The sequence below is a fragment of the Thamnophis elegans genome, chromosome 14 (genome assembly GCF_009769535.1).
Source record: "Thamnophis elegans isolate rThaEle1 chromosome 14, rThaEle1.pri, whole genome shotgun sequence".
NCBI lineage: Eukaryota > Metazoa > Chordata > Lepidosauria > Squamata > Colubridae > Thamnophis > Thamnophis elegans.
Genome location: NC_045554.1, coordinates 21,314,858 through 21,374,916, shown reverse-complemented (window position 1 = coordinate 21,374,916; position 60,059 = coordinate 21,314,858). Strand labels below are relative to the sequence as shown.

The 60,059-nt window shown below is 46.1% G+C and overlaps 1 protein-coding gene across 1 annotated transcript; it reads right to left on the bottom strand.

Annotated features, from left to right (window-relative positions):
* Positions 1-643: 643 nt before the first annotated feature.
* Positions 644-53,278, bottom strand: KCTD5 (potassium channel tetramerization domain containing 5). The gene is made up of 6 exons (XM_032230571.1): positions 52,918-53,278; positions 46,459-46,567; positions 45,787-45,878; positions 45,433-45,528; positions 5,348-5,473; positions 644-3,024 (listed from the first exon to the last, which is right to left on the bottom strand). The coding sequence occupies exons 1-6, from the start codon at positions 53,185-53,187 to the stop codon at positions 2,995-2,997; spliced, it is 723 nt and encodes a 240-aa protein (XP_032086462.1). The 5' UTR covers positions 53,188-53,278; the 3' UTR covers positions 644-2,994.
* Positions 53,279-60,059: the final 6,781 nt, after the last annotated feature.

Genomic DNA, 60,059 nt, shown 5'->3' with positions numbered 1-60,059 from the left:
TTAAAAAGAAAAGAAATTAGACAGCTAGAACTTTTTCAGCAAGCTTGCAGCAAATTCCCTCCCAGTGGTTCATTAGTGTGAGCCATGGCAGCTGGAATTTAGAAGATCTGGGCCCTGAAGCAGTCCATGATATTTGGAATGAGAGGGTTTCTTGGGGAAAAGAACCAGCCAAGATTCTGCTTGAGAACCCCTGGGAAAGTGTCAATAGAACTGATCCCAAAGGCTTGATCTCTATAGGGTTCCACTTGTTAAGGAACTATGGCCTCCTGGTAAGCAGAGAACTTGTAGCTGAGAATTTTCTACCAATTCCACAGTAGACGCAAAGAATGTTTTTTGCAACATTCAAGTCTCAAAATGCAGGGCTCTGTAGGCTAAAATCCAGTCAAAATAGGGAGGTCCCATTTCCGGAGTAAATTACTAAAACTGAAAAGAACTTGCACTTCCCTGTTAGGGAAAAGAAGCCTATGACCTTCAGACAACTCCCTCTTCTGCGGTTTTTGTTCTTTTATTGAGCATCATCATTGTCTTATGTGTTATATCAGTTTTATGGGGTCACACTACACAATATTAAAGCATATAAAAAAGGATTTAACCTTCACTGTAAAAAATAAATAAAATGAATGCAAAAGTTAGACAAAACAAGTGAAAAGAAGAACAGGTTTGCTAACACCCATGTTTATCATTCAAAATACAGAATAGGTGCAGAAACCTTCAAAGACAAGTGTCAATTTAAGTTATTAAAATTACCCAATTCCCTTGGTAAGACCCATCAACTTTCTATAACAGTGTTTGTTGAAATGAGGAAGACAACATGTGGAAAGAGACTACCATAAAAGAGTGATAATCAACAGTTAATGGATTATTTTAAACTTTTTTTTCCAGGAAGCTAAGTGTCATGCCCTATAACATTACATATTCTTGAAAAATACAAAGAAAAATTCCATGCTTTTTAGGTTAATTTGATGATATAATTTCCAAGATATAAACTTTAAAATCTGATGTTATATTGTTCACATACTACTCCCACCCCCTCCCCAACTCAGCAAGAAATAACACCAAAATGAGCACAAAGGAAGTATTGCCTGGATTTAAAATCCTCCATAAGAATAGCCCTAATGTTGTACGTTTCTGAACTACCACTCTTCAAAAGTGAGTCAATGTCAGTCAATATTCCCTTCCCCTCCCTGCTCTTGCAAGGCAATCTTCAGAAATGGCAAGGACGGGGTGGGGGGTAGGAACCTCACTCATTCCAAAGCCAACCCTTGAGCTCGTGCTGAAGGGGATACAACAGAGGGGGGAGGAGGGGCTCCACTGCTCCATCCTGAGCTTGGCTCCTGTCCCCTTTCAGGCTGGCATGGAATGATAATGAGCTGGCTAATTACTAATAACTTTAAGGGGTTTAAAAAGAGGCTGGGCAAGTAGGATTCTAAGCACCATCTTTTAGAGAAGGTATGCCACTAGTCTTTCAAGCCATTCTACTTCTCTTCTAGAATGTTCCACAAAGCCAAGGTCAGTTCAGTGGCAACTTTTCCAAGAGGCATGGCCCTATACACAAACCTGTTTCTCAGTTCCTCTCAAAGCAATACCTCTTTCAGGGGGAAAATTGGCGATAGGTATAAAAAGATGTAAAAAGGGCCCGGGTGTATGTACAGTTGTCCTATGTAATTCCACTTTAATCAATTCAGCATCTTTCAAAAGTACTGAGAAGGCCTTGCAATCTTCCGTGCTGTTTAATGTCATCTCCAAACAGGAGGCTAGAAGATGTAGCCAACTTGCCCATTCTTTTGGGCCCAAAGATTTTACCAAAAGCAGGCAGACAAGGTATATTTGAGACAGCGCGTGTGAATTATAAAACAAGTATTACATAAGTTGTTTAATAGAAGTTTAAATTATGGGTTGGATACTTTAAAGTCTCAAACAAGCAGGGAGTCTTCTCTAAAGAAGAAAGAGAAGTCTGAAGTAGATTCCTCTTCAAGCTATTCTGAAAGGCTTGTCAAAGGTTCCATTTCAACACAGTGCTCTAAAAAGATCCAGTTGTGTTTTTTCACATTTACTAGAAGCTTCTCTTAATGAAACTATGGTTCATTTTGGCAGTATTTGCCAAAACATTAGAAAGAACTGCATAGATAAGAATATAGAAATAACTGTAAACATCTGTTTAAGAATCAGAAGAGTTCTTACTTTCTGCTGCATAAATTCTATGCTTTCAGGCACCCAGACCTTCCTTCCCGACCCTCTGGACTGAGCAGCCATTAAGGCTAAAATATGAGGCCTAACTTCAGCTTTGCCACTATCAATATTTGCAGAAATTTTCAAAAAACATGGTGGGCAGCAGCCATGCATTTGAAAGGCAAGATGTCGTATCATTTGTAAACAAAACTGGTCTTCTTAATCCTTAAGTGTAGTCAAACTGACATTGGTAAGATCAAGCAATCTGAAGGCCAACTCTAGAAATGCAGGCAAAAAGAGATTTCTCCCCTTTGGATAATAAAGGAAGCAAGGGGAAGAGGGGAGAGGAATCAGGGAGGAGAGAAACGCATATTTTGTGTATCCTGACAGAGGAATACTTATTCCCTAAAACATTCTGACATGAGAACTGCAAAGGAATGTGTAGGAGAAGTCCACAGAGGCTGCTAGTAACAGAGGCCTGTATACGGACTGGAGTAGCACCAATAAGTTGTCCTTGGACCACCTGTAGGAACTAAGCCCCCCCCCCCCATAGTTCCCCACAAACCAGCACAACTTCCTCTGGCCGGCACTGGAGAAAGTGCTGCAGCTCTACAAGGCGGAAGTGAAGAGCTGAGTCCTTCCGTGGAATCGCCATCCGCACAACCAGAGGTCAGAATGATGCAGGCAAGCAGGCCTGCTCCGGCCACAACATTTTCAAAGGTTACAAATCCATCTTGTCTGCACAAGAGACTCCCACTTGGCACCAAGCCTCTTCGTGTGGTGATGCAAATAAAAGAACCTTCTGCATTCAATACTGTGATTCAATTACATTCTCGAACCTCGTTCCTGCAAAATCTGGGGTGGGATTACAGTGAGAAATTAGATTTGACAAAATCTTCCAAGTGGATTTGTATACTAAATATTGTTTACTTTATTCTTCTTTATTCTTTATTCTATATTAGAAAAAGAAAACCCATGCCTCCGACCAACACAAAGTCAGCAAACTTTAGTCACCAAGCATAAATATCTCGGCCATGAAGAGTTTGTGCAGTTCCTGCCACCAAGACCCAGGAACCCCACCACCTTCTGCCAGGAAAGATGTCGCTTACAAGATGACTGGAGGCGCTTTGTGACACAAAGCTTGTTTTAATCATCTTTATCCCAAAGTAGTCTGACCATCAGCCCTACTGGAGGGAAAGTGTCTGAGAAACCCTGCACTAAAATGTTTTGTCCCTGTCCATCTGGAAGCTGAGTCCCTGGCCCTGGCACTATTCCACAATGGGAAGAATGATACGTCAATCCGCTTTTACCCAGTATTGGGAGTTAAGGGATGTAGAAATACAAAAACAAGAGGCAACACTGTGAGAGGGGGGTGGGAAGCAGCAAGTGGCACTTTGACCTCTGCCTTCACACTTAATCTAGCATTATAGGAGGAAAGTCCAAAATAGGAGGAGCCTGGGAGCATCTTTGTATGCTAACAAATTTTATTAAAAGGCAAAAGAAAAGCAGGTGCAGTGAAGTTGCTTCTTACAGCTCCTCAAAGATGGCAGAACATGGACAATAATGGCAAATAATGCAACATGTCCTTGAATGACCTCAACGGAATATGGAGACACCTTGCTGGATTTTGGCTTGGCGAGTATCACAATCTGAGAAATCAAATAGCCAAACTAGTTCTTTTCGCAATACTTCTGTCACATTCTTAGAAAAACCAGCAGTCAAGGTTACTGGTTTGCAAGGTTAGGACTGACAGAACTCTAAGGTACTGCAAAGCCCCAGATTTTCCAATCACATTTTTTAAGGACTAGGACTGTGCGATCTCCTGTTTCAATCAGATCGCTTTTGATTTTCCCCTGGAGTTTCTAGTTCTATAGTTTCTGTCTAAAAGGCTCATATAAACTCATTTTTCTCCTTCTCCAGCTCTCACCATCAGTCTCTTTTTATTAAAGTTTATTCCAGAAGAATTAGAAGATGGCTTAGTCATTTCATGTTGATGCACAAAGTAAAACTATGGCAGCCATGGTAATAAAAAGCAAGTAAAATACCCTTAAAATCTAGTCTGCAATCTTAAAACAGCTGAATCCTTAGCCCCCGTGATCTGCCCAGTTCTGCCTCCCCTGAGGATGGAGAGCCACCTGCACCCTCTGGTCCTCTTAACTAGAGTGGCTGTTATTCCTGATGGCAGCACTCCCGTGGCCTTTGGCAGAGGAGGAGGCCAGATCTATGTGCCACAAGCAGATGCCCATTCATCTTCTAAAGATTCTTCCATTCTCCTTCAGGCCAGTTTGGCCTTAAATGCCAAGGGCATTGTCTAGACATTGAAACTTCGCTAATTAAACCAACATTTACTCCCCCCGTTCAGCCCAGCAATCAACTACCCCGCCCCCAAGGAATTAGCCATGGGATGCAAACAGAATTCTTCTGTAGTGGGATGGGGGCGGGGGGGGGGGGGTTAGAACTCAGGCCAGAATCTGAAACCTCAATGGGGACAAGGGCTCCAGCCGTGGGCAGAAGCAAGGCTGCTTTCTTACAAGGAATCCCATTCACATTGAAGGGTAGTAATACAGTGGGATACCATTGTATTTTGAGTTGACTGGCACATTTTGATTTCTCCTTCATATTAAGAAAAACTTTAAGGCTCATTCTGAGCTAACCTGATTGTTTTTCATTGTTGCCTGCTGAAAATAGTTTAGGGGGGAACTGTCATATTGCTGCAATTTTTTTCATCTGTGAAAGGCTCAGATTTTCGGCTCCATCCCAGTCAGGTGCCTTCTGGTCAAGGTCACATCCTGCTGCCTCAGGACTGCAGAGGCAGCGCCCGGCTTTCATAGAAACCTCTGCCTGTCCTTTGAACTGGGAGCTTCCACCCAGAATCCTACACAGAGGGCGGTGCAAGTTGGGTAGCCTTGGGGGGGGGGGGGGGAAATCTCTGCGGTTGTTGTTAAGGAGCTCCTTATCAGAGATCTGGGTGTCATCTTGTTTAGCATGTATGCTTTATATGTTGGGCTTTTAAATCTGTTTGCTCGGGTTAATAATAAAACTGAACAATTCTTATTCACTGGTGTGTTTGTTGTCCGAAAAGACCAGCTGCCTGGGCACCTGACCCCTGCCCTGACCCCTGCCAAGCACAAAGCCATGTGCCGAGCTTTTAGGCGCTCCTCTTCTCAAGACAACTCACCTTTGCTTTCTCACTGGGCTCGCTGGCTGTGCCATAGGGCGTGTTGTGCAGCTCCTTGGAGACAACGCAGAGGAATTCTGCCTGGTCCTCGTTCCCATAATTGTAGGATGATCCGATGCTCACTAGCTGGAACAGGAAAGAGAAGCTTAGAGTTGCTGCTCTTGCTTGCCAAGGGCCCTGAGGCCTCCCACCACACAGCAACAGCATCCAAAGGCTCCACTAGGCAGGGGGGAGTTCTCTCTTTATTCCCACTGAAGATATCTAACTAGCAGAGAGGAAGAGTGGGGCCATCATTTGGGGCCTTGTTTTATTCAAGCTTAGGTCAAGAGCAATTTAGTTTCTCCTTGGATCCTCTTTATCAATCTGACCTTTTCAGGCAGCAATGAAATCTCTAGAAACTCTGCAAGAGCCACAACGTAAGGAGGCGACCAAGTCCAGGGCAAGAGGACTTAGGCAGGCTAGAGATGGAAGCACCGGTCGCAAGACAGAAGTAAACAGCATTCCTTTATTTAACAAATCAAGCTAAATCTCAAGAAGATAATTTCTTAGAATTCTTTCATTTTGGAGTTTAGTCTTCTGGGAAGGAATTCTGCGGAAGCTGACTGCTAGCTTGCTCCAGCTGGAGCAGAAGCCATAAAACAGAATTCACTTCAACTCGAGAGAGTAGAGAAAAAAGAGACATTTTCAGTGAAAGATGCAGAACTGACTTCACCAGTGATTAAACTTGTTTACAAAACAAACTTTACAGGGTTTGACTTTCAGACTCATTTAATGTACAAAGTACAGCCTCCAGTTATTCTCCCAACTAATTCTAAAAATCCGTCTTCTCTTTAGGCTTGCAGTTAATATAAAACGTTAATTTTGTTATATTAAACATGATCACAGTCCAGAAGTAAAGAACAAACCTTCATTTGGCTACAATTAACACAGCTCCATTGATCAAATTTATACAACCTCCCATTTCACAGATGTGACTCTGGGCATCATACAGTAAAAACAGAAATTAATTAACAATAAAACAAAACATTCTTCAAGCCATTGGAACAACCTGGGAATCTCTAGATTTATTATTTTTCTTAAGCCCCCAGGGCCTGGATTCTGCAGTGTAGCATTTCAGGTCAGAGGTCAGGAACCTCCTCTCCCACTTTGGCCAGAGCTCCACTGGGTCGACCAGACTAGAAAATCAACTCCACAGGTTAAAGCTCCTTTGACCAAGGTTGGCTCTATGACCAGAGCCTTCCAAGTCTGATGGTGGCTTAGCTCCCGCTTCTCCTCCTTACCCCTTCAGTGAATTAGGGAGGGACGGTGGCCACTGCACAGGTATACCATTTGTCTGTTTTTGGGCAGGTTTGTGAGACAGTCCAGGTAGTTATTGCTCACCCTCTAAAAGCTGGCGCAATCAGTGTCAGGCCTGCATTTATATTCCTTTTAGAATTTTGGCCTGCCACACTTTCTCTTATTTCATTATGCTGGTTCTTTAAGTATAGTCAATGGGAGGGGGAATAGAAGGAGTAGGATTTTGGAATGTATTGTTTTTCATTCTTTACTAGAAGCAAGGTCATCCTTTGTCTCCACACTAGTACACCTGACTGGAAGAAGCTGAGCATGGACGCCAGCGTGGAAGAAGGAGATTGGACCATGTGATGGACTGTGGGTGTGGGGACAAGATCATGAACTTTTAACTGGGTGGGATTCTGATGTAACTTCCAGAGTTGGGATCCCACAGCACGATGCCAACATGCCTGTTTTATTAAATTGGAACTTTAATCATAGTTTTGCCTTCGACTCTGATTTAATTCTACATGGTATTTGGAACGCTGACATCATTCCAACTCTCTCTTCAAAATAAATCACCAGCACCCCTCCCTCGGGGGGGGGGGGGGCTGGTGAGGTTTGCTGTTTCTCCAACGCTGAACCACACTGGTCAGCGTAAAATATCAGCGAACAATTAGGAGAAAGCCTTTTGAGATAAGAAGCTAAGATGAGATGTCTCTCTACAAATCTTCAAAGGTGAAGCAATTTCGCTTTTAAAATTTATTGCGCTGGCAAGAAGCCCAGCCTGTGGGGGATGCAAAGAAGTAGAATGGAGGAGCTTATTCTCAACACGGACAAAGAATGGCATGAAGATCTGATGAATGGAGATTCCAGCCACCCTCATGCAGTCAGCTCTGATGGAGATTAGAGATCCCGGACCATTCCGGACAACTAAATGTGAATGCATACTCCCCCTCCTTCCCCCCAGCCAAGTTTTGGGAAAACCCCTGGAGTGGAGATTTTGACTCCAACCAAACGGGGATATTTGAAAGGAGCCAATGTCCTGCAACTGAGTTGAAGACAGAATCCCTAGCAAGATGGGATTTTCAACACAGCCATCAAGAAGGGTTTTGGCAAACATCCTCCACTTACCAGCCACCACTAAATTGGGCTTTCTTCCCAGAATATGGATGGTTAAGATTCTAGTGGGTAACTCTTGGACCATCAACATGGGAAAGTCCCCCAAGCCAGCAGAGAGGCCCTTGGGTCAGAAATCCTCCAAGCCAGCAGAGGGCCCCTTGGCACATAAACCCCCCTAACCAGCCATCATTGGGTGAACTGCAACCTGTGAATCAGGCACCCTCGGGATGGGTCTTAATCCCACGTCATAGATGGAAGGGTTTCCAATTGGTACCTGCCCTTCCTCAGCAGATGGCACCATGGCAGAAAACTGGGCAGTGGCCAACTGAGGAATTGACCTCCCCACCGGTCCCAGTCTCCCCTGCAATGCCCCAAAAGGTTCTTGCCCAACCTTCCTACAGAGAAAGGTTCTCAACAATGGAAGAAGGGATTACCAAAGGGCAAGCTAAAGAATGGATGGTGGAAAAATGTGATGAGGCGGTTCCTAAGTTTAGAGATGTAACTAGGTCCCTTTCCTCGTGGGGGCAATTAAAATGTCACCTTTGCTGTCAACTTGGCCACAAAGCATCAGAGTGCTTGGCTCCAGCCCCATTGCCACGAACGTGCGCACCAACCGCCACAGCGGAAAACAGAAGGCCCCAGATGCCACCACAAAAGAGTCATCTGGCCCAATAACCTCTAGAAGAGGATTCCCAACTTAAGGTGACGAAGAGTCCTACCAAGGGGGAGGCCTCGGAGGAGGAAAAGGGCAACCAACCTCTAGAAGAGGATCCCCAACTTAAGGTGATGAAGAGTCCTACCAAGGGGGAGGCCTCGGAGGAGGGAAAAAGCAAACACGCTCTGGAAGAGGATCCCCAACTTAAGATGACAAAGAGCCCTACCAAGGGGGAGGCCTCGGAGGAGGAAAATGCTGAAGATGACCCAATTGTGACTTGGAAGGCGAAAGGGTGGATGGGTGCCTTCCAAGTCAACCTCCAAGTGCCTAAGACGGGGTTGGAGGGGGAAGTTCAAGCAGTTGTGAGTACCAGTTGTGCTCGATGCTTAATCAGCACGTCGATTGTCATGCAACTAGGCATAAGCACAAGACCTCTAGCCTGTCCCATTCGGGTTGAGCAGGTAGATGGAACGCAAATTGGAGGGGCTCAACCCACGCTAGTAACTGAACTGGTGAAGTTACAAGTGGGCTGCCACTGTGAGCTTCTCAGATTCATTGTTGCTCCAGAGATGCCGGAGAAAATAATCTTGGCGCTTGCATGGCTTGACAAGTGGAAACCTACGATAAAGTGGGAAGACGGTAGTAGGAAATTGATGATTGTGGATAAGCCAATACCACTGATGGAGAAAAAGGGCCAGCCAGGGATGATTGAATCCAAGAGCCCAGAACCTGCAGCAGAGACAAAAAACCCAGCTGTCCAACAAGAACCCAAAAACTTGTTGGGGGATGTTTTGTTGAAAAAACCGCAGCATGATAGTAATGGAAGCCAGGATATGCTGATGACAGCTATGAAATTGGCGCTCCCAACAGACCAGTCTGGACTGCTACAACGAGTGGCCAGCCCTAACAGACCATGGGAAGAGGTCGCAATGGACTTCATCGTGCAACTGCCAGACAACAGTGGAAACAGAGTAATCTGGACAGTTATGGACTTGGTTTCTAAGCAGGCTCACTTCATCGCTTGCTCAGAGTTGCCGTCCAGAAAGAAATTAGTGAAAATGTTTGTGAGGCACATTTATCGCCTGCATGGATTGCCCAAGAAGATCATTTCAGACCGTGGAGTCCAGTTCACAGTCAGGTTCTGGAGCCAGGTCCTGAAATCCATCAGGTCCACACAAGAACTGAGCTCAGAGGTTCATCCCAGCATGAACTGCTCAGCAGAGAGAGCCAATGCGGTAGTGGAACAATATATCTGGTGTTTTGTGGACTATCAGCAAGGCAACTGGTCAGACTTGCTACCCTTTGCCGAAGTGGCGTACAACAATGCGGTTCACAGCAGCACTGGATTTACTCCTTTCCAGATTACCAGTGGCATGGAATTTGTTCCCATGCCTGAGCTGCCTAAAGAACCTCCCTCCTCCATGTCTTTGAATGAATGGATGGACATGCTAAAGAAAGGATGGGAGAATACGAAGAAGGCTATAGCAGTTGCAGCAGAAGCCTACCAGAAGCAAGCTGATAAACACTGCTCGCTCCAGAACCCCTTCCTTGTGGGGGACAAAGTTTTTGTGTCTATCAAATACTTAAGATTAGGAATGCCTAGCAAGGAATTTGGTCCAAAATTTCTAGGCTCATTCTCAATAGGGAAGATAGTTAACCCATTTACAGTTCAGCTCAGTCTACCCAGAAGTCTAGGGAAATTTGACCCACAATTTCATTGTAGCTTGTTGAAACCAGTAAATGGGTCTAGCATAAGAGCATCCACCCAAGCTTTCTCTCCTCCTTTACGGGTAGAAGGGGAAACACCATCTATAGTGATAGGAGGGGAACCACAATCTGAGGTGGAAAAGATTGTAGACTCTAGGTTGGATAGGGGTCGCTTGCAGTATTTAATGCAATGGAAGGGTTACTCTTTGTCTGAAGCCACTTGGGTGAAAAGCTGGAACTTAAAAGTGGAAAAGTTATTAGAACAATTCCACAAGAAGTTTCCTGATAAGCCAAAGGATCCCCTAGGGGTGGAAGTAGGTGGTTAATAATTTTATATGTTAACTTTTATGTTGTTCTCTTTTCAGGAAATGTTTTTCTTCTGAGGACAGGCTGCCTGTCAGGCCTGCATTTATATTCCTTTTAGAATTTTGGCCTGCCACACTTTCTCTAATTTTATTATGCTGTTTCTATAAGTATAGTCAATGGGAGGGGGAAATAGAAGTAGTAGGATTTTGGAATATATTGTTTTTCATTCTTTACTAGAAGCAAGGTCATCCTTTGTCTCCACACCATTACACCTGACTGGAAGAAGCTGAGCATGGACACCAGCGTGGAAGAAGGAGATTGGACCATGTGATGGACTGTGGGTGTGGGGACAAGATCATGAACTTTTAACTGGGTGGGATTCTGATGTAACTTCCAGAGTTGGGATCCCACAGCACGATGCCAACATGCCTGTTTTATTAAATTGGAACTTTAATCATAGTTTTGCCTTCGACTCTGATTTAATTCTACATGGTATTTGGAACGCTGACAATCAGTCTCTTTGGTGCTTTCAAAATAAATGATCCCAATTTAAAAGCAATAGCAATTGTTTTGAATTTTGATCCCTAAATTTAACATCCACGTTTCAAAACCCAACAGTATTACTTGCTGGTGCTTCTAACGCTAGAATAACAAGTTTCTTTTTCAGTCTTATAATATTTACTCACTAATCTGTTTGTCTTCATGAAAATCTATAGATGCTGAATTTAAAATTGGGGGTTATGGGTGGGGGATATGGCAATTTGGCATTGAAAGATTAAAATTTGCCCTGAAGATCCTTAAAGGATCCATGTCCAGTGACCCAGAGGGTGAACTAGTCTCGAGGCCATAAGCTTTACATCCTATATTAATACACAATTATTTTATTCTTCATTTCTTTCATTCTCATTCGTGAGGGACTATTTACTCCTGGCAAGATCCGCCAGTATAATATTGGTACTACAGACCCAAGCTTAACATCCCCATGACTCTCTTCTTATTGGCAATTATTGGCGACTAATCTAGTCTAGTAAGATGTAAAAGATTGATCACTTGAAAGTCTTAAGTGTGGCTACTAAGACTTGTGTCCTATTATGCCTGATTTTTATAGATGCTAACCAACCACAGGTTAGCTCAGTTCTCCAATCTCAGTTAATTCTCCTCCGGTTTGCGCTGCTATCTAACATGACCAGTTTGACTCTAAAGGCTTCCCTCTTCTAAGCAGCCAGAGCAAACAGTCAATGCTAAGGCTCTCCTGTAATCTCTTCCTCTGCAATGACTGAAATATAAGCTTTAATTTCCCCATCCCCAAAACAGGGGAAGATCCCTGAGGCCGAAGCAGCAGGCAAAACAAGGTTATAACATTTACCCCTTTTCCCCACTTCCTCATGAGCTGTTCCAGAACATGAACTTTGCCCATGATTAGGGCTCACCCAGCTCTTTGGGGTCATATCCTCCTGACACTGTAAGTATTTAGAGGCACTTTCTTAATAAACCTTTTTAAAGATTTATTACAATTTCCCCATCTCTGTTGGTGTACTTTTTTGAGCATCCGTCCTGTAAATTCTAAATTTAATACCAACATGCAAATTAATGGCAACAGTTGGTAAAATAATTGCCATGTTCCATCAAATTATCACTTCTGCTCAGAAACATTGAAAACCTGAGCAAACCCATTTTCCTCATCTTTCAAACCAAAGTGAAGAGCATCCGGCGACTTCAGCTAGTCCAAAATGCAGCCGCGCAAGTGATTGTGGGCGCACCACGGTTCGCCCACATAACACCGATCCTCCGTGAGCTGCGTTGGCTACCTGTTGGTCTCCGGGTGCACTTCAAGGTCCTACTTACCATTCATAAAGCGCTCCATGGTAGTGGATCTGGCTATTTGAGAGACCGCCTTCTGCCGATTACCTCCCTCCGTCCCATCAGATCGCATAGAGTAGGCCTCCTCCGAATTCCATCCGCCAGTCAGTGCCGACTGGCGACTACGCGGAGGAGAGCCTTCTCAGTTGCAGCTCCGACGCTATGGAACAATCTCCCCGTGGAGATCCGCACCCTCACCACCGTCCAGGCCTTCCGCACAGCCCTCAAGATCTGGCTATCCCGTCAGGCCTGGGGATAAGACTTTACTCTCGCCCCTCCCGAATGTTGAATGAATGTTGGGTTTTTACTGCTAATTATTTTTATTCACATTTTCTTTTTGTGTTTTGTCCTGCACTCCCCCCCCCCCCCCCTATTATTGTAAGCCGCCCTGAGTCCCCTCAGGGAAAAGGGCGGCCTATAAATGCTTAATAAAATTAAAAAAAAAAAAATGAAGTGAGGCCCAGGAGCAACAGGCAGCTTGGCAAGCAGCCTCATGCAGCCAGTAATGCTTCTGGAAAAGTAATAATCCCCAGAAGCAGTTGGCACTAAATGCGGCCACACATGCAATCTTGGGCACCCAAAGAGCAAAGTATGTAACAACGTCACTGCACTGGCTCCACTGGGCGCCATTTTATTCTGGATCCAATGCCAGGTGTTGGCTATGACTTTAAAGGCCCAGATGGCAGAGGCCAGGCTACTGTATCTCTGGAACCACCTTCAGCCCAATTCCCTGGCCCATCCCACCCAGGGCGGGAGGATATGGTGTGGATGGTCAGTTGAAGAATTCTGACTGGTGGGGTCCAGAAAGAGAGCCTCCTCTGCCGTTGCCCCACCCTGTGGAACACTCTCTCCCCAGAGACGAGGTGGGACCCCTTTTGGAAAGGTTTGAAAACATGCCTCTCCTCTCTTGCTTGGGGAGCACAGAGGAGCAGACAGAGGTGGAGCTGATTAGCACCCTGAAAGCCTCCCTCCATCCCACCCACCCCAGCCTCCAATTAACTGAATTATAATCAACCTTGCCTCTTTTTAAATTTTGCATACTGGCTTTTAATGTCTTAATATTTTATTTGCACACTATCCAGAGTCCCTCTGTGAGAGAGATCAGCTGTTTCAAAATTTGATAACTAAGTAAAATAAATGTAAGAAAATAAATTCACCCCAACTGCCGTTGTAATTCTGAAAGTAGGCTGCCAAGTGTCTCCAATCCTCCCTCCCTCCCCCCCCTCTCACACACACACCAGCTCCAGCTGCTCTACTAACCACCAAACAGCTGATCCACGCAGCAGGGCTTCCTCTGGGACCGCATGCTTTTCAATGTGGCCTTTCTCCTCTACAGGTTGTATCAATCTGACCAAAACCCTGGTTTACCAGGGAAGACCCTGTGAATTATCGTGGATAGAAATGCTCAAATATATCACAACCCTGAAAAATCTATATTAAAAAAAAGAGCTCCAGGAGGTTTATGCAGAAGAAAAAAATTATGCAATAAAGACTAAACAAAGAAAACAAAAGCTAAACAAAAAAAAATACTGCCTATTCTGGCACCTCAATTTCTGATCTTCAGCTAGCTATAACTCACCTGACAACAATAATTTAATCTCTGCTGATTCTTGGGATGGACATTTCAGCCATTTATTCAAGACATCTCTGGGTGGGGATCATTCAGTTTTGCTACCCTTCCTCAATGGACCCATCTCATGTATAAAACATCCAAAATAAATTTTTCAATTGGAAAAAGGGCAAGTCTCTCAGCAAAAACAATTATACTAGAATTTCCAAAATCCAACCCCACCTCTGCTAGCTCCTCTCTTCATCTCCAGAAATAACTCTTTCCAGATCCCAAAATTCGGCTTAATTCCATCTTTCTTCCCATGGACAAAACAGGAGATCAGTCTTATCCTATAAACTATCATCCTACCAGCCTCTCATCTGCAATCAGTAGCTTAAAGATCAGTTTTCATATTATAAACTTTCTGATTCTAAGCTTTCCAAAAACATCCTGGCCTCAAAGCAGGCAAGGTTCAGACCAGGTCATTCGACAATTAACAACAACAACAACAACAACAACAACAACAACAACAACTGGTGGGAACATAAGCTTGACTGGTGGGAACATAAGCCTGAAAAAGTCACCGAAAATCAGATGGTCAAGATCTAATGGGATTTTCGTATACAAACGGACAAAATACTGGAGCATAATACACCAGACATCACACTGGTTGAGAAAAATAAGGTTACAATCATAGACATCGCAATACCAGGTGACAGCAGGGTCGACGAGAAGGAATATGAAAAAATCGCGAAATACTAGGACTTAAAAATCGAAATTCAACGATTATTCCAGAGGTGATCGGCACACTGGGTGCTATTCCAAAAGCACTGGAATTACATTTAAAACAGTTAAAAATGGACAAAATCACCATCAGTCAAATGCAAAAAGCCGCACTGCTTGGATCTGCACACATATTACGAAAATACGTTACGACGTCCTAGGCCCCTGGGCCCGACTAGTAACCAATGCCAAATCCGGCGAAACAACTGGCCGCTGTGATACAATTGTATAATAATAATAATATAATCCCCTCCAAGGAGCTTTACCTTGTGGATGGGCTTGCACGCTCTAATCATCCTAAGGGCAAAGGAAAAAGGCAGAGGTAGTTGCTGCCAGAGTCACAGTGGATGACTCTGGTTAGTGCTTAACTGCAGGGGGAGGCGAGAGAACAACGGGCCTCCTTTACTCTAGCTTTATGATTACTTGAGCAGAGCTAAGCAAGGGTTAAAAGGCAAAAAATTCCTTATGCAAAGGAGGCACGTGGTTCTCTCGCCTCCTCCTGCAGAGGGCACTTTGTTTAGAGGCTTTTTTTTAAGCAGAGTCATCCACATGGTGACTCTAGCAGCAACTATCCTAGCCTGGCTAGAGCAGCTCTTGCCTTTTTCTTTTTACATTTTCATCGTGGCAGACAAGAGGAGAGTTGAAATTCCTTGACACAGCTGGAAAAGGTATGTGGGTCGGAGGGAGGGGGGAGGAATTCAAAGTTATTTGTAAGTAATTGTAATTTGTTTTATTATAAGTAATTTGTGTGTGTGTGTGTGTGTGTGTTTTACCCGCCTCTGCTGGCATGCGGGCTGGCACTTTATTTTTTATTTTTTAAAGCCATGCCGCCGCGCCATAGAGCGGGACACGCTGATTTCCGGCCATACAGCGGATCCCGTTGTATGGCCGGGGCGGCAGCATGCACTTTAAAGTTTCTGTTTATTTATTTGTATGCCGCCCTTTTCCCTGGGGGGACTCAGGGCGGCTCACAATCAAAAGGAAGGGGAGACAGACTTTTACAGATAAGACAATACATGATTAAAACGCAACATTCATACCATTCGGGCGGGTTACAATCTTTAGCCCCAGGCCTGACGGGATAGCCAGGTTCTAAGGGCTGTGCGGAAGGTCTGGAGGGTGGTGAGGGTACGAAGCTCCACGGGGAGATCGTTCCATTGGGTCGGGGCTACCACCGAGAAGGCTCGCCTCCACGTGGTGGCCAGTCGGCATTGGCCAGCAGATGGAACTCGGAGGAGGCCTAAACGGTGAGATCTGTTAATCAAAGATTCTTTTATTACATTTTCATTTTCCTTTATACAATCACTTAAATACTGTGCAGTTAAAAAAAAAAGAAGCAGTAAACAACTCATAACACTTCTATCCTACATACACCCTTCCTTCTACCCCTCCAACTTTCATTTCTCCTTTCCAACAATCCCCTCTTCTACTTCCCCTCCCCCTCAGCCATTCCTTTCTCCCCTTCCCACCATCTCACCCTCCTTACATTCCCTTCTCACTCCCTCTTAATTCCCCCCTCTTCTTTCCCTCTACACCTCGCTTCGGTGTATTTCTAGTATTCATTGGTCTATTTGTTTTGTACTAAAACAAAAGAAAAATAAAAGGAAAAGAAAGAAGAAAAGAAAAAAAGAAAAAAAAAGCAACAGTATCCAAGTGCATTCATTGTTCTGAAAATTGAGTCTATACTTCCACCCTCCCCCCCACCCACCCCCTGAACCCCCCTCCCTGACCCCCTTCCGACTTCCCAGGTCCCATTCCCGGCATCGTTCTTTATCAAGCAAAGTCTGGAGTATATTGAAACCAAATAGATTAGAAGTTACAAAATAATAAAAAATAATAAAAAATAAAGAACAAAAAAGAAAAGAATAATAAAAAGAAAAAAAGGGGGGGAACCCCCCCAAGAAAGAGAAGTCAATATACTCTCTAACATTAAACTCAGCTTCTCATTATTTTTAAAATCTTAAACAATGTCTTTACCTGCTTCCGCATATAAATTCTATACCTCCCATCCTGCCTTTACCCGTGTCCGCATATATATTTTATCCTCATCCATTGCTCCTCTCATATTTACTCCACCCTCGTGTAGACTCTCCAGATAATCTTTCTTAACCTTGTATTCAAATAACAATATATACAAAAATCAGCTTACATTCTGGATCAAGATAATCTAATTGAACTTTCACTACCCTTCCATCTACCCCACGCACCCGACTCCATTCATCCCAAACCACAATCCAAGAAAACTATGATCTCCGCTCTCCTCGCCCCAAAGAATAGATCATGCACAGTTTAAATTAAGATTCAAACAAGTCTTATATAAGTCCCATACAATATATGTCCAAATTCAGCACCGCTTCTTTCAGTCTCAATATCTCTTCATCGGTATACAGCTTTGTCATTTTATACCAGACAGGAGTCCTGAAATTTTATTCAAATTAAAAATTTAAGAAGTATTTTAAAGGCATAGCTGGATCTTTATTCTTTACTCTTCTGCCCTTCCGGAAAGGGAAAGCAACACCCTCCGCCTTGTAGCCACGTGTCCCGCTGCTTATCTTCTCCTTCTCCTTGTTTTTCTCCAAGTCCGGGTGAGTCAGGAAGTCCTGCCTTCAGAGTTTTGTAGTAAAAATCTCGGGCTTCGCAAACAGAATTGAGACGATATTTTTGGTTCTCAAATGTGACTGTGATACCAGATGGCACTTCCCATTTATATTGTATCTGAGAATCTCTGAGTTTTTCAGTTAAGAAAGTGTAGTCTCTCCTTGCTCTTAATATTTGAGATGGTATTTCTTTAAAAACAATCAAGTCCTGTCCATCGATTCGCAGCCTGTTATTGTAGAACTTCTGTATTATCGCATTTCTGGATTCTCTTGTGGTGAAATATATAATTATGTCCCTCGGAAGCTGTTGTTGTTTTGCTACACACGAGTTCTGGCGATAAATTTTTTGAATCTGCCAATCAAAGTTAAATCCCGGACTTCCCACCGAACGTCTGAAAGCTTCAAAAAAAGTCTGTTTCAAATTCTCCTGTTCCTTTTCACGCAATCCTCTGACTCTTATTGCAAACGCAGTGAGATCTAATGGGTCGTGTGGAGGTGATCGGCAGTAGGCGGTCTCTCAAGTACCAAGATCCACTACCATGAAGGGCTTTATAGGTGGCAAGTAGCACTTTGAAGCGTATCCGGAGATCGACAGGTAGCCAGCGCAGCTCGCAGAGGATAGGTGTTACGTGGGTGAAGCGAGGTGCACCCACAATCGCTCGCGCGGCTGCATTCTGGACTAGCTGAAGTCGCCGAATACTCCTCAAAGGCAGCCCCATGTAGAGCACATTGCAGTACTCCAGCCTAGAGGTCACAAGGGCCCGAGTGACTGTTGTGAGAGCCTCCCGGTTCAGGTAGGGGCGCAACTGGTGCACCAGGCGAACCTGGGCAAATGCCCCCCTGGTCACAGCTGACAAATGGTGTTTGAAGGTCAGCTGTGGGTCCAGGAGGACTCCCAAGTTGCGGACCCTGTCTGAGGGGTATAATGTTTGACCCCCCAGCCTGAGAGATGGAATATTTGCCAAATTGGCGGGAGGGAAACACAACAGCCACTCGGTCTTATCCGGGTTGAGCACAGGTTTGTTAGCCCTCATCCAGTCCCTAACAGCTTCAAGTCCCTGGTTCATCATGTCCACCGCTTCATTGAGTTGGCACGGGGCGGACAGATACAGCTGGGTATCGTCCGCATACTGGTGGTATTTTATCCCGTGCCGCCGAATGACCTCGCCCAGCGGTTTCATGTAGATGTTGAAAAGTAGGGGAGACAGGACCGAACCCTGCGGCACCCCATATGTTAGGGGCCTAGGGTTCGATCTCTGCCCCCCGACTAATACCGACTGCGACCTGTCCGAGAGGTAAGAGGAGAACCACTGCAAAACAGTGCCTCCCACCCCCACCTCTCACAGTCGTCACAGAAGGATACCATGGTCGATGGTATCGAAAGCCGCTGAGAGGTCAAGGAGAACCAGGATGGAGGCGTGGCCTCGATCCCTGGCTCTCCAGAGATCATCGGTCAATCTGACCAAAAAGTGCCAGCACACCTCCCGGCCATAAAACAGGATGTGTTTCGTTCTATGGCGGGGCGCGGCGGCATGCACTTTAAAGTACCGGCGTGCCTTCCGGTCATTCAGTAGGTCCTACTAAATGGCCGGAAGGCATGCTGGCACTTTAAAGTGCATGCCGCCGCGCCCCACCATAGAGTGAAACACGTCCTGCTTTATGGCTGGGAGGCACGCTGGCACTTTAAAGTGCATGTCGCCGCCCCGGGCCCGGCCATACTCATGAGCGTGGCTCCGAATGGCAAGCTCTCCGGTGGTGGTGGTGCCGGCGGCGGCAGCAGCAACAGCAGCAATGGCAAGAGCCCCGCCACCCAGCTGAATTCGCCAAAAGTAGCACCAGCAGCAACGGGACATGCTCGGGAAAGGGAGAGCCAGAGCCGGCTGCCCGGATTTGCGCTCCAGCCGCCGTCGCCGCTTCTGCTGCTGCTGCAGCCACCAGAGACTCCTTCCCCTCCGCCGCCCGCATGGGATGGGGAATGAGCACGCAAAAGGAGGAAAAGGAAAGGGTGACGGCTCCAGGATCCAGCAACCCGTGGGAGCGCCGGAGGAACCGGCCAGAGTTTGGTGTGGAAAGGATTTCTTCGCCACCATCCCACCCTCCGGCGGCTTAAAGGAGCAGGACCCGGTTACCAGGCAGCCGGCACTGCAGTGGCAACCACGTTACCACAGGCTTTGTTACATACGCACCTGGGCTCTGCCCAAGAAGCGATGCCTCCAAAGGGTTGTCACCTGAGGCTGCCTTGCCTTGTTTCCTCTGCCCCGCCAAGTTGCAGAAAAATGAGCAGCTCAATTCTCCGCTCTCATTTTCCTCAGTCTCCACGCTATTGGGGTTTGTGTGTGTGGGGGGGGGAGGGTTAAACCACCGCCTTGTGCCAGAATTGATAGGAAATAAAAGACTGAATTGTTTTTAGCCTACTTACCTCCCCAATATGCAAAAGATCACTTGGAGTTAAGACAGACCTTTAAATGATATTGCTTCAAAACTCTTAAGAAACTTGGTTTCCCTACCTTTCAAGGAAGGCTTGGCGTTTAACTAGTTCTAATCCATCTCAGTAACAGATGATATTTCTTCAGGCAACCGGCAAACTATGATTTAGGTTTAAGGATTGGATTATGAAACGTTTTGCTGAAATGGCATATCTGCCAAATCAAGGAACAAAATCATGCCCCCTCCCCCAAGCAATTTTGTCCTGTTTTGTTTTGTTCTCTTCTTGCTTATTTTCTGTGAGTTTGTATTTTATCCCTTGAATAAAAAAAATGGAAAAAAATATGTGAAGTTACTTAGCCTAATACACTAATGTGTTGTGACTCAGCAGATGTCTGCTCTGAGTCTTTTCGGGATACAAGATTCATTATGCAGCTGGGGCTGGTTAGAGGCAAGTTTGGAGATAAAAGGATGGATGCTGCCACGCCCCAGTCGCTGGAGTCAACGTTCCTTTGTGTGTTCCTTGTTTGGTACAACATTGCTTGATTATTAATCATGATTTATGGAAGATACACTTGGATAAGTGCTTGGGTGTTTCATGTAATCCTGATTCGTGGAGACTTTGGAAGAAGTGCATTGCTTGTAAGAGTTTTGTTTTGCATTCTTGTCGGAGACTTGTATTTATGTTATTTTTGGGCTCGAAGCCAGTTTGAACTGAGAACTGATAAAGAAAGTTTCTTTTAAGATTGTCTGCCGTTTGTTAAGAGCCGTGAAGGGGGGGACAGAACACTAATGTAACACATCTTGTTCACACATCATGATCAGTTCTAAACTATGGATTTATAGATCACAATTGCTGTGTTCATACAATAGGTTAAGCCAAAAACCAATCATAGATTAGATGATTGAGCCAAACCAGTATGTCCCTTGATTTATACTTTATAACAAAATGAAGCCACTTTGCCTTAGTACATGTTCATACATCTTATTCATCCCTAGGCAAATGAAAGATTATTTCACTACTTGATATATGGAAAAGAGGAAGTCGCCATGAAGTTTTAAGACACATTAACTTGCTGTCAGGAATCTTTCCAATATCCCACAAAGAAGACATGATTTTTTGTTAATTTGTTTAAGCAAACAGTTGAAGTTCCTTCAAGTGTTTTGGAATAGATTCTTCTACATATAGCTCACATTTCTTATTTAGCTGATGATACTTCTGTTAACATTAACCCATTGTAAAAATAACAGCAATTGAATGTTTTACCACAATCAACACATTACATGACTGGAGTAAAGTTAGCAGCAGGGCGGCTTTTGCCTCTTGAAAGCAGGCAAAAGCCGCCCCGCGTCCTGCCTCTATATCGGACATGGCGTCCCACCTCTATGTAGCACATAGCGCTGGGGCGGCAGGGCGGCTTTTACCCGCTTGCCTCACCAGCCATAAACCGCAACGCACGTCACTGCCTAAGGGATATGCTGAACAGGTACAACCATATCAGACAGGTCTCAGGTGAAGGGCCAGACAAAATTTGCTCCACAACCCATTCAAATATGGTGAATACAAAAAAATGAAATTTATGCCGGCTGAACCGTTGGCTGGATTAACAAGGGTTCCATTGGATGCTATGGCTCCTGGGCATTCTGCGCAAATTGAGCTACAGGGCTCAGCTCCCTCTGCTAGGCAACCAGGGCATGGAGCTGACAAACTACTGGAAAAAAAGCAAAAAAGTGAAAAATCTGGACTAGGGAAGAAAACATCTCTATTATGAAAGCTTATTATCAGTCTGAGCCAACAAAACGTGGATTACAAAAACAAATGTATCAGATTTGGAAGGTGAACCACACGGACTGTGATATCAGTGAAGAAAGGCTAATGGACCAACAACGTGTAATTCTAAGCCACAATTTTTTTACTACAGCAGAATTAATAGGAATCAAAGAGAAAGCAACTAATGGTCTGAGTATACCAACAAAGAAGAATAACATCCAGAATGATCTGCAGACTCAAAAGCAAACTGAGGAAGAAAGGGAGGAAGAGGATGCTGAAATGGATGAAGATAAAGAACAAGGAAACACTAAAGAACAAACACCAACAGATAGTGCTCAATTAGCTGAGAAAATAAAGCATCAAATGGAAGATGCTGAAAGACTGTTGGCTTACATGAACGGTGGTTCTCTGGGTGCTGCAGGAGAGTCCAAGCATGGGTTAACACAGTCTATCTGCCCTAAGACTGTGAGTTTTTCTTGACTATGCCTCCCTTTGCCTCATTGAAATCAGTTTAAAAACGAAGCAGTAACCGTACAGGATCACCATTCTACAGTCACTTATAGGCAATAGTCTTGAACACTTCAGAAGACCCCGGGCGGGTTTTGGACTCTCCCACAGAGCCCAGAGAATGACCGTTCAGGTAAGCCAACAGTCATTCTCCTGTGCGCTGCTTGGAGAGTCCAAGCATGGGACATACCCAAGCTATTGTGTCCCAGGGTGAGAAGAGTCCAGTGTGTCCAGAACCTCTGCAACCTTTTGTAAAATTCTTCTTCTGAAAGAGGCTTCGCTGAGGCAAAGGTGTCAATTTTGTAGTTTTGGATAAACGCTGTGGGGGAGGCCCACGTAACCGCTCTGCAAATGTCGATAATGGACACTTGGGTCACCCATGCCGTTGAGGTGGCGTTGCTCCTTGTTGAGTGTGCAGTCACACGGCTTGGCATGGCCCTGCCCTGATGTTCGTAGGCCAACTTAATGCAGACTCGCAACCAACAGCCGATGGTATGAGATGATGCTTTGCGATCCAGCGACCCAGGATGAAACGATACAAAAAATGATTCAGAACGTCGGAATTCCTTGATCCTCTTTATATAAATGCGAACAGCACGTCTCACGTCCAACTTATGCCAGTTACGTTCCTTCGGATGTGTAGGCTTGGGACAAAAGTTGGGAAGGATTACTTCCTGAGATCTATGAAAATGAGTGTTGACCTTGGGAATGAACGTAGGGTCAAGTCTCAAGATGACCCTGTCAGGATTATAATGCATAGGTCTTCCCTGACGGAAAGAGCCGCCAGCTCAGCTACCCATTGAGCGAATGTAATGGCCACTAGAAAGGCAGTTTTAATGGTCAGATGATGGAGGCTCACCTTTCGAATTGGCTTGAAGGGTGCTCCTGTTAAGGCTCATAGAACAAACTGCAAGTTCCAGGATGGGTAGCGGTGAACCATCTGGGGACTGATATTCACCGTGCCCTTCAGGAAGCTCTTGACCTGTGGGTGTTGACTCAAGGGGCAAGAGGAACCCCTAGTGAGAATGGTGGACAAGGCCGCTACTTGACGACGGAGAGTGTTTGGAGCTAGGCCTTTGTCCAGTCCCTCCTGTAGAAAGTCCAGTAATTGCGGGACTGAAGCAGAGGTGTCTCTTATACCATTTTTCTGGCACCAGGTCGAAAAGGCGACGCATGTCACCTCGTATATCCTAGTGGTGGAAGGCCTTCTGGACGCTTGGATAGTTTGGATGACCTTGTCAGAAAGGTTCTGTTTCCTCAGGAGATCCCCTTCAAGTGCCAGATGGCTAATTGTAGCCACTGGAGGTCCGGATGGCAGACGGCCCCTTGGCTGAGTGAGATATGCTCCTGAGGAATTTTCCATGGTTTCTGAATGGAGAGACTGACAAGGTCTGCATACCAGGCGTGACCCGACAAAAGCGCAAACGTCATAAGCGTGCCGACAACACCGCGGCGCTAAAACCGCGATGTCAAAAGCGCGCCGACAACAGCGCACCGACAACAGTGCGCCGACAGAAGCGCGATTTAATTTAAGGTAAGGTTTAGGCTAGGTTTAGGGTTAGGTTTAGGGTTAGGTTTAGGGTTACGTTACAGCGCGCTTCTGTTGGCGCGCTTCTGTCGGCGCGCTTTAGGGCTAATTCGTCGCTCATTTGTCGCACGGTTTTGTCACCGCGCTTTAGTCACCGCGGTTTAGTCAGGCGCGCTTTTGTTGTGCGCGCATTTGTGGTGGAACCCATACCAGGACCTCCTGGGCCAGTGAGCCCCTACCAGGATGACCTCCGCTAGCAGCATGGACACTACTTGTGGAATGAGTGGGAGAGGGGGAAATGCATATAGCAGTTCTGGGGGCCACTTGCACCTCAGCACATTCGTTCCCTCCACCCAGGGCGGTAGCAGGAAAAGAATCATGGCAGTTGTGTGTTGGTGTGGGTGGCAAATAGGTCTACTTGCAGTTTGCCGAATCTCCTCACAATCTGGTTGAACAGGTCCGGGTGCAGGTGCCACTCGGAATGGTCGATCGTCTGTCTTCTGGTTGCTGGTCCCGGATATGTGATCTGCTCTGATGGAAGCTAGGTGATGTTCTGCCCACCTGCCCAGGGACTCCGCCTCTGCCATGAGCCTCCTGGAGTGGGTGCCGCCTTGCCTGTTTATGTGGGCCTTTGTTGCTACATTGTCTGTTAGTAACAGTACATGTTGGCCCACAATCAGCGTTGAAAACCGCCGTAAGGCGAGACAGGCCGCTCTCAGCTCCAGCCAGTTTATGCTATGGGAAGCTTCTATCTGGGTCCACAGGCCTGGGCGAGCTGGCCCAGACAGTGTGCCCCCCATTTGTGAAGACTGGCATCGGAAGTCACTACAATTCTTTTGGGTTCCTTGAACAGGCACCCCTTCTCGACTGCCGCTGTTCTCCACCAAGATAGGGATCAAATCACTTTCCGTGGTGGCCGCACACGTCTTGGTGAGTTGCTGGCCTTTGCCCTTTGCATTGGCAGGAGGAACTACTGTAGTTCCCTGGCATGGAGCCGTGCCCAGAGAACCACCTTCAGACATGAGATCATGATGCCGAGAAGTTGTGACAGTTTGATGATCGGCACTGACCTGGGCTGCTGGCATTGACGCACTCTGCTCTGGAGATTTTTCAGCCAGTCCGGTGACAGAAATACCTGGCAAGAGATCGAGTCTATGATGGCGCCAAGGTGTTGGATCCGTGTGGTCGGATCGAGATGGCTCTTCTCTAGGTTCACTGAGAAGCCGTGTTGTTGTAGAGTCCATATGGTCACCTGGACGTCTCGTCGAGCCTGGTCTCAGTTTGAGGAGTGAATGATGATGTCGTCTAGATAGCATTCTAAACGAATCGGGTGGTTCCGGAGGTGGGCCACCACCCTGCAAAGAGCTTCGTGAAGTTCCTGGGCGCAGACGAGAGGCCAAAGGGGAGAGTCCTGTACTGGTAGTGCCTCCCGTCGTAATGGAACCTCAGGAACCTCCTGTGAGCTGCATGGTGGGGATGTGCAGGTAGGCCTCCTTTAAATCTATTGATGTGAGCAGGTCTCCCTGTCTTATGCAATCCAGGATGGAGTGGAGGGATTGCATATTGAATCTTTTGTAGGCCAGATGCTGATTTAGACGTTTCAGATCCAAGATGGCCCTCCACCCCCCTGAGCTCTTCGGGACCAGGAAAAGGATGGAATAGAATCCCTGTCTTTCCTGCTCCCTCGGCACGGGTTCTATGGCCCTTATCTGGAGAAGGTAGAGAATCTCTGCCTGCATGAGGTCTCTTTTCAGGGGATTCTTTGGAGTCGGACAACGGATGAATGTCCTTTGGGGAAAGGATAGAAATTCTAACACTAGGCCCTTCCTGATTGTGTTGAGGACCCATGAATCTGTGGTGATTTCCTCCCACCTGTTGGTGTATAGTTGAAGCCGACCCCCTATGGGAGGAACCCGGTGATGGTCACTTGCCATGACGGAATTGGCGGGAGTTGTTGCCGCCACGAAATGGCTTCCATAAGGAATGCTGTTGTTGCCTACCCCGTGACCCGAAGGAGTTCCTATTTTGACTCCTATCGCTTCCCTGGGGGTAGGATCTATGGTAGGGAGAAGAGGTGGATGCCTGGGCGAGTTCTTGGGCTCGAAAGGACTGCTTCCGAAAGGAACCGGAGCTCTTACGCTGGTTCTTCTTTAGGGTGGCCAGAAGGATCTTTCGTTTGTCTTTCGTTTCAATGACAAACTTGTCCAGGTCATCCCCAAAGAGTTGTCCCCCTTTGAAGGGAGCGGAAACTAGCTTCCACTTTGCCCTTCATGTCTGTCTGCCAGTGGCGGAGAGGTTATATTGGATGCCAACGCCCTAGACACAAACTTAGCCGCATTCAGCGAGGCGTCAGCTGAGTACTCTATAGCGGTAATGATTTTACTGAGATCGTGCCACCACCAGGATCGTGCCACCACCAGGATCCCCCAGAGGGAGATCTCAGTTGTCTCAGCCAGAGAAGAGAAGCTCTTGTGAAAAAGGAGGCTGAGGTGGATGCCCTGATGGCCCAGGCAGCCGCCTGATGTGTCTTATGGCATGTTTTCTCAGATCTTTTATCTTCTGCTTTGAGACCCTCCAGGAGGTCTGCTGGCAGGTTCGAATTTGAGGTCAATGAGACCATTGGAGCATCCACCTCGGGCAACTTCAACACTTCTTCCATCCTATTTTCTACGGAATAAAGGGATTTATTCCCTCCGCTAGGATTGGTTTGGACTACGTCCATGAATAAAACTGGAACTGGAATTAACTCCTGAGTAGGAGCCGTCTCCTTGAACAGACCCTCTTTGGGGTCCTTGGAGGAGAAGGGTGTTACAGTCGCACTCTTAGGAGTGGACCCTAGTTCAGTGGCTGCTTTGGCCTCGTGAAGTATAGACTTAAACAAGGACGGCTTGAATAAACTGGTAAAGACCGGCTTATCAGGAGGAAGATCCTCGTCCTCCGATAATTCTAATTCTTCAGCCTCCTCCCCTTCCCAGATCAAATCCTCTGTGGTCAACGAGGTGCCAGGAGAGGGTGGGGCCTGGGCACTAGTTTGTGTTGAGGCCTGCCTTGATTTAGAGGGTCCGGACCTATGGGCCTCCTTCTGTCTGATGCCCTTGGCTATGCCCTGGGAGATGGCTATTGTGATTACTTCCCTCATCTCCGCAGACAGAGCAGGTCCCTTGTCCTCCCTGGGCCGAGATCTAGTTGGAGCGAGCCTGTTCCTGCCCCCACCCGAACTGGTTCCCTTCTCCGCCGGAAGAATGCCCTAGAATGGTTCAAGTTCCTCCCTGAGGGATGAGCTGGGTGATTTGGGGTAACCCCAGGAGGCATCAGGAGAAGATTCCCTTGATTCCTCTTCCATATTGAGGGAGACCTATTCCCCCAAGGGGAACTAGGTTTCCTTTCCTCCATCGAGGACGAGCCTGGCGGTGGTGTCGCATGGTCAGGGGATTTATTTTGTCTTTGGGTTTGGGGGGCTTTGGCCTCCGCAGGCCTGTGCCTTCAGGAGCCCTCCCTGGGCTTTTCAATGCTCCCTGAGGGTCCCGGGGAGGCCTTCTTGGTGGTGCCTTTCCCTCCCTTTCCCCGCTTTGGGTGGAGGGTCTAGCCTACTGAGTTTGGAGAAGAGCCCTGCCTGCGCCGCCTGCACCTCCGAACCTCCGTCAGCCATGCTGTCCCGTAGGCCTGGTGTAACAACTGTTGGAGCAGAGGGATGGATCCTTCAGTAGGCAAGCACCGGGCGCAAGCCAGCCGGCTACAGCGTGCCCGCAGATCAGAGCTGGAGGAGATGGTCTCCCGCAGGACAGATCCCTTCCTTCGGCTGCCCTCGGGGTCTCCGAGTGGTGGGGAATGGAAGGCAGGCCTAGCCAGCACCCCGGACAAGGCCCAACGCTTCCTGGTGGCGATCTGCGGCTGAGGGGCTAAAGCGCTGCTTGTGATTCCTCTTGGCTCCAAACGGCGCTCACTTTGGCTTTTCTGCTGTGAGGTGTTATAAAATGGTGGCCGTTGTGCTGTAGCCGCCGAGGCGACAGTTAGTTAAGAAGGCAGAAAGCGTGTGAAAATCCAAAATGGCCGCCGCTGTTGCAGGGCAAAAAGGAGCACCGCTGAAGTCGCCGGAGCTCTCGGGTGCACCGTGCGACCTTCGTAACACAGTGGTTGGGGAAGATTTTCGGTCAGGAAGCCTCCCGCCGCCGCCCCCTTGCTCGCCAGCAAGCGCCGGACAAGTAACTCACGCATTCAACCTCCGCTTGCGACCGGCGGGTGACAGCGGCCCGGCAGCCCTCTCAGCAATCGATTTTTTAGTTACGTCGGAAATCTACTTCTTCTCAGAGGTAGGTAATTTAGGGAATTTCACCTAAACTAAAGTAGGGAGCCCAATCTATCTGTTCTAGGATTGAGGAGCTCCCCAGAAACAGTCCTAATGGGTGGACTGAGTTTTTAAACTGATTTCAATGAGGCAAAGGGAGGCGTGGTCAAGAAAAACTCACTCAGTCCTAGGGCAGATAGACTGTGTTAACCCATGCTTGGACTCTCCAAGCAGCACACAGGAGAAAGAACATGTTTGCCAAAGCTGAACCAAGTGAACAGGAAAGAATTGAGAAAGGTACTAAAAAAGGTCAACGAGGCTGTGCGAACCCTTCAAACCACTACATTAGCTGAAATAAACCAGCTGATGTATGCAGCAGCCTTCATAACCACCAAAGAATTGGGTTTGAAAATACAAAAGAACCAAAGAGGCAAGAAGAGGAAGCCTAAATGGAAAATTCGGTTGGAATTGAAGATCAAAACAGAAAGGATGCTGCAAAAATTCAAGAGGAACAAAGGACCAGTTGCTGATTGACAAGCTAATCCTAAAGAATTCAAAGAAAAGAGGAACCAACCTGTTCATGGCTTGGATAGACTATAAGAAAGCGTTTGATTCAGTTCCCCATAGCTGGGTCAAGAAATGCCTGAAAATCTTTGGCATCAGCAGCAACATACAAAAATTCATGGAAACTTCAATGAACCTCTGGAAAACGAAGCTTATAGCTAATGAAGAAGAATTGGGTGAAGTTGAAATTAAACGAGGCATTTTCCAGGGCGATTCCCTTTCACCCCTACTTTTTATACTTTCAATGCTACCACTGACAATCATTTTGAAGATGAACTGTGGTATGAACTTGCAAAGAAAGGACTGAAAATTTCACACTTGGTCTACATGGATGATTTGAAGCTGTTTGGTAAAACAAAAGCTAAACTGAATTTATTAATTGAAAGCACAAATGAATTTAGCCAAGACATTGGTATGCAGTTTGAAATTGACAAATGTGCAACAATGGCAACCAAAGCAGGCAAGGTCATAGAAGATGATGGAATAGAACTTGAAAATGAAGAAATGATAAAGGCAGTAAAACCAAAAGAAGGCTACAAGTACTTGGGGATTTTAGAGGCCTCTGACGTAATGCATAATAAAGTTAAAGAATTAACTTCAGCCAAGTACATTCGATGAATTTGCAAGATATTAAAGTTCAAATTGAATGGAGGAAACATCATAAAAGCCATAAATACCTGGGCTATACCTGTGATTCGATACTCTGCAGGAATAATTGACTGGACCCAGATGGAGTTGGACAATTTGGACAGAAAAACAAGGAAGCTTATGACAATTAATCATGCTTTGCACCCTAAAAGTGATATTGACCGATTATATCTACCAAGAGCAGAGGGTGGTCGAGGACTCCTACAAGTAAAACAGACTGTGGAAGAAGAAAAACACAGCTTGAATGATTACATCCAGAAAAGTGAAGAACCAATGATTAAGGAGGTAAAAGGGCGTTGGTACTTACCTGATACGCCTCTTCTCATAGTGGGGGGAGGAGTATCCAGAATGGGTTGACTTTGTCCTCTCATGATTGGATGAGTCAGATAAGCTCTTTGGGTAACGCCCCCTGGCCAGCAGGTCCTCCCAGATTTGACGAAGAGCTCCATCCAACTCGTTGCACCATTCACTCCAGACTCTTAATTCAGTTCTTAGCTTTTATCGTCTTCAACATCAATATTTATATAACTTCATAAAACTGTGAACATAAAACTTAGTCGTACAAGCATAGTCAGGGGGGGACTGGATACTCCACCCCCCACTATGAGAAGAGGCGTATCAGGTAAGTACCAACACCCTTTCTCCATAGTGAGGGGGGAGGAGTATCCAGAATGGGACGTACCAAAGCCTGCACGTCCCTAGGGAGGGAGACCCAAGAGGCCCCATGTCCCCCGCTCATGCCAGTTGAGGCGTGGGCCCCGCCCTGTGAACCGCCTGCAACGCCCTGCGTCCAAAGAGGCTTCTGCTGAGGCAAAAGAGTCCAGTTTATAGTTCCTAGCAAAGGGAGAGGGGGAAGCCCACGTGGCTGCCCTGCAGATTCCGGCCAGGGCTGTCTGCGTGGCTCAGGCCCTGGACGTGGCTGCGCTCCGCGTGGAGTGAGCGGTGATATGATTGGTGTCTGTAAGCCCTGCGATTGGTATGCAGAGGTAACGCAGGTTCGCAACCACCTACTTATTGTGGTGGAAGTCACCCTGTTACCCAGGCCCCTATTTGGAAGGAGACAAACAGAGCTTCGGATTTCCTGTCTGGCCTGGTTCTCCTGAGGTAATCCTCAGAGCCCTCCTTACGCCCAGAGTGAACCACTTCTTTCCCAACGGGTGGGAAGTGTCTGGACAGAAGTTGGGCAAATCAGTTCCTGGGTTTGATGGAAGCAGGGGCCCACCCTGGGGATGAAGGACGTAACCCCACTCTGTCTTGGTGGAAGAGGCAGAGATCCTCCCCGGTGGAGAGCTTGCAGTTCGTATATCTGCCTGGCGGAGGAGATGGCCACCAGAAAGGCCACCGTGAGAATCAGGAACGTAAGGGAAACTGTTCGTAAAGGCTCAGATGGAGTGCCTATTGGAGCATCCCCTACCCTGTGTAAGTCCCAGGAATGGTACTTGAACGCTGTGTGCGGTTTGGGGTTGGAAGCCCCCTTGAGGAATTGCCTGACCATAGGATGGCGAGTCTAGCTCTGGTTCCTGCCACGCAGGAGAACTGGCGAGATGGCTGAAACCTGTCTCCTAATTGTGTTAGAAGCTAACCCTCTGTCCCGGCCTGCCTGGAAGAGGTCCAGAATCTGAGGCACTGAGGCCTGGCTAGGATTGTGCCCCAGGGAATTACACCATGAGGCAGAGGCCCGCCACATGGAGCCATAGATACGCTCTGTGGAGGGTGTGCGGGCAGTCTGGATAGTCTGCATCATCCTGGGGGGAAAGGGTCTTTCCCCAGGATGCTCCGTTCCAAGAGCTAAGCGGTCAGCTGGAGCCATTGACGGTCTGGGTGCTCCAGCGACCCCTGGTTAAGGGATATCCCCTCCTGGGGGATTCTCCATGGCCTATCCGCTGAAAGCGACTGGAGCTCTGCAACCACAGTCTCCGGGGCCGGTGAGGCGCCAACAGAACCCCTTCCGCCTCCTCCCGAAGGGTTTCCCATATGACCCTGGGGATCAGGGGTAAGGGCGGAAGGCATACCGACAACCCCTGGTCCAGGGGCTTCGCAGATCGTCCGCCCCTTCTGCCCCCCCATGTCTGGTACCTGGAGAAGACCCTCAGGAGCTGAGCGTTGAGGGGCGTGGCGGATAAGTTGATCTCCAGGTGTCCGAAGCACTCTGCCAGCTCCTTGAAGATTGCTGGCTGCAGCTTCCGCTCCAAATTGTCCCCTTGGTCCGGCTGAGCCAGTCGGCTCTGATGTACCCCACCCCTGCTATATGTTCTGCCCTCAGCGAATGTTGTCCAAATTCATAGGCTATCTGAGGTGCTTCTGCGATTTCTCATAGTCGGGCATCCCATTCTGAGTTTGTGGTGGGTTCTGGCATGGGGACCAGCCTGTCTGACCCTTTTTCCCCCCGGCCATAAGCACCATAAGGATTAGGATTAGAGCAGAGATATTCTGAATGTAAACACAACAGAGTTTAATGGGCGGCCACTAGAGTGTGTGTAAAGATGAAGTGAGGGAAGCTAAGGCTCACAATAAAGGCCTGCCACAAAGGTAAAATAATAATAATAACAAGAATGAGTGATTTGAATGAGGGTGTTAGGTATGTAAGCTAACATTTGGGTTAGCAAAATATATGCCATGATAGTAGTACTGTTTCTTTAAGAACTGCTGTTATCTCAAGCGGTCATAAGAAGGAGCCAGAATGACTGTTAGCTCTCTGTTTCTTAAATGCTGATGGGGGGGGGGGGTCATCAGGTTAGCAGATGACCCCAAGCTGGCAGGAATAGCCAACACTTCAGAATACAGGCTAAAGGTACAGAAGGATCTTGATACCCTTGAACATTGGGCACTACCTAGGAAAATGGGATTCAATGAAGTAAGGTTCTACCTTTAGGCAACGAAGGTGAAGTGCACAGGTACAGAATACCTTGCTCCACAGTAGTAACTGTGAAGGGGATCTTGGAGTCCTAGTGGACCACCCTTTAATATGAGCCAGCAGTGTGCAATAGCTGCCAGAAAACCCAACACAGTTTTTGGCTGCATAAACAGAGGAATAGAATCAAGCTCCCGTGAAGTGTTCATCCCACCTTATAAGGACTTGGAAAGGCCAGATTGGAATTCTGCATTCAGTTTGGTCACCATGATGTAGAAAGGATGTGGGGGCTCTAGGGAGAGTGCAGAGAAGAGCAACAGAGGGGATCAGGGGACTGGAGGCTAAAGCCTATGAAGAACGGTTGCAGGACTTGGGTAGGTCTAGTTTACTGAAAGGAAGGACTAGGGGAGACGTGATAGCAGTGTTCCAATATCTCAGGGGTTGCCACAGGGAAGAGGCAGCCTGATTATCCTCCAAGGCACCTGAGTGCAGAACTAGAAGCAATGGGTGGAAACTAATCAAGGAGAGAAGCAACTTAGATCTGAGGAGAAATTTCCTGACAGTTAGAACAATTAATCAGTGGAACAACCTGCCTCCAGACGTTGTGAATGCCCCAACAGTGGAAGTTTTTAAGCAGCTGTTCGATGGTAATAGCAATAGCAGTTAGATTTATATACTGCTTCATAGGGCTTCCAGCCCTCTCTAAGTGGTTTACAGAGTCAGCATAATCAACTATAGTAATGATAGCCATTTGTCTGAAATGGTGTAGGAATTTCTGCTTAGGCAGGGGGTTGGGCTAGAAGACCTGCAAGGTCCCTTCCCCCTCTGCTATTGTATTGCATAGTATTGTATTGCATTGCATTTGCTCTTTGCCTAGTCACCCCCACCCTTGGAAAGCCTTGGGGGAGGGGGGTAATCTCTAACCTGATTGGAGATTCTTCTGTCTCTCCCTGGGGGCTGCAGCCTCTAGTAGGCGGGCTGAATACTCTTCCCCCCTGTGTTTTCCAGGCTGCCGGCTTGGGCCACGTGGGGCCCCTCCCCCCTTCTTTCCAAATGGTTTTGCAAGGCAATTGCCATAGCCCCGCCCTCAGAACTTAGCCACAAAAAAACAGCTTTTGTTAAGGGCCCGGCCTCCTTCTCAGGGACTTCCCACCCCTCCCCCCTCCTTCTCCTACTCAAAGGAGAATGCTCTTAAGGGGGAAGGAGACTTAGCCCCAAAACAAAACGCAGCTCTTGCTGGAAGCCTTTTTCTGATGGCATTCTCGCCCCCAAGTCTCTTTCTCCTACTTAAAGGAGAGTGTCCTTAAGGGGGGGGGGGAGCCTTCTCCTGTTACTATGCAGTTAGAAAGGGACAGAACGGGCTTTTAGGCAGGATTTCTGAAGCACCGAAGCCGAAGGGGATCCTCCCCTGGGAGGGGAGGAGTTCTCAGGTTGGGGGGGGAGGGTTCTTCGTGCAGTCTTGTGGTAGCTGCCTCTGTGATTCATCCTAGGAGGTAGGCTTGGGGGGGGGGGAATCCACCGCCTGCCTCTAACCTCCTTTAAAAGCCTCCTTTTGGCCCTTTGCTGCGTCCCCCGCCCTTGGCTAATGCCTCTGCGATGGTTTCTCACCTTTCAAGGGCTCCACAAGCCTCCGGTTGTTGCTGGAGGGCTGAGAGTTGAGGCTTCTGCCTGCCTCCTCTGAGCTGCTGGGGGCAGCCATCTTGGACCACATGGTTTCAAGATGGCCCCCGGCTCCAAATTCAAACGGCTCCTCTTTGCTGGAGCACATGGAATGGCTTTTGCCTTTGCAGGCTGCCATGCGGCTGCAGCTCGCCTCCCCTGCCTCCCGCAGCTCTTGCTAAGCCTTTCCGGCTCTCACCTTGTCCACTGGTGATAGCTGCCAGCACAGGTGTTCCAGGGTATTTCAACAACCCTCGTGGCTCAACCCCTGAGGGGAGCAGAGGATCGCTTCTGCTCCTGAGAAGCCCCTGCATCAAGGGCTGCATCTAGGAGGCATGTGTGCCCGGTTCTCCTGCTTGCCCGGCAAGGGTCCTCACTGAGTGACTCCGTCTCACTCAGTGGCCAGGGCAGCGTGCCGCCCCAGAGGGCTTGTGGCAGTCCAGTCCTTGCAGGAGGAGGCTGTGTGTGATGTAGGGAGGCAGGATTCGCCGGGTCCAAGTTTATTTTCTTTAATCCTTTGTAAATTACTGGAGGTCCAGAGTGTGCAACCTTTCCCTTGAGTGGGATGAGTCAAATCTGGGAGGGCCTTCTGGCCAGGGGGCGTTACCCAAAGAGCTTATCTGACTCATCCAATCATGAGAGGACAAAGTCAACCCATTCTGGATACTCCTCCCCCCTCACTATGGAGAATAAAGGAGGCCTTTTAAAGACAACTAAGACAAAAGCTGAATATAAGAAAGAAGTAATTGAGAAGCGAACTGAAAATTGGAAAAGCAAAGCTATGCATAGCCAATACTTGAAAAGTATTGAAGGCAAAGCTGACCAAAAGCTAATTTGGAACTGGTTAAGATCAGGAGTACTGAAAAAAGAAACAGAAGGCTTTATTTTGGCAGCTCAAGAACAAGCCTTAGCCACAAACTACATGAAGGCAAAAATTCAACATGTTACCACCAACAGCAAATGTCGCCTCTGTAATGAGAAAGATGAGACAGTCGACCACTTGATCAGTGGGTGCAGCAAAATTTCACAGACTACCTACAACGCCATGACCGCGTTGCTAAGATCATTCAATGGAAATTGTGTCAAAAGTTTGGATTTGAGTACAGCAAAAACCACTGGGACCATCAGGTTGAGAAGGTTTTAGAGAATGAGAAAATCAAGATCTTGTGGGACTTCAGAATTCAGACTGACAGGCACTTGGCCCACAACACACCTTACATAACAATAGTTGAAAAGAAAAAAGTATGGTTCATTGACATTGCAATACCTGGAGATGCACAAATTGAAGATAAACAGTAAGAAAAAAAATCACAAAGTACCGGGACTTGCAAATTGAAGTTGAGCGACTGTGCAAAAAGAAATCGTCTGTTGTTCCGATTGTAATTGGAGCCCTTGGAGCAATACCTAAAGGGCTCCCTCGCTATTTGGAAATTTTAAATTTATCAGACTTGAACATTCTGATTCTACAAAAACAACCCTACTTGGAACAGCTTGTATCCTCCGACATTACCTTAACAGTTCCTAGGTCCTTGGTTAGGACTCAAGCTGTTGAGCTACCAACCAGCCCCAAAGGCTGAGAACCTCACCAAAGGTTAACATAATAATAATAATAATAACAACAACAACAACAACAACAACTCCGCCATTGCCGGTCCCAAGCCCGGATGAGAAAGGAGGAGGGTTGGGGTCAGGTTGGCATCTGGTCCCGTAAAAAAAAACCCCGCCAACCCATACAATATGGTGAAAAAAACAAATAAGAATTCCATACCGCATCGGTCATCGTGCGGGTTAACAAGGGCCGCGGCGGATGTTGGGGTCCCTGGACATCCGTCGACAAGTGGGCTACAAGTGGACCAGCCATCAAACGACAAAAATATAGTGGCAGATGAAAACCGTGCCATAATGCCCTGTTACTACAACTCAGAGCCAGAAAAAAGAGGCTATTTAAAGCGAATGTATGAATTATGGAAACAACAATATCCAGATTCAATGTTAGTGAACAACGACTAGCAGATCAAAGGCGATTTATTATACGGAATAAAGTGTTTAGTGAAGTTGAACATGAGGAAATTCAGGCAAATTGCAAAACCCAAAAGGGCGTTGGTACTTACCTGATACGCCTCTTCTCATAGTGGGGGGAGGAGTATCCAGAATGGGTTGACCTTATCCTCTCGTGATTGGTTTGAGTCAGATAAGCTCTTTGGGCTCCGCCCCCTGGAAGTGAGCCTGCCAGTTTTATGACGAAGAGCTCTCTCCGACTCGTTGCCTCATTCGCTCCAGACTCTTGATTCAGTTTTTTTTTTTTTTTTGCTTTTATTGTCTTCAACATCAATAATTAAATAACAATATAAACAATGAACATAACACTTAGTTGTACAAACATAGTCAGGGAGGGACTGGATACTCCTCCCCCCACTATGAGAAGAGGCGTATCAGGTAAGTACCAACGCCCTTTCTCCATAGTGAGGGGGGAGGAGTATCCAGAATGGGACGTACCAAAGCCTGCACGTCCCTAGGGAGGGAGATCCCTGAGGCCATATGTCCCCCACTCAGGCCTGTTGAGGCACGGGTCCAGCCCTGTGAACCGCCTGCAACACCCTGCGGCCGAACGAGGCCTCTGCCGAGGCAAAGGAGTCCAACTTATAGTTCCTAACAAAGGGAGAGGGGGAAGCCCACGTGGCTGCCCTGCAGATTTCGGCCAGGGATGCTTGTGTGGCCCAGGCCGTGGATGTGGCTGCACTCCGTGTGGAGTGGGCTGTGATATGATTTGGTGTCTGTAACCCCTGCGATTGGTAAGCAGTGGCAATGCAGGTTCGCTGTATGTTCTGCCCTCAGCGAATGTTGTCTAAATTCATAGGCTATCTGAGGTGCTTCTGCGATCTCTCATAGTCGGGCATCCCATTCTGAGTTTGTGGTGGGTTCTGGCATGGGGACCAGCCTGTCTGACCCTTTTTTTTCCCCCCGGCCATAAGGGTGCTATGATTCTATGGCTAGGATTAGCGCAGAGATATTCAGAATGTAAACACAGACGGAGTTAATGGGCGGCCACTAGAGTGTGTGTAGAGATGGAGTGAGGGGAGCTAAGGCTCACAATAAAGGCCTGCCACAAAGGTAAATTAATAATAATAACAACAAGAACCACAACCACAATAATAATAATGAAATAGAATAAAATACCAAAGGGGGCATCTGCCCGCCTGATAAAACCAAGAAAGATTAAGGAAAAGATTGGTCCCTTGCTGGGAGAAGTGGCCCGAAGGTGACAAGCAGCAGGGGTAAGCCGAACTATTTAACTCGTGCTTGGCATCTGTCTTTACCCGAAGGGAAAAACAATCCAACCTATCAAGAACAGCATCCAAAATTCAGATTAGGAACCCAAGATGAGATAGGGAAGAAATGGTAGCCTGTCTATCTTAGGCAAGGTCCAATTCCCAGGACCGGGTGGGTTACACCCAGGGGTCTGAAGGAGCTGGCGGACAAATTCTCCAAACAACTGAAACTATATCTATCAGAGATCCTGGAGTACTGGAGAACCACTATAGAATTGCTGATGTGATTCCCCCCCTTCAGAAAGGAAGAAAACCGTCTCAAGAGCCCAAGGCCAACATGGGTTTGTCAAAAACACCTCATACCAGACTGGCCATATTAGATTACGGTGACAACCCTAGTGGACCATAGGAATGCCATTGATATAGTTAACTTGGACTTCAGCAAGTCCTGATAAGGTAGACCATAACCTACTATTAGATAAAGTAGAAGAATGTGGGTTAGACCTAGTCCCCCCAGGTGCCTTGGTAACTGGTGCACCCACCTGTACTCCTCAGTGGAACTGCCTCTTCATGGAGGGAAGAGTGCAGGGAGTCTCCCAAGGTTCAGTGTTGAGCCCAGTACTCTTCAACATCTTCATCAGTGATTTGAATGAGGGTGTTAGGTGTGTAAGCTAACATTTGGGATAGCAAAATATATGCCATGATAGTAGTACTGTTTCTTTAAGAACTGCTGTTATCTCAAGCGGTCATAAGAAGGAGTCGGAATGACTGTTAGCTCTCTGTTTGTTAACGGCTGATGGGGGGGGGTCATCAGGTTAGCAGATGACCCCCGGCTGGCCGGAATAGCCAACACTTCAGAATACAGGCTAAAGCTACAGAAGGATCTTGATACCCTTGAACATTGGGCACTACCTAGGAAAATGGGATTCAAGGAAGTAAGGTTCTACCTTTAGGCAATGAAGGTGAAGTGCACAGGTACAGGATACCTTGCTCCACAGTAGTAACTGTGAAGGGGATCTTGGGAGTCCTAGTGGACAACCCCTTTAATGTGAGTCAGCAGTGTGCAACAGCTGCCAGAAGAGCAACACAGTTTTTGGCATCATAAACAGAGGAATAGAATCAAGCTCCCGTGAAGTGTTAATCCCACTTTTTAAGGTCTTGGGAGGCCACACTTGGAATTCTGCACTCAGTTTGGTCCCCCTGATGTAGAAGAGATGTGGAGACTCTTAAGGAGAGTGCAGAGAAAGCAACAGGGGATCAGGGTACTGGAGACTAAAGCCTATGAAGAACGATTGCAGGAACTGGGTAGGTCTAGTCTACTGGAAGGAAGGACTAGGGGAGACGTGATAGCAGTGTTCCAATATCTCTGGGGTTGCCACAGAGAAGAGGCTGCCTGACTATCCTCTAAGGCACTTGAGTGCAGAACAAGAAGCAATGGGTGGAAACTAAACAAGGAGAGAAGCAACTTAGAGCTGAGGAGAAATTTCCTGACAGTTAGAACAATTAATCAGTGGAACAGCCTGCCTCCAGACATTGTGAGAGCCCCAACAGTTTTTAAGAAGCTGTTGGGTGGCAATGACAATAGCAATAGCAGTTAGATTTATATACCGCTTCATAGGGCTTTCAGCCCTCTCTAGGTGCATAGGAAGCCATTTGTCTGAGATGGTATAGGATATCCTGCCTGGGCAGGGGATTGAGCTAGAAAGCCTGCAGGTTCCTTCCCATTCTGCTATTGTATTGCATAGTATTGTATTGTATTGCATTAGCCGTTTGCCTAGTCACCCCCACCCTTGGAAGGTCTTCAGTAACCTGATTGGGGGCTCCATTGGGAGCTGCACTTTAGCAGCTGGGCTGAATATTCTCCCCCCCCCCTGCGTTTTTCCAGGCTGCAGGGGGCTGCCGGCTTGGGATTAACAAAACAAAACACAGTTTTTGCTACTGGGGCCAGTAGGCCTCTCGCCCCTCCCGTTCTGTCTCCTAATTAAAGGAGAGCTTTCTTAAGGGGGAATCAAGAAATAGCCCTGACAAACACAGCTTGCTACGGATGCCGGTCAGCCTCTCGCCCCTCCCGCTGTCTCCTAATTAAAGGAGAGTTTTCTTAAGGGGGAATCAAGAAATAGCCGTGACAAACACAGCTTGCTACGGATGCCGGTCATTAAAGGAGAATGTTCTTATGGAGGAAGCCTTCTCCTGTTACTTGGCAGCCAGAAAGGTAGGGGGGGGTTCTTCCTGCAAGCCTTGTGCAGCTGCCTTTGTGATTCAACAAGGAAGTAGGCTTGGGGGGGGGGGGTTGATCCACCACCTGCCTCTTTAACTCCTTGATAGGCCTCCTTTTGGCCCTTTGCTGCCTCCCTCGCTCTTGGCTAATGCCTCTGCGATCGTCTCTCACCTTTGTAGGTCTCCTCAAGTGGTGGTTGTTGTCCTGCCGGCCTCCTGAGCTGCTGGGGGCCGCCATCTTGGACCACGTGGCTTCAAGATGGCCCCCGGCTCCAAATTCAAAAGGCTCCTGTTTGCTGGAGCACATGGGAATGGCTTTTGCCTTTGCAGGCTTGCCATGCGGCTGCCGCTCATCTCCCGCAGCTGTTTTAGAGCCTTTCCGGCTCTCACCTTGTCCGCTGGTGATAGCTGCCAGCACAGGTTTTCCTTTTTTAAAAACCCTCGTGGCTGAGGGGAGCGGAGGAGCGCTTCTGCTCCTGAGAAGCCTCTCATCAAGGGCTGCCTCTGGGAGGCATGTGTGCCCGGTTCTCCTGCTTGCCCGGCAACGGTCCTCACAGAGTGACTCCACCTCACTCAATGGCCAGGGCAGCGTGCCGCCCCAGAGGGCTTGTGGCAATCCGGTCGTTGCAGGAGGAGGCTGTGTGCGATGAAGGGAGGCAGGGTTCGCCGGGTCCAAGTTATTTTCTTTAATCCTTTGAAAATTACTGGAGGTCTGGAGAGGTGCAACCTTTCCCTTGATTGGGGTGAGTCAAATCTCCAGCTCTTACAAGCCTCAGCTGTTAGGGCTGCCTGCTAGAGGCTTCTGCCCGTCCTCCTGGTTAGGGCTGCCTGCTAGAGGCTTCTGCCCGTCCTCCTGGTTAGGGCTGCCTGCTAGAGGCTTTTGCCCTTCCTTCTGCTGCCCCGGCCAAGCTCCTCACTGAGAGTCTTCAGATGTCCTCAGTGTCCAGGGCAGCCTGCCGCCCCAGGGGGGCTAGTGGCAGTCCCAATTCTGCAGGAGGAGTGAAGCAGGGAGGCAAAACTCGACGGGTCCAAATGAATTTCCTTTAGATCCTAGTAAATTCCTGGAGCTCTCGAATGAGCAACTTCTCACGATGGTTTTGAGTCAGAAAACTGGGCAGGCTCACTTCCAGGGGGCGGAGCCCAAAGAGCTTATCTGACTCAAACCAATCACGAGAGGATAAGGTCAACCCATTCTGGATACTCCTCCCCCCTCACTATGGAGAAAAACAATATCACAAGCGGAAATAACTGATATTCAAGACACAACTAAAGACATTATAGTAGAACTCCCAGAAGAAGCTCTCGGGGAGGAAATAACATCACCACCACTAGAACCAGTTATCACTGAGCCAACTGATGAACTAACTCAAAAACAAAAAGAATTGAAGGATAAGATCATGGAGCATTTTCTGCTTAATGAGGAAAGGCAACGTTTACCATCACTAAAAACTGTGCCTAAGAAAATTTTGGCCCCTATCATGAAAATGGTTAATGCAGTGTTTTCAACAATTGAACCGGAATCCATCTTGGAAACAAACCAGTTAATGTACAGCGCAGCTGTAATAGTCACTAATGAACTAGGCATTAAAATTAAAGTACCTAGTCACAAAACAGAAAAAGCATCAAAGCCAAAGTGGAAAATCCGTTTAGAACAAAAAATCAAAAAATTAAGAGCAGATGCTAGTAACTTAAAGAACATGCATGAGCAATGGCTTAAAACAACAAAATCATAGATCGGCTAATCAGAAGATATAGATTGGATACAAGAAACATCAATGAAGCTGTAGAGATTGTAAAACAGCAGATAACAGCAACAGCTAGAAAAATTGAAAGATATGAGACACGAATCATCCAATATAAACAAAATCAGCAATTTCGATCAGACAACGGCGTTTTTATCAAAGTCTTAATGTGAATGGTGGCACCAAAAGTGAAAAACCAGAAAAAACAGGCCACAGTTGAATTCTGGAAAGAATTGTGGGAAAATGCAAAGGACTACACAAGGAAGCAAAGTGGATACATGACTTTGAGAAAAGCATTGGCAACAAACAAATGCAAGTATTAGAAATAACAACTGAGATGGTCAAAAATCGAGTTTAAAAAGGTAAAGAATTGGACATCACCTGGAAAGGACCAATTACATGGTTTCTGGCTCAAATATCTGACCAGTTTACATGCAATATTGGCCAAGCAACTGAATGAAATTTTACAAAAGGGCCAAACTGGTGAATGGTTGACAACTGGAAAAACATACTTGATTCAGAAAGATGCAACTAAAGGAACAACACCTGAAAACTACAGACCAATAACATGCTTGCCAACAACCTTCAAATTACTCACAGGCATTATTGCAGATAACATGATGGATTATTTGGAAACAAACAACATCTTGCCAGTAGAGCAAAAAGGCAACAAAGAAGGAGCAGGGGCACAAAAGATCAGCTTCTAATTGATAAATGATATTAGAAAATTGTAAGAACAGAAAAACGAACTTGAATATGGTCTGGATTGATTACAAAAAGGCATTTGACTCACTGCCACATAGTTGGATCATAAAATGCTTACAAACAACTGGCATTAGCAAAAATATTACATCCTTTACTGAAAAGGCGATGAAACAATGGAGAACTGAGTTGGCGGTAGGGAATGAGATCTACGGAATGGTTAATATCAAGCGAAGAATTTTCCAGGGTGATTCACTTTCACCTCTTCTCTTCATCATCGCAATGATCCCACTATCAGTAATTTTTAAAAAAATGAAATTAGGCTACCAAACAGCCAAAGAAGCTGAAAAAAATTCGCATTTACTATATATGGATGATTTGAAACTCTATGGAAAGTCAGAATAGAATCCAATCATTGACAAACACAGTCCGAGTATTCAGCACAGATATTTCAATGCAGTTTGGCATGGAAAAATGCGCCACTGTATCCATAAAAAGGGGCAAAATCACTGCATGTGAGGGAATTGAAATGCCCAATGGCCAATTAATTAAATGCAAAGAAAATGAAGCCTACAAATACTTAGGCATTCTGCAGTTGGATAACATCAAGCATGGAGAAGTAAAAACTATTGTCAGGCGAGAGTACACCAACAGAGTTAGGAAAATTTTGAAATCTAAATTGAATGGTGGAAATACAATCAAGGCCATAAATACCTGGGCAATACCAGTTATAAGATACACAGCTGGTATAGTTACTGGACACAAGCTGATTTGGACCTTTTGGAACCGAAAACATAGGAAACTAATGACAATGCACTACAGTTTACATCCACGTGTGATACGGATATCTGCCCCGAAAATCAGGTGGCAGAGGATTATTACAAGTGAAGCAAACAGTTGAAGAAGAAAAACATGCACTGGCTGATTATTTAAAAGAAGTCAGAACTCTATTAATCGAAGTAAAAAAAACAAAAATCTACTGAAGGCCCAACGACGAAACAAGAATACAGAAAAGATGTGATAAATCAAGAATGGAGAGTTGGCAGAACAAAGCCACTGCATGGCCAATTTCTGGAAAAAATAAAAGATAAAGTGGACAATGAACAAACTTGGTTATGGTTAACAACAGTACATTAAGAAAGAAACAGAGTCACTAATCCTGGCTGTGCAAGAACAAGCTATCCTACAAATGCCATTAAGGCCAAAATCGAAAAATCCTCTGATGATGCCAATTGCAGACTTTGCAAAGAAGCTGATGAAACTGTTGATCACATACTCAGCTGCTGTAAAAAAATCGCGCAGACTGATTATAAATTGCGGCACAATTCAGTAGCACAAATGATCCATTGGAATTTGTGCAAAAATTATAATATTAAAACAGCAACAAACTGGTGGGAACATCAGCCTGAAAAAGTCACCGAAAATCAGATGGTCAAGATCTTGTGGGATTTCCGTATACAAACGGACAAAATACTGGCGCATAATACACCAGACATCACACTGGTTGAGAAAAATAAGGTCACAATCATAGACATCGCAATACCAGGTGATAGCAGGGTCGCCGAGAAGGAACATGAAAAAATCGCAAGATACCAGGACTTAAAAATCGAAATTCAACGACTATGGCACAAACCAGCAGTGGTAATTCCAGTGGTAATTGGCACACTGGGTGCTATTCCAAAAGCACTGGAATTACATTTAAAACAGTTAAAAATTGACAAAATCACCATCAGTCAAATGCAAAAAGCCGCACTGCTTGGATCTGCACGCATATTACGAAAATACGTTACGACGTCCTAGGCCCCTGGGTGGGGCCCGACTAGTAACCAATGCCAAATCCGGCGAAACAACTGGCCGCTGTGATACAATTGTACAACAACAACAACAATAATAATAATAATAATAATAATAATAATAATAATAATAATACATTCCAGCCAAGAAATCTTCCCCAAGATTTCTTCACACAGGTGCCCTACATAGGGGCTAAAGGCATTCTTATACCATGAGAAAGATTTTGGAGGAAATTAGCCACCTTGACTGATCTTAAGACTGCTTTCTTAAATAGATAATATCACTGCATTAAAATACCCTGTTAAGGTGAGTTAAGATAAATTATAAAGGAGATCTAACTGAATCTATTCCTATCCAAAATGGCGTGAAACAAGATTGTCCCTTATTTGTATATTAAAGACCTTTTGGTTAGAGCCAAAAAAACCTGCTTTGCAGTTATTAAGTATGCATGTCAACAAGTAATAACCATGCTGGTATTACCAGCAGCCATCCAATCACTGCATGCTGTATGGTTCTGATCCCACTTTCCTGTATTCTGCCTTTTTTTAGTTTTTTTTATTGTATTATTTTTATGTGCTTGATAGAACTGTGACCTATAGTCATGTTTTTCATTCGTTCAACCGCAGTGCTAACCTGAATACCAGCTGTGGGGAGGAAGAGCATGGAGGGCTCTTCTTTCCCATTTATGCCTGGAAGTTTCCTTGAATGGCAATGTTGGACCCCGAAGGCCCTAAAATGAAAGTATTGCTGAGAGAATCAATAACAAAAATGATGATCGGGGAAAGGCAATAATGCAAGGACGGAGCAAGTAGAATGGACTCACTTGAGAGTTCAACCCCGGTTCTTTCTCTTTAGGAAGAAAAGTTTTTTTATTTCTTTTGGCCTGATTTTTTCAGTTCAAATTAGTTAATAGTAACTTAATTAGTTTTATCAGGTTTACTTTAAAACAGTAAAAAAATCATAGAGTGTTCTTTGAGGAGAAACATTGGATATAAACTGATGAATGATGAAGACACTAATTCAATCACACTTGTTTGCAGTAACTAATCTCTAAAAATGAGGGACTATCAAAAGAAACCAGAAAAAAGAAGCTGAGGTGGTCAAATCTTCCAAATCACTGAGTGGTTACTAAAAAAAGAAAAAAAAACCACAGAGATCCAGCTAGAATCCAGTACATGTTACAAGTCAGGAAAGCGACCACTGGTTTCAAGAGATCACCAGAATTATAAAGGAAAACAGGAGACGGCTTTAAACTGTTTTGAAAAAGAACACTGTTCAGAAATGAACCATAAACTCACAGAAAAGGAAGAGGAAACAAAAAGATTACCCTCACCCCACCGGAGCAGTACATTCAAAGATAAAGTTTTCTTAAGAGGCACCATAAACAGGAGGCTCTCAACCATGTACAAAAATAAGGGGAGGCATGCACAGAAAGGGGGGGGGGGGGCTCCTTCCAAAAACGAAGCATAGGCAAAGGGAGCTAGAGAAGAGCCAGAGGTCATCCCCCACTTCATGGATTGTCTTGGTGGGCCTAGTTAAGGCACCTCTACCTGTCCCCACCTCCCTCTCAAGACAGGAATGACAGTGTTGGCCTTCCCATTAAAGGGAGACTGAAAGTGCAGGTGTGAACTCTCCACTATTGAAGCACACTAAAGTAGCTGACACATTAATTTCAGATTATTACTTATTAATTTGGCATTACTTAATAACACAGATATTATTTATGATGGGATATTGTTATTACTAATATGTATTTGCTATTGATAATATCATAGTACAGGTAATCCTCAACTTACAACCAAAATGGAGCCCAAAATTTATGTGGTTAAGGAAGACAGTTGTTGAGTGAGTTTTGCTCCATTTTATGACCTTTCCTGTCACAGCTGTTAAAGAAATCACTGCAGTTGTTAAGTTAGTAACACGTCTATTAAGGCAATCTGGCTCCCCCATTGACTTTCTTGTCAGAAGAAGGGATCAAAAGGGATCACATGATCCCAGGACATTGCAATCATCATAAATATGAGTCAGTTGCCAAATGCCAGTTTGTCACGTGACCATTGCGGATACTGCAGCAGTCATTAGTGTGAAAGTCATAAATCACTTTTTCCAGCACCTATGAACAGTCACTAAACTGTTGTAAGTCGAGGACTATCTGTACAATATTATAATACCTTATATACCAATGCAATAAAACTTATCCCTCCCTCCCTCTCTCTTTCTCTCAACTGTACCTGTCTCTGCAAAGGGAAGGAAAGAAAATCTTGTTACATTACCTGTTCAAATTTCCAGCCATCAGACATGGTGGAGACCATCTGGGTCAACTCCTCTTCCTGGCACTGTAGCACTCTGTAAACATGCTTGACTGGCACCTGTGGCAGAGAAGGCTGCTGCTGGGACCAATGCAGGAAAAGGAGCTCTCCTAAATCCCCCTCTCCCCCCAGGTCACGGGTACAGCTCCCCACTTGGTGGGACTGGCCTCACAGGCTGTCCAAGCAGCATCAGCAAGAGAGAAGAAATACTGCTGGAGCTGGGGAAGGCTACGTTGCACTTCCAGGTGGGAAATCTCACATACTGAAACAGCCCCAAACCAAAAACACCCCTTACTTAGAAATCAAAGAGGGTCCCACCTGTGATATTTTACTGTCTCTTTCTCTTATTTTGTCCTTCACCAGTTTAATTAAGGATGTGATGTTGTAGAATTCAGCTTCTTCAAGCACACCTTGAAAAGGAAACCAAGTTACAAAAGATAAAACTTAATTCTGGTAGCAATCAATGTTTGTCGCTGCCATCCCTAAGAGGCAGTGTGGGCCCAGGCCATAAACTGCTCCCTGTACTACCTCTCTTCCCACTTTCAAGAGTGGCTGGGGAACACAAGGATGACAGAGTCCAAACAGATGGAAAAGGGCAACACTGCGTGCCACCACATTCCTTTCCGTTTCTTCAAATATATTGTAATTAGAAATATTCCAGCTGAAGGAAGGGGACTTTGAAGCATATTTGGAAGTCTGGCTAGCCTTGCAAAATGAGATTTGGGTCTGCTTGTATAAATCTAGTTCTTCTTTATTCCTACTTTTTATTGTTTGGAAGAACTGTTATTTTACAAGAATTAAATGCCAGGACCAGTTTATTTTTCAAAATTTCAAGCCCAGGAAATTAAAAAAGAGGCCCCTAAGAGTTGAGGTGCCAAGACCAGCCAGCTTGTGCAAATAATCATGCAACTGCTTTTCAAATGAAGCAATCTGAAAAGTTTTTTGGAGCCAATGAATTTCAGGAGAGTTTTCCTGAATTGCAAAACATACCTTCCTCTGCCAGATCTTTATTAATAACCAGTTTCCCATGTCGGAGATAGTTCAGTACCGGTCCAAAATAGGATGGATCTCGGTCTATTAAATAGGCACCTGTTTCATCCTAATTAAAAGAAATAAATTTTATTTATTTGGTACACATCCTAGTTTTCCAGCAATAAGTTCTGTAAGCAGCTTTTAAAGTTTTAACAATAAATCAAATATTATTTAGATCACTGTGGTCTTCGTGGGGAGGTCATGTTTATTTGTTTGACATCCTCAAGACAATGAATTAGGCCTAAATTAATCAAACGGTTCCACAACCAATGCTCTGATAAACCTAATGAGACTAAATGCTATTTTTCTCTCCTGTTTATTGTGTTATGTGCTGCAGGTATAACCCTCTTTCTTCTGGGAGGGCAGCATGTCAGGTCCCCTTCTGGGATGCTGCCATTCCAATGGAGGAAGGGGGAGGCTATTGGGGTTACATTCTCTGCGTGCTTTCATTTTTGCTGTAAACACGTGGGAATTAGGGAGGACTATCTTGAGGACAGAGTCTTTTGAACCTTGAGCCTGTCTTCTAAGGAGTTAGCAATACTCCCCAACTTTGGGTTGCCAGAAAACTTGACCAGCTCTTCTTCTATCTCCTCATAATAATTCATTAAAAAGTTGAAGAGCACTGGGGATAAGACAGACCCTGAGATCCCACACTGACGATATTCCTGATGACGAATACCACCAGGAACATAAACTCTAATACACACCTTTTGTTGGTGACACAAAGGTGTATAATAAGAGTTGATGTTGTGAAGGCAAACAAAATTCTGTGATATATTACTAGAAGGATCATCAGCAGGCCCTAATCCCACTGTATAGAGCTTTAGCCAGACCTATGACTAAACTGGAATACAGTGTCGGGTTCTGGAGACCCCACTTAAAAAAAGATATAAGATTGAGCAAGTCCAGAGATGGATAACAAGCTCCAAGACACAATCAGGAGAGATTGGAAGAACTGAATGTGTACAGTCTGGAGAACAGAGACATATGATTGAAACCTTGAAATATATGAAAGGTGTGAACAAGGTTCTAGAAGGTTCTAGTATTTTCAACATTAAGCAAAAAATCAAGAACCTAGGGGCATAATCTCAAACTGAAAGGAGGGTTTGGGTTAGTTCAAACATAATATTAGAAAGTATGACTTCACAAAAAAAGTAGAGGAAGCTTGTGACTTCCAGCAGATGTAGTGCATCAATCGTCAATAATTGAGTTTAAATATGCTTGGGATAAACACATGCCCATCATCTGACAAAAATAATACAATACAATAGCAGAGTTGGAAGGGACCTTGGAGGTCTTCTAGTCCAACCCCCTGCCTAGGCAGGAAACCCTATACCATTTCAGACAAATGGCTATCCAACATCTTCTTAAAGACTTCCAGTGTTGGGGCATTCACAACTTCTGGAGGCAAACTGTTCCACTGATTAATTGTTCTAACTGTCAGGAAATTTCTCCTCTGTTCTAAGTTGCTTCTCTCCTTGATTAGTTTCCACCCATTGCTTCTTGTTCTACCCTCAGGTGCCTTGGAAAATAGTTTGATTCCCTCTTCTTTATGGCAACTCCTGAGATGCTGGAACACTGCTATCATGTCTCCCCTAGTCCTTTTCATTAAACTAGACATACCAAGTTCCTGCAACCATTCTTCATGTTTTAGTCTCCAGTCCCCTAATCATCTTTGTTGCTCTTCTCTGCACTCTTTCTAGAGTCTCCACATCTTTTCTACATCATGGCGACCAAAACTGAATGCAGTATTCCAAGTGTGGCCTTTCCAAGGCCTTATAAAGTGGTATTAACACTTCACGAGATCTTGATTCTATCCCTCTGTTTATGCAGCCTAGAACTGTGTTGGATTTTTGGCAGCTGCTGCACAAGGCTGGCTCCTATTTAAATGGTTGTCCACTAGGACTCCAAGATCCCTCTCACAGTTACTACTATTGAGCAAGGTACAATACAATACAATAAAATAAATAAAAATTAAAATAATAAAAAAATAATGCATTAAAACAGTGGTGTCAAACTCATTTCATTGAGAGCCACATCAGGGTTGTCTGACCTCAGTGGGCCATGGTGGGCGTGACCAGCTCAACATCACTCATGTTGGGGGCACCTCTGGTGGCCTGAGCATTTTGCCAGTGAAAACAGGCTCCCAAACTCTGTTTTTGGTTGCAACGGCCTCCTGCAACCCTCTGCCAGTGAAAAGAACTTGGGAGGGCCACGGGCGTCCCCCTTGAGCTCTGTTTTCACTGACAGAGACACCGTAGGCCAGTCCTTCGCCGTTTCCAGGTTGCCCCGCGGGCCAAATCTGAGCACCCCACAGGATGGATCTAGCCCCTGGGTCTTGAGTTTGACACCCCTGCATTAAAAACAAAACAAAAAAGGGGTAGACTTGAGCGACCACAAGATCTGTTTCTGCCGTCAGTCTTCTATGTTCCTAAGATAAAGAAGCAAGGACCACGTGTGGCGTACAGGAGTACAACCAGCTTTGAAACCATCTAGTAGTGGGATTATTCATCCATTCCGTTTTATCCAAAGTTCCTGTATTCAAGTCTCTATCATCTTTGTTGCCCTCTTCTGAATGGTCTGTAGGAATGGCCTTGGAAGACAGGGAAAGAGCTGCAGACTAGGCAGTGGTTAGATAAGAGGCAGTGAAGCCCACGGAAACAATGAGGCATGGCAAATATCTCACAAGGGACCTTTACCCTAGTTTGTTGGAATATGAAGGTGAGTGGAGAAGATGTACTTTCAGATTTGCAAGTTTCTGTTAATATAACTTCATAATAAAGTAAAATTAGTTCATCTGTGTGGTCTTTTTGTCTGGACTACCTCAGTAGGTTATTAACCTCAGTAGGTTATTATTCTAATTATTATTATGCAAATTAATCACTAGGAAAAAGGGAAATATGTTTATTCAAATAATATTTAATAACGTTCCATTTAGTTCAGAAGGAAAAGCAGGTAAAGGAGAGAGGAGGGGGGGAAGTAACAGAAAGACACAGGACAGTCCTAGAAGCAGTCTGTGATCTTTCCCTGCAACTGAGAACATCCAGATATGAGTACTTAAAGAGACAGGCATGAGGCAGTTTAAGATCTGATATACCATTAATAAATGAGAAAAATCATCCTTCCTCAATAATGAAGTGAGATATGTTCTCTCAAAGCAGTACTTCTCATGTTACTAATTTTTCTGCACTGCTAACCATTCTTAGTAAAATCAGGAAACGCGTAAGAGCTTTTGCCTCCTTATTAAATGAACAGAGCAGGCTCTGGCAGGATTCCATTTTTCACAGAAAATCTAAGGTTCACCACTTATACTAAAAAGATTAGCTGGAAGTGGATAATCTCCAAGCAAAGCCAATACCTCAATTTTGATAAACCAAAGCAGCTACCTTTTCTCAGCTTCCTCTGGCATTCCAATGATATCTAAGAAGGGTTCGAAGGAGTCAAATTCCAGAGACCCTGGCAGTCTTTTGCTGCGATGTCCAGGGAGGAGAAACCAAGCCGTGCGCCTCCCCCAGCTGCTTTCGCGGCTTCCTGGAGCGCCAAGAACCTTCGCGCTCTTCTCCGCACTCTCCTCGGCTCCTCACAACTGCAATAGACGTCCAGAAGCGGCAGGGGCTATCGAGCTGGAAATCCAATCCCCATTAGCCCCAAAAGCCGCTTCTGGACATCTATTGCAGTCGTGAGGAGCGGAGAAGAGCGCGAAGGTTCTTGGCGCTCCAGGAAGCCACGAAAGCAGCTGGGGGAGGCGCACGGCTTGGTTTCTCCTCCCTGGACGTCGCAGCAGCAGCCCCAAGCGCACCGAACTCTGTGTTTTTCGCATCGGGGCATGCTCTTGCAGCACACCCCGATGCGAAAAACACTGATCGGTGAGTTTGGGGCTGCTGCTGCGACGTCCAGGGAGGAGAAACCAAGCCGTGCGCCTCTCCCAACTGCTTTCGCGGCTTCCTGGAGCGCCAAGAATCTTCGCGCTCTTCTCCGCTCCTCCTCGCGACTGCAACAGATGTCCAGAAGCGTCGGGAAACGTGCGGCTTATAACCCGCTGCACTTTATATGTGGAAAAAGTTTGAAAAATTAACGTTAATTGATACTGCGGCTTATAATCCGGTGCGGCTTTTGGTCGTGAAAATACGGTATGCATGCACACAATAATTCCAGAGAGTCTGGACTTTTTACAACTACTATCAATCAATACAGAATGCAGATAGTCCAGCAAAAACAAAAACAAATGCTAAATCCTCCAATCAATAGCAATAGCAGTTAGACTTATATACCGCTTCATAGGGCTTTCAGCCCTCTCTAAGCGGTTTACAGAGTCAGCCTATTGCCCCAACAACAATCCGGGTCCTCATTTTACCCACCTCGGAAGGATGGAAGGCTGAGTCAACCCTGAGCCGGTGAGATTTGAACAGCCGAACTGCAGAACTGCAGTCAGCTGAAGTAGTCTGCAGTGCTGCATTTAACCACTGCGCCACCTTGGCTCTTCACCATTAGGCCAAACACCAAGCAGAATAGAGGCTTTTCCATTTCTAGCAAAAGGTTAGTAGCAGGAAGGATGTTCTGCAGAATAGGTGAGGCTCAGAAGGATTACCTCTGGTTCCATACGTTCTCCAGCCCAACATAGGGAAGGAGGGAGCTCACCCTCAAAAGAAAGGAGCATACTGAATAGGTGTGTAGTGCAGACAGACCATGAATACTACTATCTAGAGCACAAAGCCAGCTGGGTGACCTAGGCCTAGTTATTAGCCCTGGGAAGGAGGCAATGGTACACCACTTCCATAAAATCTTGCCAAAAAAACTGCAGGGACTCTTAGAATCAGATGTGACTTAATGGAAGAAGAAAGAAGAAGCGTCAAGTCAGAAGAAAAATGTTGACAAAGACCCATCCATGCAAACGATAAAAGAGTTCTAATAATTAAAATAACCATATTTATGGATCTGCTAAGCCAGGTCAAGTTCCCATCTCAATGTTGTCAGGAACCAGGCAAAACATGGGAAAGAGAACGGGATAATATTCCACAAGCAGGTGCATCAACAGAGAAGGCTTAAGTGGCCTACTGACTAGAGAGAGAGTAAGGTGGTGACAGGCAGCAGGGAAAAGACTGAACTGCTTAATTTCTAGCATGCACCTGCCTTGTTCAAAAGGGAAAAGTGACTGGCTTGTAAGAAGCTGCAGCATGGGGAGCAGAAGAGAAACACAGATTGAATGAGAACCAAAGAACAATTACGAAGAATGCATTGAGGGGCCTTGGTTCATCAAAGTCCAACAGATCATCTGTGCTGCTGCTGCACAAAACCTACCTACATGTGCTGTAACAAGGAGTACCTCACCTGTGAGCAGCATAGGTTTGAATCTGGGCAACAAAATATCTAACTACGAATCCGGTTCAGCTGTCCCCATAAAAGGAGCAAGGAAGAACACATTTAATAGTTTCCACCTCTCCAGAATCACAGGGGCAGAGCCTCTGAACCAAGGGTCCTTTTTATATTTGCTATCCGATGCTGCAGAGGAAAGAGCAAGACATTGGGCAGGAGAAAGCTTCCCAATGGCTGTGTAAGGTAGCTGGCAGCTGTGACCAATAGGGGACAGGAAGGCTTCCCTAAATCTGCTTTCCTCTCTGCATCCTTTAGGCTCTGCTCCACCGGATTACACTCCATCTAAGAACTGAGGAAGGAGAGGAGCCTAGATTTAAAAGTTTAGATTCAACACCCTTGACCCGTGGGGGCTGAAAATTGTCCTGAAGAATCTCCGAGGACAGCAGAGGACCTTTCCCCAAAGGTTTACAGATAGTAGACCACTCTTGACTCAACTTTGCTCGGATGGGTTTGGATTGCAACCTCTCCAGAGAGGAGACACCCAACGCCCAGCGGCTTAGCCTGAAAGTGCGGCGTGGTACGAGAGTAGACACCCAACGCCCAGCGGCTTAGCCTGAAAGTGCGGCTGGAAGTTGTAAAGTTTCCCTCGGACTAGGAAACTTTAAGGAGGCCGTTGGCAGAGCTTTGCCGCAGAAGTGGCGGCGGCATTTTCGCAGGCGGCTTTCCTTCCGCCAGCGGCATGTGTGGCTGCTGCCAAGTCCTTAAAGCTCGTCCCTTGGGCTATTTTACGGCCAGGACGCTCCCTAAACGGAGCTTCGGTCTTGGGGGAGCTTCCCCTCCAGGTGAGGCTGGAGAGGAGAGAGAAAAATGGGAAAGGAAAACTTCGTGGCGGCCTATCAAACGCGCGTGAAGGCCAGAGCGGAGCTTTCCTGATTAAACGAGGCCGGTCTCTGAGACAGGCGGGGACCTCCAGGGCCTCCCGGGAAAGCACCCAGGCCCGGCCCTGCCCATTCTCGCCCGGCGCCCGCCTCAGCCCTCGTCCCGAGCCGGCCAGGGAGGGAAAGCCGTGCTGAGGGGCCTGGGCCGGGGAAGGCCGGGGCCCACCTTGTCGGAGTCGAGGTCGGGGTCGGCCTGGCAGAGGCGGAAGAGGAAGCTCTTGGGGTCCCTGCAGAGCGTCTGCCGGGTGGTGAGGAAACAGGTGCCGCCCACGTTCAGCCGGACCCACTTCCCGGGCAGCGCCGCGGGAGGCCCGCCGCTCGACGGGGCGGCGGCCCTGGAGGGGCTGCAGCGGCGGAAGGGCGTCGAGGGAGGCCGGCCCAGGCTCAGCCCGCCCGCCGGCGACGCCGGGAGCTCGCAGGCACTGTCCGTCGCCATCCTGGCCCGGCGCCGGAAGGTCCTCCGCGAAAGGCGTCCCGCCGAGCCAGCCGCGCCCCCGACAGCGCAGAGCCCGACGGAGGAAGGGGGGGGACGGAGGCTCCCTCGCTTCCGGTCCCGTTGGAAAGGCGGGTCTTCCGTCCACCTCCAAGTCCCGTCTTCTGGCCTCAGGCGAAGGAAGTGGGGGTGGAGCTGCTCTCGCTGGAGCCCAAAATAGCAATGGGGGTGAGGGCAGAGTGCGCTGAGTTGTAAAGGATCTGGCAGGTGTCATCTCGCGACCACATCTCTCAAAAATCTGCCTGCAGCCCGGGGGATCTACCTGAGGACAGGCAAAGAGCTGATGTGGTTCCCATTTTCAATCCGAGAAACGACAGACTAATCAGCCTAACATCAATTTCTGGGAAGATACTAGAAATGATAATGAAAAAAAAGATCTGCCAACATGTAGAAAGGATTAAAGTAATAACTAGCAGCCAGCATGGGTTTGTTAAAAACAGATCATGCCAAATAAATCTTATTTAGTTCTTCAACATAGTGACTAAATTAGTAGACCAGCAAAATACTGTGGACATAATATACTTAAGACTTCAGCATTCGGCAAAGTAGACCACAACCTACTTCTTGGTAAGCTAGAAAAAAGTGGGATAGCAAAACCACCAGATGGATTCGTAACTGGCTAACAAACCCTACTCAACGAGTAGTCCTTAACGGGTCTACGTGGAGGGAAATAAGCAGTAGGGTACCACACGATTCTGTCTGTAATGGCTCCTCTCCTAACTTGAGAAAGTAAAGACTCTTGAAACGGATTATTTGAAAAGGAACCTTTAATCAAGCAGGATGGAAACCATTAGAAGCAAAGCAGCATCTGAAAACCTTTAGGCCATGTAAATGGGATTAATCTGATAATGAGATGCAGATTCTGACCAATACAGAAGTGTGAAGATGCTTCCTTAACTCTTCTGCCCTGGGAGTCAATAAAGCACACGTTCCCATGGCTATCTCTAGTTAGACATCAAAGTTATATATCCCACATGTCTACCATAAACATCCCTCGGGAGTGGGGCGGCATACAAATTAAATAAACATTCAACATTCAAACATTCCAGAGGTGACAGGAAACCGGTTGTAAAGTTGTAAAACTCAATTGTTTCAGATGTAGCTAATGATTTAACTCCGATGCTCCCCTCCTCCCAATTGAATGGCAGTATCACTTTTAGGCATCTGACATGCTGCCGTTCTTTAGAAAAAGGAGAGATTCACCTGTGAAAAAATAGGAAAAGAAATTGCATCATAGTATTTTAACAAAGTTTGTCAGGGTATTGGGAGTGAATTTTTTTCAATAGAGCAGGGGCCCTAACGTGGTGTTTCTCTACCCATTCATTTTGGGCTGAAGGTAAATGCTTCCAAGCAACTAAGTATTAGGTTTTCCCCCTGTGGGTCCTAGAGTCTAGGATTTCCTTAATTTCAAAATGTTGTTCGCCTTCTATCATGATAGGAACAGGAGGTGTAGGTGCATGTGGTCTTGAGTTGTGAGATTACTTCTCGTTTGAGTAAACTAATGTGAAACACTGGGTGGACTTTCCTGAGTGTCTTTGGCAGGAGTAATTCCACTGTTACTGGGTTGATAACTTTGGTGATCGGGAAAGGTCCGATGAAATGTGGCCCTAATTTCTTTGCTAGTTGCAACGACTTCAGGAATTTTGTCGATAGGTATCTCCAACATGGAAGGGTTTGGGATCTACTCTTTTTTTGTCAGTGAGTTTTGAAAGCCTCTCTAGCTTCCTGTAACGCTAATCTAACCACTGGCCATGTGTTTCGTAGGTTGTCTATCGATTCTTTTAGTGAGGGTAGTTCAGGCATAGGGTTGAAATCCTGGCCTGTTGCTACTCTAAAAGGGGTGAGCCCAGTGTTTGAGTGCACAACATTATTGAAGGCCACTTCTGCAAAGGGTAAAAGATCAACCCAGTTGTCCTGTTGAAAATTAATAAAACATCTTAGGTATTGTTCTAGAACCATGTTCCGATTTTTAGTTTGACCATTGATGCACAGATGGTGACGAGCTCAGTCCTTCGGTGGTGCTCAGTAAGTTTAAGAATGCCCCCCAAAATTTTGAGGCAAATTGGACCCCTCTGTCGGAGATTATTCTCTGTGGGGCTCCATGAAGGCGATAAATGTGTATCAGGAATAACTTGGCTAGACTTTTGGCAGTTGGGATCTTTTGGCGCGGTATAAAATGTGTCTGTTTTGAAAACAAGTCTGTTACGACCCAAATGACAGTATTCCCTGCGCTTTCTGGTAGTTCGACAATAAAATCCATAGCTATCTTCTTCCAGGGTGCTGAGGGTTCGGCTACCTTCTGTAACAGTCCTGGCATTTTGCCTTGGCGTCTTTTGGCTGCCGCACAAATTGGACAGCTGGCTACATAGCTCTGTATGTCCTTTTTTAGTGATGGCCACCAAAATTGCCTTTTAATTAGATGTAAAGTTTTTACAAAACCAAAGTGTCCTGCTAGTTTGGAGTTGTGGCACCTTTCCATTAAGTACAGTCTTTGGCTGGCTGGAACATACAACTTCCCTCCCACCCAAGCTAGGTTATCTTTCAGCTGTCTTTGTGGCTCAAAAACCATTCATCAGTGGTTAAAGCTTGTTTAAAAGTTTGGGTGGTGTCGTCCTCCAGAGTGTCTTGTTTTCTCTGGGATCTGGTGGTTACTCTAGCAGCTAGTTGATTGTCTTGTATCATGGGTTTGATTATGTTTGGCTTCATACTATTGTATTGCGGTTTCCTGGATAGTGCATCTATTTATTTATTTATTATTTATTTATTATTAAAATTTATATGCTGCCCAATCCCGAAGGACTCCGGGCGGCTTACAAAAAAGAAGAGGAAGGAAAAAAATAAGGAAAGGAACAGATTTAAAATCACAACACATGCATTCGTTCTAATCGGGGCTGGACCTCAACAATGAGGTCAACAGCCCCAGGCCTGCCGGAATAGCCAGGTTTTAACAGCTCCCCCCCCTCCCCCTATTCCTCCACCCCCACCCCCCCCAGGTATCTGAGCGTGAATTCAAACCTTTTAAAGTACTGAGCCCATCATACTTGTTTTGGAGAGAGTTTTCTTGGGGTCTTTAGGGCTTCTAAATGTTTATGATCCATCCAGACTTCAAAAGGGATCTTACTCCCCTCTAGAAATGTCCCCAGGTTAAAAGAGTCCATCGAACTGCATAAGCCTCTTTCTCCCAAATGGTCCACCTTTGCTCAGATTCATTCAATTTTTTGGATGTGTAAGTGCATGGTTGTAATTGGTCTTCTTCATTTTTCTGAAGTAAGACGGCTTCTATCACCACATCGCTAGCATCTGCTTGTATGACAAACGGTTTCTCTGTGTCCGGGTGCTTTAGGATCAGTTCTGCCAAAAACAGCCTTTTAGTTTTTCAAATACCGCTTGGCATTCCATTGTCCAGTTCAAAGGCTGCTTTGGTTTCGGGTTTCCCTCCCCTTCGTTTTTAAGAGCTTGGTGATGGGGAGAGCAATTTGGGCAAAAGCGGGGATAAACTGCCAATAAAAGTTTGCAAATTCCAGGAAGCTTTGCAACTGTTTGCATGTTCTGGGTGGTTCCCAGTCAAGTACCGATTGTACTTTCGAAGGATCCATTTCTATGCCCTGGTGTGAAATGCGGTATCCTAAGTAATCAATTTTTTCTTGGTGGAATTCGCATTTGGAGAGTTTAGCATAAAGTTTTGCAGAGCGAAATTTGTTCAGAACCACCCGGACTAGTTTTACATGTTGTGCCTTGGTCTCAGAATATAATAAAACGTCATCAATATAGACTATGCAGCCCTTATATAGATGCTCCTGCAACACTTTGTTTATTAATTGCAGGGGCCCCTTGTAGTCCAAATGGTAGCAGTTTGGATTGATAGCATCCAAGAGGGGTGTTAAATGCCGTTTTCCATTCATCTCTCTCCTTAATCCTGATACGGTAGTAAGCCTCCCTTAAATCCAGCTTTGAAAAAAATCCTCTTTGGCTAGGTGTGCTAGCATATTCTTCATGAGTGGGAGAGGATACACATTTGCCATACTGATTGAATTTAAATTTCTAAAATCAACACATAAGCATTTGGAGCCATCTTTTTTCTCTCTAAACAACACTGGGGCTGCAACTTTTGGTCGGGCTGGTTCAATGAAACCCCTTGCTAGGTTTTTTTCAATGAATGCCCTCAATTTTTCCAGCTGCCTTGGAGACATGCTATACATCTTGGGTTTAGGAGTTTGGCTCCGGGTAGGATCTCTATCATACAATCAGTGGAGCGGTGCGGTGGAAGCTCATCAGATGCTTTTTTGCTAAAAACCTTAGCCAAGTCCTTATATTTTTTGGGTATGCCCTGGGTTGGCATAGTGTAAGCAGGCATTGCTGTTTCTAGGTGCTCTGCCCCCTCAGTTTCTCTGTCTGGATTCTCAGCAAAAGTCAAGTGCATCTACACTCTTATGGTGCCTTGCTTCCAATTAATTTTGGGGTTCCATTTTTTTCAGCCATGCAAGACCCAGAACTAGTGGCCATTCCATGCCAGGAGCCACTATAAATGTAAGCATTTCCTTGTGGTTTCTGATGCCTATCTGTAGAGGGTCAGTGGCAAATGAAGCTGGCTCCCCCCCTGCTATTGACCCATCTAGTTGGCAAAAAGCTATGGGGCTTTTCAGTTTCCTTACATTAATCCTCAACTTCCTTACCAGGTTTGGGCTGATGAAACAGCGGGTGCATCCCGAGTCCACTAAAGCTGAGATTTTCATCCCCCTTTCCCAGTTGGGAATAAATAGTCTCAGGGGCAAGGTAAGCGGTTTAATTGGTTTGCTTACCAGTGGTTCATCCTCCGGATCACTTGCAGATGAGTATGGTTCCTCCTGTTGCGAACCTGGGGTTTCCTCCTCAGAGAAGGGAGGGGTGGGAATTCTACGGTCTCCCTTCTCCTCAGGGCCATCTCCTTTCCGCGCTGGCCAGGTTTTGTAGGTTTTCCCCTCAATGGGTGATCTGGTTTCCTAGCTAGTGCCCGAGAACGGCATTTTGCAGCTCGGTGCCCCTCTTTTCCACACTTAAACAGACTAAGGATTTTGGAAAAGGTGTCGTTTGCGATTTAAAAGGTTCTTGTTTCCATTGGGGTAGGGATTTCTTCCACATTTGTCCTGCCCGATACTGATTTCTGGCCATGTCGATCTCTGCCTCTTCAGCAATAAGATATCACTCATGTAGATGGGTTGGGGCACCTCGGGCCACACAAGCATTGTAGAGTTCATCACTCAGCCCATCCTTGAACCAGTCTACCAGGATATCGTCTGACCAGTTCACATGACGTCAGGTCTCGGAATTCTTCGGTATACTCTGCCACTGGCCGGCGTCCCTGCTTTACAACTTCAATGCGGTTGCGTGCTTTGCGGTCTGCGAGGGGATCCTCAAACCGTCGTCGCAGGGCCATCATGAACCAATCAAAGTCCCGCAGTTCGGGTGCATGCACCAACTGGGGGGAAGGGTTTTCTGGGTTCCTAGCTGTTGCTGCTGTAGCACCAGCTTGATCAGCAGGGACCATAGGGGGGTTAGTTCCCCTGGTGTCACCCCCGTTTGCCTCCCTGCCAACCCTTCTCGGTTGCCAGTCTGGCTCCCCCCGGATGTTGAGATTTTCCCAAATTTCCATCACCAATTGGGTTACATGCCTCTTCAATTACCTTCACCAAAAATGGAAGGTTGTAGAAATACCTAGGAAGGATCCAGTCTGCACATAATTAAAATCATCCCAGAGAGCAACTTTCCATTTCCTTGGAATAACAGGCTGAAAAACACCCAGAATACCTGGCAAGACAGCTGCCCAGTCACTACAGAAGACCCAGCCAAGGTCAAGTTCTGACCAAAGTGATAATGACTTTGCTAACAAAATGTCAAGCAATGGGGTAACAATGACCAGAAGATGAAACAATGGGGTGGATTCTACCCAGAAGAAACTGGTCACCAAGAAAAGGGATACCAGAGAGCAACTAGCAGTAAAAAAGAAGAAATAAATACATTTCATTTCTCACCGCTATAGAGTTGGCCCGAACCTGGGCAGGTACCTTTGTTCAAACTCAGTCTCCATACTTAGTATCACTTTTTTACCTTCATCTTCTTGAAGTCTTGGGACGAACTTCATCAAGTCTCAGGTTATCATCTGACTTGCCTGCAAGAATTGGGAAATCTACAAGTGCCCGTAGGAAACCTGATGGATCCATTAGACTTCTGGACAGACCAACTCAATGGTCCTGGCCTTGTGGTTTGAATCAGGTGACAGTCAATGAAGCTAGAACAGGAAGTGATCTATCTACAACAAAGAGCAAATGGTAATATACCCATAGTGAGATCACACAGCAATTATTCAGAGGCAAAACTGAGGTCTAACCTGTGATGGAAACCGAGATAACTTGTGACAGACCCATCATTGCCATCACTGATGCCATGAACTGTAGTCCTTAATAGAATTACATTACGTGGCTAGAAGTAAGCAATGGGGTACCCCAAGATTCTGTCTTAGGCCCTCTACTCTTCAATACCTTCATAATGATTTAGAGGGAATAGAAGGAAAACTTCATCAAATTTGCAGACATGAAGTTTGCAGAAATAGCCAACACACCAGAAGATAGGCTCAAGTTCAAAACGGCTCTTGAAAGACTTGAACACTGGGCCCTATCTAACAGAATGAAATTCAATGGTGAGAAGAGGCAAGGAAATCAAATAGGTTTAGGCAAGAGGTTTAAGGTTTTTAAGGTTTAGGTTATATTTAGACAAGAAAAACCAAATGTCTATTCTGTGCATATGTCCTAAAACTAGATAAAGAGAACACAGTTAAACAG

Bases quoted from the DNA above. Each gene is read 5' to 3' on its own strand.
- KCTD5 (XM_032230571.1), bottom strand. From the start codon at position 53,187: ATGGCGACGGACAGTGCCTGCGAGCTCCCGGCGTCGCCGGCGGGCGGG. The intron at 5,474-45,432 runs GTAATGTAACAA...TTCCTGTTCCAG, and splicing joins ATGGCTGGAAATTTGAACAG to CTAGTGAGCATCGGATCATC. The intron at 3,025-5,347 runs GTGAGTTGTCTT...ATCCCACCCCAG, and splicing joins AGCCCAGTGAGAAAGCAAAG to ATTTTGCAGGAACGAGGTTC.